Below are 71,447 nucleotides of genomic sequence, written 5' to 3'. Positions count from 1 at the left end.
TATGTGATGAGTAATCCACAATGTGTGTTAAATTTTAAAGAAATAAAATAATGTAGCTATTGACCTATTATGCGGGTAAAAACTCACAAAATAATTTTGTTTAATGGTTTAGTACCCTCATATAGTAGATCCAAGTTTAATTTCTCTCATAATTAAGGGTGTGTTTGGAAAGTAAGAAAATAACTTTTGAAAAAATGAGTCATTTTTCAAAAAATTTTTATAAAGATAGAAATTCAAAATTTCAAAAATTTTGGGTGAGAGATAGAAATCAACACCGTACGTGTTGACAATAATTTTCTTTAGTTTCTTAAAACTGTAATTTTAGTCCCTTAAAAGTTGTAATTTAGCTCTCGCATCATACCCTTAGTTTGCAATCTTAAATGTTAAGGTCTCATAAGAGTAAATAAGAAATTTCACATTGACTTCCAGTAGTTAAATTAAATTACTTCAGGCCTCCTCTTAAAGCTTCTCCACCCGATGAACGTCAACATGACTTATTAGTAAATCACAAATAGTTTAATTGGTTCCTGAAATTATAAATTAGGGATAAGTAAATAGTCACCGTATGAAATAAGTAGGTCACCTCAGTAGTATGGGTGGGGGGCACTAATTGGCATTTGACAACATTGAAGGTTACAAAATCTTGAGCGTGAGGTTTGCATAGATCAGCGCACACATTTATTTTACTCATTAGAACTCATGTTATTTTCGGCAACGAACTAGCTAGGTCACCATCAATACTGTTTCCCATTCATTGCCAGTGCTCTATAAGACTATAACGAAGAAGATGGAGTACAAGTTGAAATTCTTGATTTACCGTTAACAAACCCTTATATTTAATGTTGGTACGTACTAGAGCTATAACACTGAGCAATAAATTTATAATTTTTTAGATAATTTTTTTTTTCAAAAATCATGATAATTATTTTTAACATGTAGGTCAAATAGTCTGCATAAATTAGTATTATTATTTTTTAAAAAAGTTAGCTAACCAATAACCCCCCAATTCATGGATTTAAGTTTCCAATCAAATTTTCAGTGGACCATTTTTTCTTTTTGGCTAAAATTTATGGTCGATCCAAAGTTTTTTGGACACTTGTATATATGTGAATGAAAACACACACACACGTATAGACACAACCTAAAAAATAACTAATTTTTTAATACTTCCCAATATGAGAGATAAAAATTGATTGCGAATTTTTTTTAATATTAATAAATAAATTTGCTCAGTTGAATGGCTCAAATAGTTGTACGATCAACATATAATTTTACTTCCAAATGTAGGGTGGAATTTTGAACTTTAATTATTAATAATGAAGACACGTCTTATGTACAAAAATGTACACATAATGGAACGAGTTCACGGGATACATGTTATATTCAAGAATAATTTGGATGAGACCAGGTACAATGAATAAGAAATTAAGAAGTTAAGAACGTACTACCTAAATTTTCGTGGTATGATGCCATAATGGCATATTGGCATACCACATGCTCACCACCCACCAATAAGCTTCTTTTTTTTTAGAAAATCATAACAAAAAAATGTACAAAATGATTTATCATAATTCTAAAATATTAATGTTAATCTATTATTTTAATTTTAAAAATAGTATCATTTTATAATAATAAATAAATTATTTATTTATTTTACTTTTGATAATACAAAATTTTATAATATATATGATGTTGTATAAATTTATTCCTTGGTGTCACAAAAAAACATAAAGTGACGAGTTAATTTTATAAGTTGGAAGTTGTAATTAAATAAGCAAAATCATGAAATTAAATACCAAGTATTAATTTTGTGTAGCCTCGAATGAGTGGGTGAGCAGGTGGAACATGATTCTTGTATTAGGAGGTTACGAGTTCAATTCTTGCCAAAACTCTCCCGATCGAGCCAGTCGTATACAAAAACGATGCTTATCTAATTCAATTCACACCCTCGTAAAGTAATTGTATGTTTTTTTCATCATCTACAAAATAGTATTATTTTTTTCTGAATGACATTACAACACTTGTCATAAAACTGTGTATCTAACAAAAATGGAAGCCATTTATTACATAAAGAAATTTGTATTCCCTTGATGATTGGGAAGAGGAGTGACGAAAGCATCACCACCCATTTGCATCATCACAACATCATTCTTGCATTCATCAAATCAAAAAGAAAAAATCAAACAAGTCTATATCGTGGATCCATCTGTCTCATAAATACTATTACCAAAAGCTTTGAAAAAAGTGGACCACCTAATTAATCACGCAATCATTGTAATTGCACTCCCTAATTTTAATACACTGTTTTTTTTAGTCAACTCCCATCCATTTTCTCAGATTATGATGATGATTTACTATTTTTTCGATCATCTCTCAACACATAATATAATTAATAATTTTTTTAAGATTTACATTCGAAAAGGTTTATGTATAAAAGTAATTATAGAATAAGATGACATTATAACATAGAAAAAAAAGAATATAGTCTTGATATGCATTAATGTCAACCATCTTAGATATAATCAAATATATCATTTTTAGTGCATTAGATATTGATATATCAGTGTCAATAATACTGGTACAACCAAGTACTCCGTATATCATTTGCGATGGTAATAATTAATATTATTGACGCTAATGCAGTAATGCCAATTGACACATTAGAGAAATTTTATTACGCATAAATTTTATTATTTTGACAAAAAAATTAAAACTATTTAATTACAAATTATATTATGGATAATAAAATTTTAAATATAATTGATTTTATTACGTAATGCTAACGTGTGAGAATCAATGGATTACTACAAACAGAGTTGTGTCCATTTTTGTCATGCTTTTGTTAACGTGACGTCGTTGTATAGAAGATAGATTGATTCGATGAGGTCAGGTCCACCTCAGCTTTACATGGTCCATCCTGTATGGGCCCACCGACCCACAAACAAGGAAACATCCTAATCATCACATCAAACGAAAGCTTTGGTCTCCTGCGTTGATTCTATGGATTGTATTGTATCCTTTAATTTGTTTACAAAATCTGTTAGAATATCCAATACTCCGGTGTTTTAAAGATTTTATTCCACTGTTAAATAAAAACTTCATCACTATTGCAACATGCTTACTCACCTATATTCTTTGACTTTAATTTTTAGTAGTATTTTACTTTTTCAAATGTTTTATTTTATTACATAATATTCAAAATGTTTTCATGTGTAATGCAATGAAAATTTCGTACACCGATTATTTCTTATGTTTAAAATTAGAAATGAAGCATTTTTTTTTTTCAAAATTTAGCACAAAATAACTCTATTTTTTCCTCTACTGTTGACATACATCTTAACCTGTCAATACAATTATTTGTATTTATTGACTAATGTAAATTGGCTGAAGCCACAAAATATTATAAAATGAATTTGTTTATTATTTAAATATAAAAAAAATTAATTAAATATTATTTCATAAATATATGATTAATTCTTTTGGGGTGTAATAATGGGTTTGAGCAAGAGGAGTATTGATGGACCATGATCTACACAATAATTTACCAAGTTTAACAACCCTAAGAAAAGATGTGTTTGATTCACACGGAAATTCCACATTTAAATAATCATTTTTTTTAAAAATTTCATGAAACATATATTTTGATTTTTTTTTTAAAAGTAAGCATAATTACATACTACACGCTTTCCCGATTAGGAAGTTATTGTGGAAGATTCCAAGATGGGACGGCGAAAATGGGAATTAAAACTTAAAAGGGCCATGGAGGGAGTATTTGCGATGATGCATGCATAATATCACTTTTCATTGGAGGGTAAAAGGTCAACAACATCACAGGGGCAATAAGCTAACATCATGGACAAACCCACTACAAACCTTTTCTCCATCAATATAATAATCTTTACAATTATTTTTATTTTTTAAATTTAGACATTTCATCTCCAAGTACAATATTCATTCACAATTATCAAATGACAACTAATTGCCTTGGCCTGCGCATATTAATTTATTATTTTATCTAAATCTTGAGTTCTACGATTCAAATATTATTCAGTTTATTTACATGTACATAATTTATCAAATAAATGTACATAATATGTTAATTATATGTACATAATTTGAATGTAATTTTAGATCAAGATTCATAACATAGTACACGGTTTGCGTTGTTTATTCTATCAATCTATCCCCACGTACTCTTCCCATGGATTTCAAAATTTAATGTCAATCTATTTTATTTTATTTTACATAAACTTTAGTTAGCTGTCATATTAATGTTAATTTAATAATTTTATTTGTAGTCTTCAACGTGCCAAGCACCTTATGCTCAGATGGTATGTAGTGACTCTCGCATATGGAAGGTCATGAGATCAAGCCTCAATGATACGGTATAAAATAAAATCCAAGAGTTATAAAAAGTAATTATTATACGATCATAATTCACATTATAAGGTGACTATTAATATACAAATTCATTTTTAATATATTGAATGTTTATTTTTTTAGATTCATTTTTAGTGTATTGAAGATTCGTTTTTAGGTATACAACCGTTACTAACTAAAAATAAATTTTCAACACATTAAAAATGAAAATTGATTCACATTATTATAATGTGAATCATGGTCCACAATATAATTAGTCTATAAAAAGTGCTACTAAATCTTATTTTAATCTAACAACAACGTTAAATAGTTTTATTTTCATTGTCACCCATCATTTTATATGTTATGTAAATTGACATAAAAGTTTACTTTATCCTTTAAGACATTTTAATTACAAATGCATATTTTTTATTCATATATCATTTACTTTAAATAATATAACAATTTTAAATAATTTTAGTTTCATTGTCACCCTTTATTTTTTATCTATAAATTGACACAAAAGTTTACTTATCCTTACCTAGGATAATGAAAAAATTATATAACCTAATGTGACACTTACAATATGATAATAATTTGTGTCTAGCTAGCAATGATAAGTGCCAATTTGAACTTATTATACTAAATACTAGGCATTATTGTTTGTGTCCTCTGACTTTGGTTAATTTATGGATGACTTTAATTTAATGTTTGCATACCTAAGAAAGGTCCCATTTTGAGAATGCACTATTATATTAGAGATTGAAAGAAACAAAACAGTAATCAATATGCTTAAACACCTCAGACATGCTCATGTCTAAGACCGTTTTAATTTTAACAAGCTTTTCAAGAAAAAAAAATTAAACCAAAAGTCATCAAAACTAAAGCTCGGTACACCTCGTGTTAGGGGTGTGTCACCAAAAACATCACTTTCTAACTGCAGATTTTTACGAATTTCTTCAAGGTGACACAACCTATGTCAAGGGGCATATCACTTGATGACATTCTATATATCTAAGTTGCATTTTTGGGGCTTTTCAATCCTAAGCTTTGATGAGGGCATCCAAAGCAAGTTTGGGGACTTCAATCACATTTTGGAAGACAATTTACATTTTGACAAGATTTAAAATGAGCAAGTTTTCTTAAGTTCTTGATTTACTTTATCGTTTTTATGATTTATAGTACTTGAATTTATGGTGAACCCTATCTAAGATGAGACATTGTTCTTAATTGCTTAAAAATTTCAAATACAATTGTTTAGCATTTGATTCAATTGTGTTGTTTCATTATTCTTGAGTTAATAATTATTGGTTTATTTATTCATGCTTGATGTGTGTATTTGTAATAGAAATATCCTCTTTCACAGTTAGATCACCACACAATTGAAAGAAGTGAAATACAACCCTAAAAATAGGATGTCATCAAGTTCTCTGTGTTTGAGACAAAATGTCTAATAAAACTTACAAATTGTTAATGCAATCCTCAGATGTTTTAATTGAGAAGAGATTCTAATTAATCAACTTAGAAATTATTTGTTAGTACTCTTTAAAAAGATATGCACATATATTAGGAGGTCTCTTAGGCATATTCAATTGTACAATGGCATTTGTATTCACATTATCCCTTCAATTATTTCAAAAGTGACAAATTTGTCTCCTCTATGTTAAATGGGCGTTAGAGTGTTAAAACTAAGAACAAAATATATATTTCATTTATTATTCTTCTCCAACAAATTGTTAATTATATGTGGGAACCAGAATAAATGAGAAAAATAACAAAGATTCATTTGAAAATATTATAATTATAATTTTAAGTTAATTAGCAGCAAAATGGAGGTTTAAACACAAATAATTTATTATTGCTAAATTTTTGTTTAAAAAGTCTAAATTATGTTATTAGCATTAGCTTAAAATCATAATTATAATATTTACAAATAGTGTCTATACAAGTAATAATTTGTTGAAAAAAAAGTAACTTCAAATACCTAATTTACGCTTATTTTAACAATCCAAAAGCTTATTTAACAGAGGGAGGGAGGGAGAGGAATGGCTACTGTAGATACATGAATAATTCAAGACAAAAAAATGTTATAAGCATATGATTCATAATAAAAATCATGATTAAGCTATTAAGCCACAATTCAAAGACAACAAATGTCATTTTCCATTAAATTTTTGTGTCCATTATTTATTATGTTCATGAACTACTTTATATTGTTGTACATATAACAAATTAACAATAACATGGTCAAATCATAGACGTAGAATTTCTCATAATACAAATGTATAAAATGGAGGGGCCAAAATGAAAATTGCCACGTTCCTATTGCTTGTGTACTCATCTCGAAATGGTGGAGTGCTTGACTGTTCAACGGCGAAGCGGGGCATCATCACTGCGTCACGGTGACGTAAGATTATGGCATGGACCTAAAGACAGCACATTTCAAGTCCCTTGATCGCAAGTAAATAATAAACCAAGCCATGTGGGGCCCAGCGACTCCCCCTTCCCCCACTATAAATTCACACACACATTGCTTCATTCTCAAACCCAGATTTTTTTGTTTACATATTCAAATCCCCCAGAAAAAAAGTATCAAACCAGAGAGCAAAAAACCACCGATTTTGATTTAAGGAAAAAATGCCGGTTGTTAAGGAATCACGCCAAGTTGTTCGGAAGTTTCTTGCAAGGCCGCAGCATGAAGGCGTTGGAGCGGTTGTCAGAAGAAGCATTGGAAGGTACTGTTGGGAGTTTGGGTTTGTGTTCTTTCTGTTAAGAATTTTGTTGTTTTTAGAAATGGGGTTTTGTGGTTGTTGACAAAGATTGAATCTTTTCCCAGGTTTGAGTTGAAATACTTCGACCCTTTCCTCGTTTTGGATGAATTCTCAGGTTGGTTGCTTGCTCTGTTCAATGTTTCTCTCTAGTTTTGATCATCACATGCGTACATTAGTTTGTTTTTCTTGATTGTATCAATTGAAGAATGGGTTACATTTCAACGGATAGTTGGACTACACATTTATGTTTATATATTATGTGTTCAATACACAACATGTGGATCATTGTCTTTTTTGATTGAGTGTCACGTAGATTCAAACCCATGATCTCAGTTCCGACACCAAATTGAAAAATATGCTTCATTTTAATTAAAATAAAATGCTAAATTGCTAGTTAAATTAGCACATTTATATTTATATATAATACCTTGAATAATACGGAGTATCAAGGTTGATGTTTCATTAATTTTTTGTTCTTCTGAAATGATACAGTTTCTGCTCCTGCTGGGTTCCCAGATCACCCACACAGAGGTCTGATCATAATCCAACATTAATCTGTAATTTTCTGCATTTCTTTTTTGGGTTCAAATGTCTGATTTTGTGTGTTTTTTCCCCTGTCCCCCATTTTTCCAGGATTTGAAACTGTCACATATATGTTACAGGTAATCAAAAAAGTCTTTATGTAATTTTTGTAGTCTCATTTACACGAGGAAAACTCACACTATCTGTAGATATGTATTGAGTAAACTTACCCTAATCGGCAAATATCTCACAATGAGGTAAATCAGTCTAGGCAACGTATAACTGATTGGCTCAACCTAAAAAAAAGTCAGGGCACTCTCACTCGGAACCAAATTACTAAGTCAACAGAACCTCATTCACATGTTTTTTTGTAGCAGGGTTGTTAATGGCTTGTAGATTAAAACATCATAGGAAATGGGTTTTTGTTTTTATTCCCAAATTTTGAAGGAGTGGTTAAGCAGATGTGATTGTGTAACTACCAAGAAAACAACACAGTATTATGCTAATTTTATTTCTAAATAGGAAAATGAAAAGTGAGATTCCAATGTGGATGCACCACTGCAGGCCTTGTCCTCTACTTGATTAGGTCAGATTATAAATAAATAATAATAATTTAAGTAAATTAATGATGAAGTTGTAGGCCAGTGGGATTGCAGGCTGGAAGTCTGTTTCCCAATCCTTTTAGTATTGTATTAATTAATTTACAACTTTTCTACCAAGAATGTCCCGTCTTATGATCCTATCTTTTGAAGATTACAAAGAGGTAAACTAGCGTAAGTTGTCTATAACTATCAGTTCAAACCAGGAAAATCAAAAGACTGGTTTGGCTGAAAATCGACTTATAACATTGTGATTACCAAGTTAACAGTCCGACTATTCTGTCAGTGCTGGTGCTAATAATTGGTTATATGGGGATTCTATAGAAAAATGCATTAATTTAAAGCAGCAGTGTTACTTTGTATAGTTGAAACTAAGTTGGAAAAGTATGGGCTTGTGATGGCAGGGAGCTGTAACACATGAAGATTTTGAGGGACATAAAGGCACAATAGAAGCAGGTGACCTGCAATGGATGACTGCTGGAAGGGGAATAGTCCATTCAGAAATGCCTGCTGCTCAGGGAACTCAAAAGGGCTTACAATTGTGGATCAACCTCTCCTCCAAACATAAAATGTAAGCAAACCCTTTTCCAAACTCGCGGTTTTAAGATAACAGATCACAAATCCAATCCCTATTCAGTACTATTAGGCGGAGGTCGGTAAAAGGCCGGCCAAGTTTGTCCAGCATTTGGTGGCTAGGAAGTTTGTTGGGCAGAGGCCAATAAAGGGCCAGGTCCAGCACCTGCCTCTCGAAACTGTGGATCAACCTCTTCTCCAAACATAAAATGTAAACAAACCCTTTTTCAAACTTGCAGTTTTAAGATAAGAGATCACAAATCCAACCCCTATTTAGTACTATTGGGCCGAGGCCAGTAAAAGGCCAAGTCCGTTTAGCATTTGGTGGCTAAAAAGTTTGTTGGGCAGAGGCCAATAAAGGGCCAAGTCCAGCACTTGCCTCTTGAAAATATGACAGTATAAGGAAATAAAGTCGCGCTTTTGCTAGGAGTTATAACTTTTGACGTAATAGTAAGCGCTTGATCTAACAAGTGGTATCAGAGCTGTTCAAAAACTATAACTTTTTGCATAGCTGTAAATGCTTGATCCTAACAAGTACCTTTTTTGTTGAGAATTTGACAGGATAGAGCCAAGGTATCAAGAAATCACAAGGGAGGAGATAGCAGAAGGGGAAAGAGATGGGATCAAAGTGAGAGTGATAGCAGGGGAGGCATTGGGAGCAAAGTCCCCAATATACACAAGAACCCCAACAATGTACCTAGACTTCACCCTCAACCCAGGGGCCAATCTGCAGCAGCCAATCCCAAGAACATACAACGCCTTCGTGTACATATTGGAAGGCGAAGGCGTCTTCGCAGAGTCCCCGAGCCCGAGACCGTCTCCCCCGACCTCAGCCCACCATCTCCTCCTACTAGGGGGCTCTGGGGATGGCCTGCTGGCATGCAACAAGTCAGCAAAGCCTCTCAGGTTCATCCTGGTGGGTGGTGAGCCACTGGGGGAGCCTGTGGCTCAGTTAGGGCCATTTGTGATGAACACTCAGGAGGAGATTGATCGGACGGTGGAGGATTATGAGAACTGCACAAATGGATTTGAGAAAGCTAAGCATTGGAGATCTGATGCTGCTGTTGAGTTGGGTTATTAGGGGCTTAGGGCTCTTTGTTCTCCCTTTATTCTTTCATTTTTGGGTTTTTGCTGTTTCTGTTTTCTTAATGTTAGATGAATCTGCCAGGCTCTTTAGATGTATCTGCTTGTAATTTTTAATGGAAGGTTACAGGTTCAGTTTATGAATCTTCATATGTATCCGGAAAAAAATGTTACAGAAATTTGGAGTAGTGTTGTTCTGATAGAAAAAGTTGTATCTTTGACCTTGGATGGCAGCAGAGTAATAAAATAGAGAAATTGGACAATTTTTTTTTTCTTTTGAATATTATCAATTATTTATTTACTCTTCTTTTTACATGAGCATTTATTTAATCGTACAAAGCTCATTATTGCGTTTAAGTTATAATATAAAATGCTTAGGGAAAAAAACATTACATGTCGTTTTTAACAGCAATAGCAAAGACTAAATAAGAGTCATGATGAGAATTTTGCATTATAAGTTAAGATAAAGGTTGACCCTAAATCCCTTTTAATCAAAGACTTGTCAATATTAAGATAAAGATAATAATTATTATTAAGTAGTACTTAATGTGGACGTAACGAATAAAGATACCCACTAAAAGTGACTGCCCTGGCAGAGATCAGATGATGCAAGCTAATTAAGGGATAAATTACACTCCCACATTGCAACTTGTTTTGCCCAATATCCACCAAATCAAGGCTTTTTATGAAATTTTTTAATATGATAAAGATTTTATTGGTAAGATTTATGATTCATATAAAAAGATTTTGATCACATTGAATAATGAATTAGTGGGTTTAGCCAAGTCAAGGTATTAACTACGTGAATATGTTTAGCGTCACGATAAAATAAGAAGAGTAAAATATGCGATTATTTATATCTTCTCGCTTTCTTTTGCTAAAGATCTGATCTGCCTTTGAGTTGACTTGTAAGTATTTATGACCTAAGGTGACCTAAGGATACACTATTCAGTCTCCATCAATGCAATTCTCCTACTAAATCAGTCACTGAGACTCGAACTTACAACCTTCATATGGAAGTGTAATCGGGTACCATTAAACCACCAGGTCTTGACTGTCTTTTTGGATATAATCCCTCTATGGAGTTCAATCACATCTAGTGTTAATCATTTTGGAAGTCTAGTCAAGCCCAATATAATCCACCAACCCATTTAGTTATTTGCATACCAAATCAGGCCTCCAACAGCCAAATCATCAAATTTCCCAACTCCAATCTAACAAGACATTAATACTAAGAAAACACATAATTTTCAAACAAAGAGAAATATTGTTCTTGGTGGTGTACATAATATACATTTGACATTCCATTGTAAAACCCATAAAGATGAAATTTTAATATTGGATAAACTTCATGGCTTCCCCTGGCCTGCACATTGTGATGTTACATCAGAAATAAAGTTGGTCAAGTTAGCCATCACCTTTGAGCTTGCCATTGCACTTGTGATCATATCCTCATTCAACCTTTTCATCCTCTCACTCATATCATCATCCTCCATCACACTCCTCAACCCTTCATGCACATCACTCGGGCCAAGCTCCTCGATCTGAACTCCGACTCTCCATTTCTTCACGATGAAAGCGCAATTCACAAACTGATCCCCTGCAACGGGATAGCAAACAAGCGGCTTCCTGAATTGGATAGCCTCCATCGTCGAGTTCCATCCGCAATGCATCAGGTAACACCCCACGGCGTCGTGTTGCAGCACGTGCGTTTGAGGGGCCCACGCAACGATTCGTCCGTGTTTGGACACTCTCTCTAAGTAGTCCTTTGGGAGCCCATCTCTCCATGAAGCTGCCAACACCCAAATGAATGGTCTTTTGCAAGTTTCTAAAGCCAATGCCAATGCCATCAACTTATCTTTCCCAATCGGGCTCACCCAACTCCCAAACGAAACGTAGACCACAGATCGAGTTGCTTGTTGATTTAACCAGTCTAGGCAGCTCATATCCTCTTCCCAAAAAGTGGGGTTATTCTGGATTCTTGAATGTGCACTCAAGGGCCCCACTGGGAGGATTGTTGGATGATCATTACAACCGTTGGTATTATTATTTGAGGTGATGAGTTCTGCTGGGAAGGTGTTTACAAGGATCCATTCAAGGGTTCTTGACCTATTCATTGTCCTTGTCCAAAATTTGAACCTTGATAACCTTGAACTTGAGTTTCCAATTAGCCATGGTAAATCTTTTGTTGTTATGTTAGGTTGACTAGGCAAGGAACATGTGGGTCTTTCAAGCTGCAACGGACAACCTGCTAGCCAAATTGATCATAAGTTAAAATATAATAAACTATATATATTAATATAAAATGTAAAGGAAAGATTATGTTAGAATAGTTAGAATAGTTACTTCGGTAAAAAATGAAAATAAATTTCAATAAACCATTGCAAAAAGCAAACATATGGATATCTAGCTAGGCTTAAAATAAGAGGCGGTACGTGACATTTATAATGAGCATTAAGCATAGACTTGAGCTTAGTAATGATCACTAAAAAAACATGTGCAAATGATCAAATAGGCCATCAAATTTTAGCTGAAAAGTCAATTAACCCCCTAAATTTTTTAAAGGTACAATTACACCATCAATAATTTATTTTGATGCATTGAAATCTAAAAATCAATTAATGACCTACTATCACAAGCCATTATGATTCCGAAAACTTGCCGACGAAATTACAATAAAATTTCAGACAACAAAATGACCAGATACTGACGAACGATCGCCGGTCACTGAACTAAGATCGCCTTCTCTGTAAAGAAGTAGTCACCTTCTGCTAGCCTGGAGAAGGCGACCATCTGGGTATAATTATATACATACACACACCACGTTAAAAAATTATAATTATGGTGTACAACTCAATGATTTTTTTAAAGAAAAAGAAAAAGAAAAAGTGCATCTTTCTGTGTACAAACACACACACACCACCATCATCATGACGAACCAGATTACGTTATCACTTATAATTTTATTATATTGTGTTGACTTCAACCATTTAGAATTTTTGACATAAATTTTACATATTTTTTTCTGGCGTAATATGCTCCTTAGACATGTTTGATCCTTAAAAAAATCTTGTACTCCGTATTTATTTTAGGGCTCAGTATCGGTCGGTCAACATTTACTTACAATCTCACCGAAATCGACTTTTTTCTTAAATATATTAAGCAAACCTTAATCAATTGATGTAATATTATTCTAAAAAACTGTATAAATATTTTTTGAAAATTAGACTTAAAAGTGTTTATTTGTCAACATTTTGTTATAAATTAAAAAAAAAATTAATTCCAATTTTAATCCATCATCTACTAAAAAAAATGTGTCATCCACTATAAATTGACTAGCTTTGGCATTTGAGTTTTGAAAATTGTCACTTTTATCCTTCTAAAGAGATAGTTTTGTACTATATTTCGTAATTGGCTAGAAAATTAATTTTGAGAGTATAGAATATTATTCAATAGAGAATGAAAAATGTAAGGAATAGAACAAGAATTGTGTATTCTATTATTTCGTTCGCTGATGGATTAAATTTTATGAATTGTATTCCAGTATGTGATTGGTTAAAGAAATAGAAATGAAATGGGTTTTTAAAAGACACAAATACCTTATACAAAATATAATAATAATAATAATAATAATAATAATAATAATAATAATAATGATTTTGATATTATTATTAATGAATTTATATAATGTTTCTTTATTATATTAATAATAATAATAATAATAATAATAATAATAGGGTGTGTTTGGTTCGCACATGGGAATCGGAATTGGTATGGGTATCAAATACTTGATAAGGATAATGAGTTTTGGTGAAAGTATTTTGCATGTTTGGTAGAAGGGTGGAATGAGAATGATTATTAATAGTTGGGGAAGAAATGAGGAATGGAAATGAAACCCTTATTTAATAAGGGTATGGATTTTTCATTTAATGGGTATTCCATACCTATAATAGTATTCTAAAAATCTGTCAACCAAACAATAACAATCACTTTGATATCATACTTTATATCAAAAGCTGTCAACCAAACACACCCCTAGTTAATTAATGATGTTTCTTACTTTAACGAAACATAACAATTCACCATTGAAAAGATATTTCAACTCATCACAAAAGATTGCAACTCACCATTAAAAAAATGTGTATGTCATTTTATTTAGCCAAATTTTCTTTTATACGTAATTTTTTGCCGAAAATATTCTACTAGTTATAATATGCATATATAGTATATATTTTATATTCTATAATCTATATACATATTGCACAAAAGAACATGTTTTTTTAAGAGTTTAATTGTTTGTTTCATCATATCATTTTGACTTAATGATTTAAGTTAGTATTTTATATTTTCATTAAGAAAATCTTAATGAATCAAATATCTAAAATAACTTCTATGGTAACAACAAGCATGTTATTTTAAACTTTCTAACAAATATATTTAATTTCCTGCAATTATTTACCCAGGAAAAATAACAAACAACCTCTAAATCAAGTACTATATCTAATAAATTTTTGGTCATATATAAATTAAAGTGAAAAATAAAAAATAAACAAGTTTATATATTAAAAGTGTAATTAACCCCTAAATAAAATTTTAGAAATAATATTTTATGGGAAGTTGGTGTAAATTAATATATATAATTTAAAGATCGAAATGTTCAAAGTTAATTTTAAAATAATTAAAAAATAAATGGTGTAAAAAATTACTTGTTTTATGGATCACATGTAGAAGGGAGATTTAATTTGTTAAACTTTACGACTAATATATGCTTATATACCATTAACTTTATGTTCACACCACACACATAAGCGAGATGTAAAAATTTTTTAGATTTACAAATTAAACTAATTAAGCTAACACTTAAACTAATTCAAAACTTTTGTCATTGGCCGGTATTTAAAAACTTGACTTATATAGCGGACCTCAGTAAATAAAAATAAAAATAAAAATTCCAAGATATTAAATTAAAGAAGGGCACAAGTTATTTATAAACAAAAGAAGGAGAATGAAGGACCTGAAAGGGAAATTGAAAGTAGGCAGAATATGATTATATTAGTAGATTATGAGTTCAATTATTATCAACTCTTTCTCAGTTAAGGTTGATCATGGTAAGAAACAACATATAGAGGGTGTTTAGTAAATAGTTGTTAGTTGATTGAGTTAGTGAATTTCATTAGTTGATAACATTAACTGATTGTAAAAAAATATTTGGTAAATGAACCATTAGCTGGTAGTTGATTATATGCAAAATGACTTTCTCAAAAATTTATTGAAAAAGCTATTTTGAGCAGCTTTTTGAATTTTAACATTTTGGAGCAAAAGCTGTTACAAAAAGCTAATTAATCAGATTGAATGTTTAACCAATTTAAACAGTTAATGGTGGTCAAATAAGTCAAAAATAACTGATAAGCTAACTATGTTACCAAACAAGACATTTATTTCTACACCCTCGATCAGAAGGCAAAGTCCCTTATTCTCAAGCCCCCAACACCCTAGCTTTGACTGGACAAGTGGGAAGACTCGTGTTTGTTATCAACAAAGAACCGCCACATTCGATGCAACTTTCAAATTGCGGTTGTTAGGGTCTTTATCCTCAATCTACCACTTGAGCTGTTTGTGGGATTGTATATTTTTATTCTTATTTAGTTGCATGAAGTACTAATTAATGAGACAGCCATTTGAAGGTGTATGCACATGCACATAAATAACGATTAATTAACGAACCTGTTTGCGAGATGATTCCGGCAACGATCATATCGGGAATAGAATCAATCAATTTGTAAGTAGTTAACATCGCCGGCCAAAATCCCGCAACTTTCAATCCCAAATCCCTAGCCACGTCAATCGCCCACGAAGCAAGCAAATCGACGATCACGCACGCCGTTTCGTCAATCAGCTTTTCACGGCGGAGCAGCCGCTTGAATCCGGTCGGCATCTTCTCCTCCATGGCCGTTTCAACGGCGAAGAAATCGTGAGTGGCCTTTCCGGCGTCTAAGCCGTCGTTGGGGATGGCCATGCACAGAGTCCCGTCCTTATTAGCGTCAATTTTCTTAGAGATTTTGGCGTGGATGAACTCCGGCGTGGCTATCACCGGCCGGAAACCATGCGATAACAACGCCGAACCTAATTTCAGCATCGGAGTGACGTGGCCCTGGGCAGGGTAGGGAACCAAAATTACCTTATTACCCTTACTAATTCTATACTTCATGATGCTCAGTGTTGCATGTCAATTGAAGTGCAACAGTGAGTGCAGGTGTATATATATAGGTGAGAGATCGGAGCTGGTTTTTTTTTTTTTTTTTTTTTTTTTTTTTTTTTTTTTTTAAATAATAAAAATAAAAATAAATTTACGTCAAAGGCCTTGTGGTTGTGCGGTATGACTGTGACTCTCTTAAATGTAGCTGAAGACCTCACAAGGTCCGTAAGAATGGATCAAGTACATTTTGTACGTAGTACATGATGGATGCGATCATATCGACACTGATGCACTGGATCTCATCAGAACTTCGAAATTAAACGTGCTTGGACGAGAGTAAGAAGTCCTCGTATTGCATCCCCAATCCTGTTTTTAAAATTTTCTTTTAACTAGTCCGACGCGGGAGAATAGAGAGAATTTGCACAGTGAGAAAGGATCAAGTACATACATTTTGCGCACAATATATGACGGATACGGTCATACCAAACACTAATACACCGGATCCCATCAGAATTCCGAAGTTAAGCGTGCTTGGGCGAGAGTAGTACTTGAGTGTTGACTCTTTGTACTTTAATAGGTTAAAGTATGTATCAACCGATACTATATTGTAACAGAGTTCGTAGCACTAAAAAATAAATTTATAAAATTAAATTATTTATTTATTTAATGGTTTAAGAGTCAACTAAGCACGTGGGATAATGTAATGAGGTGATTACATTACATGAAAGAGTGTGTATTGGGTGAGTGGTTTTGGCTGAAATCCACAGTTCGCATGTTCTTTTTCCGACATAAAATAATTCTTTTTTAATGTACGAAAAGCTGCGGTATATAAAAGCTATATCAATTATTGTTTGGTAGGCCATATTTGGTTTTTTTTTTTTTTCCTATTTTCTTTTTTAATCAAACAAAAGAGGATAAAAAAGCCTCGTAAATCTAACAAAATATACTACGGAGTAATTATTATTAATAATTAAAGGCGTCATAAATATCTCAATGAACTTTATATGGGCGTTTCAATTGAGAGGCAAGAACTGTCGTTCAATTCTTTGGATAAGCCCCAAGAGGATAGAAATGGAAAATATTTAATAATCAATAAAGTTGGAAGTATGGTTCACCGTGATTTAATTTTTATTTTTGAAGACCACCGTGATTTAATTTGCATTTAATAAAAAGTAAATAAGATGTAAATTAATTTAGATAAAATTCGTTACAAACAAATTGAATGTGAAATTAACTTTTTAGAATCTGCTACATTAGATATGCTACTAAACCAAAGTAGTATACATATGGGGTGTTTGAACAGTTATTTTTATATGTTAGATTTTTTTTTTTGAGAAATAATATGTTAGAATTGTTGAATTAGTATTTGTATTTTTTTTTTCAAATTAGATAATTTGATAATCGGATTTTTTTTAATGAAATGATTGAAAAGTCATTGTTATTTTGATTTTTAAATGCTTGAATTATTATTACTATTTTTTAAAAATATAGGATCCAAATTCAATCTATCAAATCTTTCATTGGCAGATCATATCAAATTAGATTGATTGGATCCACATCCCTAATAGATGCAAATACAAATGAAATTTTTTAAAAATTTACTTTTAATAAATTGAATGCAAATTCACTCCAAATTCATCTTTATCAATTCACGATCACCTCTAGTTGAAAGTGGAGGGTGAAATAAAAGTTAAAAGTTGAGATGTCTCTTTCAACCTCCACTCTACTTGGTTGATATTCTTAGCTAGAAATGCACTGAGTATAAATAATTATGTAATTATGATTTTTTTAAAAAAACAAAACACTATCATATTCTATTGTATGTACACAGATTTGTTGTATTTCAAAAATAGAAAAAAATGCATATTTAACCACTTATATAACTTTATGAAAAATTATAAATATACATTCATTATATTTCCTTTTAAGTAATTTAGAATTTTTCTTTATAATCTTGTCACCTTACACATAAAGAAGAGTAACACACACACACTTAATAAATCTATTTTTATTTATAGAATAATATTTTTTAAAACATAATGTTTTTTTTAGTACTACTTTCTCAACCTACTGAAGCACAAAGAGTCAACATTGCCTCCACTGAAGCTCGAACCCACTCCCATCATCCATGTGGGAGTGTAAAACATAATGTTTAAACAGCCTCTAATTGTTTTGTGTGTGTGTGTGTATATATATATATTTATTTATTTATATATTGTTATCAAGTTTTAAACAATGTTGCTTATTTGGTCTCTAATTATCTTATCCATGTCGAAATACTAGTTAATTAGGTCTCAAGCTAACAACTATCAAAGAAAAGTGAGGTCGAATAACACTAAATAAAAGTGCATGTGATACTCGCAATCATTATTGCATGGACCATGGTCCACACAGCTGTGTAGACCAAAAATAAAAAGTACATTATTTTTGTACTGAAGGTACATTATTTTTGTACTGTAGGTACATTATTTTAGGGTACATTATTTTTGTACTGAAGGTACATTATTTGATATATACTATCAAATAATGTATCTACAGTACAAAAATAATGTACCTTCAGTACAAAAATAATGTACTTTTTATGTTTGGTCCACACATCTACGTGGACCATGGTCAATGCAATAATTTGTTGGTCCTTCTGCCTAACAAAAGTGAACCCACAAAAAAAGGGTAATATGAACATCAATTTCTTTTAATTGTGGACTCAATTTAGTCTTGTTTAGATGAACAAAGGAAACCAGTAATCATTACTTGAGACTTGAGATTAGGCACCGAACAAATTTCATACTTATAAATATATCCGTAAACAATTTACATTAAAGTTATAAATCCTAAGCCATCACCTTCAATCTATCTCTGAGTACGTGTCCTCTATATATATATATATATATATATATATATATATATATATATTATTTAGTTACATGGAGTATTAATAAGACAACGACCATTTGAAAATGATTTATAGGTGTAAGCAAACCTTTGTTTACTAGCGAATGTGTATGCATGCACATGCACATAAATAATGATTAACTAGAGAGTATTATATTATAGGATTAACGAAAGTCTTTACGAGATGATTCCGACAACCACCATATCAGGAATGTAGTCGATTAATTTGTTTAGCATGCCCAACCAAAATATTGCAACTTTCCATCCAAAATCCCTACCGACATCAATCGTCCACCAATCAAGCAAATCGTGAGTGACCTTCCGGTATCTACGTTGTTAGAATTTAAATTGCATTGTTTGGTAGACATGAATATAACAAAGAACTGTTTATTGACTTTTTGAGTTTGAGACAATCAATTATGGTATGGACAACTTATGTTATTTTACCTTATGATCGTTTATCACTAAGATCACAAGACGTATTTCATAAATCAAAGATCGCTATTTTTTTTAAAATTAATTTATTTATTGGTTTAGAGAGTCAACTAAGCACGTTGGGTAATATAATGAGGTGATTATATTACATGAAAGAGTGTGATGGGTGAGTGGTTTTGGCTGAATTTTCGTTCCACAGTTCGTATAAAGAGTTAACATGTTCAGCGACATTGTTGAATCTTTCATTTATATATTTGGAGTACTTCCAATAGATGTATGAACACAAATATTTTAATAATAATAATAATAAAAAAGAGTATGTGGCATGCATCATTATCTTAAAATCAAAAGCAGGACGCATGAACATGCATAAAATTTAAAATTTTGGATATAACGGTTACAAGTGTGAGAGTTTTTTCTTTTTTTAATTACCTATAAGCCAAAAAAAAAAAATCATCGAGAAAAGAAGTATTAGGTAGAAGAACACTAAATAAAAGTGTCTACGTGATACTCGTTTGTACAGTGAATAAATAATAGCAGAGCATTGGGCCTTCTGCGGCTCCTGCCTAACAAAAGTGAACCCAAAAAGAGAGACAGATGATATGGACAGCAGTTTCATTTTTATTTTTTTTAACTCCCTAGTTTATCTTGATAGTAAAAAGTGAAAAAGAAATATTGAAAAAAATATTTATGGGTGATAAGAGAAATTCGGAGCAAGTAAATATACATTGAATAAATTTTATTTATGTGTAATGTCATTTTCTATTACTAAATATGTTCATTATTAGCTTACATTAAAGTTATAAGCACTTTTAAAGAGTTAATTCCACCATAGGTCCATTGTCTTTAGTGACAATTTTAAATTTAGTATCAGACTATCGTTTTTGTCATTTAACATCTCAGACTATTATTTTTTGGACAGTTCCAGACTGAACCGAACCGTTTCAAATCGAACCGAACTCTAATTTAAACCGAATGGTTTAATTTTTTTAAAACCGAAAAACTGAAACCGAAAAAAAAAATTAAAAATAAACAAACAGAAGACCGCAACCGAGTTTGTCAGATTGTTGACTTAATAATACTAGATTTCAAGTTCGACTTCTTGTGGCAGCAACCTATTGGCTTTCCTTGTTTCATAAATATCCATATGACCCTATAAGATATAAAATTTATAGTGTGATGCACAATCTTAGAAACATATATAAAATATAGTATTACATTCACACTTTATGTATAAGATAAGAATTGACAGTATAAATAATAATTGAAACAACATATTTTCGAAATAAAAATAATTAAAGAACTAAAAAAAATGCGATTTTTGTGAATAATATATTTAAAAAATCTATAATTTTATTGCTCACGTCGGTCGAAGAAATACTTATTAAGTGCATAATAATTACATAAATAATCCAGTGGGTAGTTCAAGTGACAAGTGAGCTCTCTTTGTGGAGAGGAATTTCGGGAGAATCCGGGTTCAATTCCACAAGTGACGATTTCCCCTGGGTTAACTCTCGTGCCTCCCGGAGCGAACGTGAGTAGACCCCGAACCGTTAAACGGACGGAGAGAAAGACCCTGTAAATTTATCAAAAAAAAATAATAATTACGTAAACATAAATAAGTGGGCGGTGCAGCATCCATGTGTTCGACTATCAATCAGTGGATCGGATGAAATGTCGGCTCCGTCCTATATATAAATATATAATATATTATATTTCTCAATGCAGTACTGAACTGAATATAAAACACTACAAATTACTCATTAATTTAGGACTTTTATAAAGTTGTAAATCTTTTATAAACGGTACGTTTTGAAGGTATTTGGTATAAATTTTAGGAATTATATATATATATATATATATAAGGGTATTCAATTAAAGCTTTAAAAGAATTTGTAAAAGCCTATTAACATTTCAAAAGTCATAAACTTTTATAAAACATTTTATAACTCTTTCATATTATAATTTTTATATTTTTTTAAAATAAATAAATAAATAATTGAAGTCTATTGAAATTCGTTTCTCAAAACTCAGACTTCTAAAACTTTCTCCTTGCCTGTTCTCTATGTACTGATGGTTTTGTGATCATGGAATGAACACAAATTAGGTGAAAGACATGCTATAAGAAAAATATATAAATGAATAACTCAAGATTTGTATGTGAAAGTCAAGAGCCTTTTATGATTGGGACAAACTAACTAACTAACTATATATATCCATTTCTAGTGGACAAATGGATAGCGGAGGAGGAAGTTGTGTGAGAAATTAGACTCAAACTAACTAACTAACTATATATATTCATTTCTAGTGGACAAATTACTAACTATATATATCCATTTCTAGTGGACAAATGGATAGCGGAGGAGGAAGTTGTGTGAGAAATTAGACTCGATAGTTATAATACGGGAGACTGTATGGGAGGGAGGGAGAAAAGACCAAAAGACCACTATGTTAGGATGTAGTATATGTTCATAGCTACTTTCTCAACCAAAAGAGCCAATATTGACTCCATTGAGACTTGAACCCACTCCCTTTCATGTAGGGGTGCAATCGGTTGCCAATAGACCACAAGGTCTTTCTTTTAACCAACTTGGCTAGAGTTGCCCCCATATGAGTTGAAAAACCTTGTGACTCTAGCCGACAAAAGACCACAATGAGATAAACCAGTTTAGGTTTCTCATAATTGACCGATTCAAACCAAGAAGGCAACCCGACCAACTCGGTTAGAGTTGCCCAATTAAAAATCAAGATTAAATAAACAATTTTATTTATTGTGAGTTAATAGGTGGTCAAAATAATAAAATGCTTCGTAATAACTAGATACACACTATATATATTGAAATCAAAATCCCATCATATTACATTCCAAATGCAGTAATGCAGTGGTTATAGAACACTATGAACACTCACCTTCTCCCTGTCTAACTCTCCAAACACAATATGGTAGCAACCCAGCAAGGAAGTTATTAGTTATTACAACAGACAAACCTTGAGGATTGAATGTTCATTGCACGATTCAGAGTTCTCCATTTATCTCTTCTCTAAGCTCATTTGAATTGGTAGAGGAAGATTCTTTTGCTGGTGCAAGCTTCCTGTAAAGGCCGTCAAAGATAAAAGCAAATGCCCCAGATGTGAGGCAGCTTTGAACTAGAGCCTGAGGTGTACCTGACAGAGAAACATAAAAAACCTCTACCTTAATTCTTTCACTTATTCACTTGCTATTCTAGGAACAGACCAACCTTCTAGTATCAGATAGTCACATTGGGGGTTTCTACCTAACCCCGAGTTGAAACCCTGTCCAATGTATTCTCTCGTCACTCGTTATTGTTGAGCATATAATATATAAACATATGTTGGGTGGAGGCTAGTAAAAAGTTAAATTCAACAATTAGTGGTTAAGGGCCAAGTCCAACAACAGGTGGACAGGGGGCTTGTTCGGTGAAGGCTGGTGAAAGGTCAAGTCTAGCGCCCTGCCTCTCTAAAATGTGACGGCATATAAGAAAATAAAATTGTGCATATGGTATGACTTTTTAACTTTTGGCTTAGGGGTAAGCACTCATCTAACAAGTAGTATCGAGTTTACTCATAGAAAATGGTGAAAGTACCTGGAAAACTAAGAGCAAGACCAGTGCAACACCCTGCAACTCCAGCATTAATAACTGTAAAAGCAAAAGAAAAATTAAATGAAAATGCAAAAGAAATGCAGTGTCTTCTTCTTGAAATTGATAGAACATAACATACCATCATCTTTTCCTCTCAGCATATTCAGTTGGTAAAGAACCAAATTATCAACTCCAGATGACACTGCAAATCTCTAATAAGCAGATCAAACCAAATTAATTGATCTAAACACAGCACAGAAACACCAACAAATTTGAAATAAACTAGAAATTCAAATACCTTTGCAGAAGATCTTGCCTCCACAAAAGATCCTTTAAATCCCTTCTTCTTTATCAGTCCATTACCTGGTACACCGTACACATATGTACAAAGTTCAACACACAAGTACATAGTGAAATTAAATGCCACAAGAAACTGTTGAGATATGAGAGCAAAGTGAAAAGGAAAGATTGTGAACAATTACTGATGAATTCTACTAACAGATGCATAAATTTAGCCCACATGGACAGTTCAACTAGTCAGAAATGTGAAATTTGTCACAAAAAAACCAAAGATCAAATCTCACCCGCGACAATGTGAGAGCAACCTCTCAAATGAGGAGGATTTACCCTTCCTCAATCCTATTGAACCAGGGTGTGGTGGAGTGGGCGATTACACCTTTTTGTGGATGCATAAATTTATAAAGGGAAAACTATCAAATAAACTTAATATTAAGAAAACTTCAGTTTCTATTTATAAATGAGTAATGCACATAAGTGGATACTAGTTACAGAACTAATAATGTGCTTATAGAAACAACATAAAAAAGAAGAATGATTGAATGAAGTGACGGAGTGTAGCATCGCGAATGATTTCAGCAAATGCCGGATCAAACTCAAAACTTGATTTCATCGTTGCCAGAAAACAATTAAACGGAAGAGGCAGTGAAAGGGGGAATTGAAGGGGACGGGTAGGGTAAACGATGATTACCGTATCCGAAGATGGAACCTACGAGAGCGCCAAAGGCTGAATTTCCGGCGAAGCAGAGGAGGGGAAAGGCCGCTGAACGGGAAGGAGCTGCGATGTTCAATGTTTCCGCCGTCTGGTTGGGATCCGAATGCGAAATTCTCTCCATTTTCGGGAGTCGGAGTCTGGATATGCCGGCGTCGCCATCTCACTGGAGCCAAAGCTCAAAACTCCTAAACTTCGGACAATCCAAAGCCTTTAAAAAAAATTGAATTTTCAAATTGGGTACCTCGGATATACCGCGCCGTTTGGCTTTATCTCAGTGATTACTCTCGCTTTGCCATTTCTTTGGGAAAAACAATGTAGAAACTAGCTGTAATTTGAGGTTGATTTCATATTATGACAAAAGGCGGAATGGCCACCCACCTCAGGTTCTTCACACCACAATTTGACAGTTTGTGATGATTTCATAGTACTTGCTTCTAGGATCGAATTGTGTACTGTAAAAATTGAACCGGACTCGAAACTGTACTGACAATTTCGGTTCCAATTATGGAAAATTTGAAATTGAAATTGTCGATTCTAGTTTCAGATAGGGGTGTAAACGAGCCGAGCCGAGTTCGAGCATAGGGTGGCTCGAGCTCGAGCTCGTTAAGGAAGGCTCGGCTCGAGCTCGATTAAGCTCAAGAATTGATGCTCGAGCTCGAGCTCGCCAATTTTCGAGCTGCTCGAGTTCGGCTCGAGTAGCTCAATTGTTCGAGTTCGAGCTCAAGATCAGGGTTAAACTCGAGTTCGAGTTTGATTTTGAGTTCAAATTTTACCTGTTTGATTTTAAATTCATGTTTCAATTAAAAATAAACTATAATTTTATATGTATATATTATATTATATAAATATATATATATATATATATATATATATATATATATATATATATATATATATTTATTTATTTATTTATATGGCTCGCGAGCGGCTCAACGAGCCACGAGCCTAAGACATTAGAGCTCGAGCTCGGCTCGATTACTAAACGAGCCGCTCGAGCTCGAATTTGACCGAGCTCGAGCCGAGCTTTGACCGAGCGGCTCGTGAGCAGATCGTGAACCGCTCGGCTCATTTACACCCCTCGTTTCAGAACCGTTACAATATAAATAAAATAAATAAATAAAGGCACCATTGTGCCAAATTGCCATTCTGCCAAAGCCTTTTAAGAGTATTTTTTAGTAGTTAGGGTTTTTTTATGATTTTTGATGGATTTTTGTAAGTCTGATTAAGAAAGAGAAAACGGGAAGCGATTAACAAATAAAACAAAAAAAAAAAACAAAAAAATCTGACATTTCAAACCAAAATAAATAAATAAACAAATAAAGTTAAATGTTGGCGGCTACTCTGACTCACCCTCTCACGCGCCCGATGGGGTGGCAGTGCACGCCAACGCTCATTGCTTCTTTGCTTATTAATTTTTTTCTTTTTTATTTCTGACGAGGTATTGTGTTTTGCAGGAGGAAGAAATGAAGAAAAAACTATCACCCACATCAGCTTTAAAATTATGAATCGTTTTTGGACTGACAAAAACCCCATAATATTTATTATTGTAGATGCTCTAAGGCCTTTCTCAATAATGAGGGTTTTGGTGTGGTTTTTGAGGAGTTTTTATAAGTGTGATTAGAAAAGAGAAAACGAGAGGGAAGAGAAAAAAAAATAAAAAAATAAAACAAATGCTGATTTAAAAAAAAAAAACAAAAAAACAAAACAAAACAAAACTAGTCTATTAACGCGCCCAACAGTGCTGGGCGCCATTTTTGGCTTCAACGTGAGACTATGCGGCTGTTCTTCCAAAGCAGTGGGACCCATATTTTCTGAAAAAACCCTTGAATTTACAGGAGGTATCAAACACATTTTTCTATCCTACTTCCTTCCTCCACCTCATCAAAGTCTTCTTAAAAATTTGAACCAAATGTCATTAATGGGGAAGGCCTAAGAGCATTCACATCAATTCAAGACTTTTTTGTGGTTTTTTATGTACTACTAGGAGAGAAAACAATAGAACAAAAAAGGAGAAAAATTAAAAGGAAAAAAAAATAAAAAATAAAATTATGACAAAGTAAAAAAAAAAAAGCACAATTAAAAGACTTTTTTTCTTCAGAGTGGCTGCTAGCTAAGGCGGCAGTGGTGCACGCCAAGTGTGCTACTGTTTGCTGCTTTTTTTTTGTTCCTGACAAAATCTTGTGTTTTGCATGAAGAAAAATCAGCCAAAAAACTATCTTCCACATCAATTTAAAAAAAAAAACAAAAAAAACAAAAAAAAACAAAACATCTCACTTTTTTTGACTAACAAAAATAAAAAAAAAAAAATGCATTGCTATGGATGCTCGAAAAGACTTAGACAGAATGTAGTTGGCATTTGCCTGCCACCACCCTCGCCTGTAGAGCCATAGGCGAGTGGCCTACTAGCCACATGACCAATTGTTATATAGATTCAAAAATTGTGTTATACTATTGAATATAGAGTTATGAAATTGTTAACATAAAATTTTGTAATTGTGAATATAGAGTTCAAAAATTCTTATGGATTCAACTTATAAGTTGGACTCGGATCCGTAATATAACTATTGATTTTAAAGTTTGCGGATTGATATTTAGCATTGGGCTAACCATAGTTGCGCCAACTAGAATGCCTGTTTATTCTAATTGATAGGAAGGCTAATGAAGCCCAACTTCCTAATTTAATTGCTATTATAAATGGCTTAAAAAAACGTGTATTCTTTAAAAGCAATTAGCCCATAATCCATATCAAGTTTTTTGGGTGTACATAGGTGTTCACCAGTAAACTGTAGGTACTTTTTGGATGAAACAGTTGACTTGAAAATTTAAGACTGATACATACCCAATGCCAAGAATCGAACCCTTAACATTTGGTTAAGGATGATAAACCATATCAAGTTGAATAATAGTGTATTTGGTAACCCGTAAAATGACTTCCGGAAAATGTTTTCCGAATTTTCTGTGTTTGGCAACGTCCGGAAAATGTTTTCCGTTGACTAAGGAAAATCAGTTCATTTTTCTGGAAAATGACTTACGAAATTGTTTTCCGTAAGTCATTTTACGGAATCGCCAGAATAGCTGTTTCGCATGTTTTCGACCAAAACCAAGCTATATCACCCATGACCATGGACCAAGAAGGTGGAAAAATCGCCGAAAACCTTTGCTACAAATTTTTTTTTAATTTTTTTAATTTTTTTTTATAAATTCTATTTTTTATTAAATACCATTATTTTAATAACTATTATAATTTTTTATATTTTAAATAAAACAATTACAATGTTTATTTATACAATTCTATCCATTTTCCAGAAAATGAACCAAACACACAAAGACAGTTTTCCATAATACATCCAAACACTGGAAATGAAACTGTTTTCGAAAAATGACTCATTTTCCATAAAACATTTTCCAGAAATCATTTTCCTGCTTTCCAAACGGACCCTAATATTACTTGTATTTATTACTACAATTAGCATTAATGACTCTACAAATGATAGACTGTACTCTCAATTTAAATTTGTAAAACTTTTTGCTAGTTTGTATAGGAGTAGCTAACAAACATACGTTAAATTTGACATAGAAATTAAGTTATGGAATTTCTAGTATGGAAAAATAGCAACATTTTTTTAAAAGAAGCGAGTTTTTGTATTTAACATCTTAGAGCGATTACAAGTAGTATGTAGGGATAGGCCACTAAAATTGCACATGCACTCATTAACACGAGTGTCTACACTTACATAGTCTATTTACAATGGACATGAGAGACCGTCAAGTGAATAAACTGATTTTAACTTTATATTCATTATTCTACAATCATCCATAACAACTGATTCTTAATTTCTATCCTGAATATGTTGACTAAACTAATTAAATTTGAGGCCCTATGATCTAGACACGTTAGGTCCAACTATTAATTGTAAAGCACCTATTTTAAATCTTAGGTCTTGACTTGTCTTTCTAATAGAGGGGCCTCTTTCCAAATTACTAGCTCCATCAAACTTTATATGCATTAAATGTTTTGGTAATCAACATTAATGGTATTGTGACTGAATAACATGAATGTTTGACTTTAAGACATGAGATCTCTAATTTGAATGCTTGATCTCTCACCTTTGATTCAATCTAGAGTGGTATAATCATAATTACACGTCATAATTCTACAAGAAAACAAATAAAAAATGTATAACAATTTCCAATGTAAACTTTTATTTTCTAAGAATTCCAAACATAAATACCCTTTTCAAAGATTATTACAATAAAAAATCATATAAAAGGATAGTAATTTTTTTTTTGAGCATTATAAAAGGATAGTAATAAGTAATAATATGTTAGTATAAGAATGTTGGTTGGGGTAAGTAGATGATAAAGACAAGAAGAGGGGATTACAAAGTCAAATCCATCATTTAATACATACCTAACACTTGGGTAAAAAAGAAAATACAAAAAAAAAAAAAAAAAAAAAAGTGGATTATTAAGTCATCCATGAGAGCACACCCCAAGCTTCATATCATGCTTCAACATTAATTTCATGATCCTATGTCCTAGCTAGGTAGGATAAAAGTGTTTTTTTTGGGGGGTGGGGGAAGGATAAAAGTGTTTTTGGATTACTAATAAACATTAATTAATTAATTAATTAAAGACTTACCAATTAAATTATTTTCTTTTTGTCAAATACCTTGTGGTCTACTGTCACCGATTTACACTCCCACATGGATGGGAGTGGATAGTACTAAAAAAGAAATTATGCGTAATAGTTGACGGGCTCTACCAAGAGGTGTTGGTAAAAATCGAATTCATGATCTTCAAGTCAGTACAAGAATAGTGCACGCGTATTCAAAAAATGCCACTACTCTTTTTGTTTATAAAATTAGGCTCGATACATTTTTTTATATTGTAAAATTTTTCGTGTAATTTTATATTCCAACCTTTCCTTTGTCTTTAAGATTTGCACCCTTAAAAGATTAAAGAATTACATATTGAATCGTATTGTAAATGATATTTGGATTACAAATTACAGATTTATTAATTTGGGGGTGAGCTAGGTAGCCCCCACCATGTTTACCTTTATGGATTTTGGATTGAAAATAGGATCTATTGTTTGATATTATGCAGCAAATATCTTTGAAAGATGAAGACTTTATTTTGTCTATTATAGCCTTATTGGGCATAATATGATGTCCTTTTATATACCTAAAAATAAATAAATGCTCACAAATACACTATTATTATTATTATTATTATTATTATTATTATTATTATTATTATTTCTCCACAATGAATATTTACTTGCTACTCAGTTGAAATATGAAGTTGATGAGTAACTTTACACTTTAACTGTCAAAAGTTAATTAAAAGATCTTATTTCATGAATTTCATCGTTGAAAAGAGAGATCAAAATCACCGTGTCATAAAAAAAAAATTAAATAGTTAATTATTTCTACGTTAACAATTAAAAGAATAAATTATCATTTTATATAGGGAAAATTGTACTTTTCGTCGCTAAATGTTGATCATGTTCAATTTTCCTCTCTAAGTTATCATTAACGTTGTACTTTTCATGACTAAAAGTGCAACGTCAATGATAAATTAGGTATGAAAAGTGAGTATGACCAATAATTAGGGGCGAATTCTACAATTATAATATAACTTAGGAACAAAAAGTGTAATTTTTCCTTTTATATAAATGCAATGACCAAAAAAGAGATTTTTCTTTGCTAAAAAAATAAAGCTAATAAAAGCTTATATACTTTTTAATTTGTTGGTATGACTCAAAGAGATAAGTTAGAATAATGTACGCATTTAAAAAAATGGTAAATAGAGTGAGTGTGTATAAATATGAATTTGGAGTCCCCACCATGTACACCTTTCAGGATTTTGGATGGAGAATAAGATGTATAATTTGAAAAAATGCACCAACTATTTTCAAAAGATGCGGACTTTGTTACGAGGAATACTATTATGCTCTCTTGTAATTCTACAATTAAATAAATACTCAAAAGCATACTAATTTGACTTATCATTTAACTTTATATATATATATATATATATATATATATATATATATATATATATATATATTATACATACTTTCACTTTTTATTCAATTTTTTACATCATAATATATTTTAATGATATCGTTAATATCCTACACCGCATGAATAAGATTAGCTTCACTAACAGAACGTTTAGTTTTGCGGAATTACAATACTATTCCTACTTAATTCCAAAATAATTTCGAATGCAGCTAAATTCCGTCTTTTGGTTGGAGGGAATTGCAATTCCCTCATTTTCATGGAATTAGAACCCCATTGCCCCCCATGAGATTTTAATACCATGGATTTTAGGAAGAAAAAAAGGCAATGATGAGACAAAATTACCCATCACTTTTTAACCTAAAAATTGATGTTTGACCTTCCCTTATAAATTATAGTGTGTATTATTCTTTGAATTCTCTTTGTATATATTCATTTAAATCTTTATATGCAACAAATATTCAAAATTTACATTCTTTATATGCATTGTTTAATTATATACAACAACTTGCATGTATGTTCTTTGAATTCTTTATATGCAGAACTCTTCAAAATTTGCATTCTTTATATGCAACAACTCTAACAATTTGTGATTTAATTTGTCAATTATAAAACAACAACAATAACAATGGCATTTTGGACTTTATACTACTTATTCTCTCTCAATTCCCATGTATACCAAACATTATAATTGAAATTTTTAGTAATTTTATTCCTGCAAACCAAACACTGGAATTTAAACTCTCACTTTATTCTCGCATTATTCTTTTCCCATGGAATTGCAATTCTTTTCCCACCTAATTCCTTCCCTCCAACCAAATGCCCGGCAATAGTATTGTGAACTTTGATGGTGTAAATTGTTATCTTAAAAAAATATAGATATTCTTAATTTGTAAATGTAATACTCCTTCCATCAAATTTTATGTGTCTAGTTCAATATCATACTTGATTGAACTCATTTTTAATCCAATTTTTTCATAATATTAAGTTTAATATTAGTATACAAAAGTTATATATTTAGAAATTGTACAATACTATTAAACACAAAAAATAAATTTAAAAATAAACAAAAAATATTTTTAAAAAATTATTTTTTAAAGATTTTGTTTGACCCGATAAAATAAGATAATGAGATATTAGAGAAAAAGAAAAAAGGAAAAAAAAAGTCCAATAAATAAAGGTCAGAGTCATCATTGACCCGCTGACGTATAAAAGCGCTTGTAGGGCCCACTTTGATTGAAAATTTGGACATTCCGCAATTTGCACACCGCACTGGTCGGTGTACGTACAAACCTTCCTCGTATATGATAACACCAAATATATACTTCCTATTCCTTTTTATATTTTAGTTTTCTTTTTCTTTGAAAGGGTTATAATTTTTGGCAAAAACTTGTGTGAGACCGTCTCACCATGAGACGGGTCGGGTCAAAATGTAAATGCGATATTTATATACACAAATGTCATACTTATATGCTCAAATGCAATACTAATCAGGAATAAAATTTTTGTTACTCATAGGGTAAATGTAATACTTTTAAGGGAAAATACAATACTTTTACATTTCGATTTAAAAGTATTATATTTTTCCTCAAAAGTATTATATTTGCCCTTATAAGTAAGGGACACTTGTCAACATTACTTATTATGAAAAATGTATTACTTTTTCTCTTATAAGTAACAACAATTGTATTCTTGATTAGTGTTATATTTGAGCATATAAGTATGACATTTGCATGGTGCTTTGACCCGACCCGACTCCTCTCACGAATAAGGATCCGTGAGACGGTCTCACACAAGTGTGTCCCATAATTTTTTAGGAAATAATTTTTTGAAAATGATTAATATTTTAGGAAATAATTTAATTTTCTAATGATTGGCGGAATGTCATAAATTTTTTTTTTCTGAAAGTTAATAAATTGTATTTTTCTTTTTGATTCGTTTATCTAAAAATAAACATATTATTTGTTACGGAGTATAAAATAAGAAGGAGTTGTGATGGGTGTGGTGTTGGTAATGTTGTGTTGGTGGTGGTAGTGATGATGATAGTAATAATAATAATAACATGGAAACTATAACAAAGGTGAAAGAGAATTAACATGAAAAAAATAAAGATTTCAAAAAATGTCTTCTGACTACAAATTTAAGAAAATATTTTTCATCAAATTAGACATTTTTTCGTTGATCATAATAAATATTTTTCTTTGACTTTGTTTTCCTTGAACACCGAGACACAAAAAAATCAGGATAATAACTCTCGATTTTCAAACTGACCATAAATTAAATTGAGTTATCAAACTTTATCGTACTATAAATATAATAGATTTATTACTTATCATTATCATAATAAAAAATTAATTTTAATATAATTAATTTCAAATATTTCATATCATTATGTTGTGATTTAATATAAGTATAATTTTTTATTTTTCAATATATATATATATATATATATATATATATATGTATGTATGTATATATGTATGTATGTATGTATGTATGTATAATGAGTTTTTTGATAATTATTTTTTATTTAAGTTAACACTTTTGAACTTGAGCCTATACTTATTAAAATATTACGTAAGATGTCATTCCTTTTTATTTTTAAATTAAAAATATCAAAGAATTAAAATAATGGATGCAACTTTATAATATTATGGTATAATCGGTTTGATCTAATTATGATGATTTTTTGGGATAATTTTAAAATATTTAATATAAAATTTGTAAACTTGAAGAGATCATATTTTGGTGAAATAATGATTATTCCAAATAAAATATAAGATTTATTATAATGATGATATATCATATTTTAAGGCATATATTCATAAAACCACAAATTATGAAATAAAATATTGAATGAGAGAATGATTAGCTCAAAAAAAAAAAAAAAAAAACAAGATTATGAGAATGATGGTAAGATTTTTATGACATATGTCCATAAACTGTAATAATTAAATATTTATTTTAAAAATAAAAAACAATGTGGATCAATGAAAGCTTAACACATAGACTTAAAAACTATAGTTCTCACTATATTAGGCAATTCATGAATTAATAGCCTATTTTTTTGATACACCATTTGCTCATCTTAACCATTTTACAATCTAACTGAAAAAGAGTTCAGAAAAATCCCTTGTTATTAACTCATGATAAAGCCTCTCTGCAAGCTATTGCTTCCGCGGTGTGTGCATTATTTACTCCCAAAGGTGCTTAAATTTTAGTTATGGGCAAGCATCGAACAAACAGGTATAGGCCCATGATTCCTCCTCCGAAGCGACAGACAGTGGAGCAGTCTGTGAATAAGAAGCGTCATTTAAAACTTACTTCTAGTGATATGATGAGAGTTTGATTCCTACCATGATAATACAGAGTTTAGATTTGGGTTGAATTCTTTGTAGATAGAAATGTACAATTTGATGTTAAATATTGAAAATTAAATTAACTCAATTCAGAAACTTATAAGTCAGGAATAAGATTTAGACCAACAAAGTGAGAAAACTTTAGTTATATAAAAAAAAATTTTAAAAAAATACAAACTTCCCAACAAAAACAAACAAAAAAACAAAAGGGGTACAAATACGTAGGTTTTTCTGACAACCTGCAATCCCACTACCATTCTCTATTCATCTGCAAATACTTTTACATTCTTCCCAGCTCCAATCCCCACTCACACACTTCCTTTCCACTAACTCTTTAAAATAACTTCTGCTTTAATTCTTAAGCGTGTGTTTGTCGGATATTCCACCGGAGCTAAACCTTCAACGGAAATCATCTATTGGACCTCTGCTCTGCTCTAGGCAAGAAACTTAAACTCACCCCATTTCAATTTCATTCCATTACTTCTTCTTTTTTTTTTTTAATGCTTTCTGGTTTGATTATCTGTCCGATCTTGAGTTGGGTTTTTGAGCTTTCCTTGCATAAAGGTCATTGAAGTGTTTAGTTGCTGATTTGCTTTGGGTTTTGTTGGTGAAAGAAGAAAAAGGTGGAATCTTTTTTGATTCATTGCTGCTTCCTGGCTTCACTTTCAAACTTGTTTGGTTTTATTTACTCCCAACATTCTGGCCTTTGTTAGTATATTCTTTAATTCTGTTTTGTGAGTTTGGGATCTCAACTGTACTTTGGGGTAGGGCAGTTTCCATTTCTGGGTTTTACCATTTCCTTTTTCCACTTCTTTTGCTTTGCTATTTTCTCTTCCTTGTGTTAGGTACAGCTCTGGTGGTGTTTACTTTACTTTTCAAGGCTTTTAGATAAAAGCTTCAACAGATTTCTTGATTTTGAGAATTGATTCTGGAGCTGTGCCAATCAATGTGCTTGTTTTCTAAATCATAAATGATTTCTTTTTCTTTTGAGTTTGGCATACACAGGAAGCTTATAAAGATTCAGTGATTGATATGGGAATGGAACAGATTTTTTTTTTTAGTATATGACTTTCCTTAAAGTTCATCATAGACTTTTAAGATTTCTGATCCTTGTATTTGGGGCCTTAATTTTTGCTGGAGAATTGGACAAAAAGATGTTGTTTGTTGCTCTGGGTATGATATTGTGTGTGTGAACTTTGAGGGTTGTTTGGGTTTGGTCTAGTTTTGAGTGTTGATATATGCAGGACATTCTTTTTCGGGTGACGAGAAAAACTAGCAATCATTATCCGAGGGTTTGCACCGGATAAACCTTGCCTTGTTATCCTAGCCGGCTTTCAGTGCTGGGATTTTGAACATGTTCTTGTGTTTTCACAGGTCCAGTTACTATTGTCATCATGGATTCTCCTCAGTCTGTCATGTCACCCTTCAAGACTTCTGCCATTTTCACAGAACCTGAGAAGCAGAACACTGAACTCTTATTGAAGAACTCGGGCAGTTTGTCTGCAAGAAGAGAGGACTTCATTGGCCTAATAGATGTGTATATACACCAGGCTAGGGACATCCACAACATCTGTATATACCAGAAGCAGGATGTTTATGCTAAGCTTTGCCTAACGAGTGATCCCGACAATGCTCTCTCCACCAAAATCATCAATGGGGGTGGGAAAAACCCGGTTTTTAATGAGAATCTGAGGCTGAATGTTCGAACCATCGAGTGTTCTGTGAAATGCGAGATATGGATGATGAGCAGGGTGAGGAATTACATGGAGGATCAACTGCTTGGCTTTGCTTTAGTCCCTCTTTCTGAAGTCCTCCTGGGAAATGGGAAGCTGGAGAAGGAGTTTTCTTTGTCATCCACTGATCTCTTCCACTCCCCAGCAGGGTTTGTTCAGCTCTCCCTCTCTTACAATGGAACTTTACCTGAACTCATCTCGATTTCTGCAGAAAAAACCGTGCAAAATGCAGAGGTGCTCGAGTCCCTAGCCAGCGAATTCGAGAAAATCGAGTTCCCAGACCCTAAAATAATGAACGAAAACGATGTGATGGTGTCTGAGTATTTTGGGATCCAAGGCTCCACCTTGGAATCCCAGAGTTCAGACAGCTTAGTGTCGTCTTCTGACAACGAAAATCAGCCTAGCCCCGAGGTAGATGTTCATGTCGGGGAGAGTTTTCCATATCCAAAGCGGGATTCCCCTCCCAGCAGTGTATCAACGAACGAACATCCTGCAAGCTCCCAGTCTTCTGAGGCGCCCGGGGCTTCAAAGACAGCACCCGAGGAGTACATTTCCCCTTCGAAAGAATGCAGCAAGGAGAAGAGCTTATTAGACGAGAGAGATGCAGAGAGTGCATTTCCAAAGGCTGTGATGGCGGTGAGCATTGAGGCCGAGCAGAAAGTGGTGCAGCAGGATATAATCGACATGTACATGAAGAGCATGCAGCAGTTCACCGAGTCGTTGGCGAAGATGAAGCTCCCGTTGGAGCTCGAGAGCACCACGACGACAACCAGCTCGGGGAATTCTAGCTCGGATCAGAAATTGCAGACCCCCAAGAGCGCGGGCTCTCGGGTGTTCTATGGGAGCAGAGCTTTCTTCTGATTTTCTGAGTGAGTTCTAATGGTTAGGGTGAGAGTGATGGTGTTGTGTAACATGGAAGAACTTCAATTCTATCTCTTGTGGTGTTATATATTATTGTATGTTGATTTAATCCATCAAAACTATGTGACATGTATGTTTACAGCCTTTGTTATATTGCAAACCCTTATGTTCCTTTCTTTTTATTCTCAAGATACTCACTAGTCATCATTGTCAACTCCTATATCAATAGTTATACATCCAAGGTGGACCGACACAATTACGTTCTGAATATTCACAATTGTGAACATTCAATATGTAAATTATGTATTTTGGACTCGGATCCACCTTGCAAGGTGGAGTCATTTTCATAGAATAATTTGCCCTCCTATAATCTATATAGCCCAGGCCACCATTCATGTAATGTGAGCTAGTTGTCCCGGCCTAGGCCTACATTACTTTTATCCTTTTACGGAGTATTTTTTATTTAAGGTTGTGGCTTAAGAATGTAACGGTTATTGAAGAGTTACATACTTATATGGTAAGAAATGTAATGATTTATGTATTAGTTTAAATTTATTTCTTATAACTTTTTGTTACTTTTAAGTTTGTAACTAGTATTAATTATAAGTTTCTAGTGAATAAAATTTTAAATTTTTATCTTTGTAAGTATACAAATAATATACAATTTAACAATTATACAAATATTTAATAAAATTAAAAATTTTAAAATTATAACATATAATTTATTGAGTTAAATAATTTTTAAAAATCATTAATTAAATATTTTAATAGATTAAAGTGAGTCATGCTGACTTAACATTTTAAAAATGTGAGACTAACACAACTTGTGTTTTTTTTTTTTTTTTTTTCAAAAAAAAAAAAAAACACGACTCACATTCTAATGTTAAATTGTATATTATTTATATTAGTTTATAAGTAAAAGAAGAAATGACATTTTCAAAAACTGATTAATGTAGGAACGTGTGAGCTTAGGCCGGGTCGGCATGCACGACTCGTTAATACATCATTATAGAGTTAATACCCAATATAGTCCTCGACTATAGTGGTTTTACTCAATTTAGTCCTAAGTGACTTTTTGTGCTTAATTTAGTCCTTGACTTTGATGGTTTTACACAATTTAGTCCTTTGTTAGTAATTCTGTCAATGGACTGTTAAAAAAAGGGTTAACATGGTAATTTTCACTTTTTTCTTTTTTTTTTAATGGCCAGATTGCCTTCTTCTCCCCATTATTAACCTTGTTACCCAGGTACTGGAAGACGTCAAAAACTAAACAATAAACATGAAAAGCATTTGTATGTCAAAATGTAGTATTGGTAGCATCGGAAACTGAACAATAAACATGAAAATCAATTATTGTATATCAAAATGCAGTATTGGTAGTGGTGAATAGAAAATGGAGTAAACAAAAAACAAAAAAAATGCATATTTCTTTCCAGAAAGATTAAGGAGTCGTCAGCCTTGAGCTTCCAAATCATTGCCCTTGTTTGGGTCCGTATCCACCCCGTCGGCGTCCATACCCTGCATTTTCACATACGCATCAACGGATTCGAACAACTCCAAATCAAAACCCTCCGGAAGCCCCAATTACTTCCTTCTATCTTCACCAAACGACACTGTCTAGTACTTGAATAACAAGGTTAACAATGGGGAGAAGATGGCAATGTGGCCATTATAAAAAAAAAAAGAAAAAAAGAAGAGAAATTACCATGTTAACCCTTCTTCTAACAGCCCATTGACGGAATTACTAACAAAGGACTAAATTGTGTAAAATCATCAAAGTCGAGGACTAAATTAAGCATAAAAAGTCACTTAGGACTAAATCGAGTAAAACCATTATAGTCGAGGACTATATTTGGTATTAACTCCATCATTATACTAAACCCATCTTTATACTTGCTCTAGAAAATGGAGGTTTTCAAAATCCACCCATACCTCAATCTATGGTCTATGTTGTAAGTTCGATCACTGGCATATAAATTCATTTTTAATATATTGAAAATTCTTTTTTAATATACTAAATGTTTATTTTCTGAAAATTCATTTTTAATGTACTACATATTTATTTTTAGTATATATAATATCTTAAAATTAATTTATAGTATATAGAAATGAACATTTATGAGTAGCTAACATTATAGTTTGCCACTTCACTAGGTACTCACCTTTTTATTAAATATTCTTTTTAAAAAAAAGTAATAATATTAAAATTATTTATACATAGTAATATTCACTATGTATATTAAACATAAAATAATAAAAACTTTCAAATAAAGTAAATAAATTATTCAATTTCTTTAAAACAAATTTATTAATTTATAAGGAAAAGAAGAAATGACATTTTCAGTCCCTAAGTTACACATGCAGTATAAAATCAGTTTCTAAATTTTTCGAAATGTAAAATTAGTTATCTAGTTTTTCCCCAATGTTGTTTTTAATCCCGCTCGACAGAAATTGTTAAATGATTAACAAAACTGCGTAAACCATAATATGTCAGTTTTTTTGGTAGAAGTTATTTAAGAAAATTTAAAAATAATTTATTAATAACAAAAATAACCAATTTTATTGATCAAAGGGAAGAAAATTACCTTACTTGTCCTACAATTTTGGGCTAATTTTTTATTTACAGGAAAATTTACCATCGTTATCCGAAGGTGTACTCAGAGTGAAGCCCGCCTTGTGATATTAGTTAACAAAAGATTACAAGAAGGTAAACCGATCTAGATTGTCCATTGTTGATCGCCTCAAACCAAGAAGGTTAATAGATAACTTATGCAAAAAATTGAATTTGGAACATTGCGATTACCAAGCCAACTGTTCGACTAACTTGGTTGTGCTTGTCTTTCATGGACTATTTCTTTCACTTTTAAAATGAAATGAAACGGGTGAACCTATGTGGGATATTCACGGATAGAAACAATTTGCACTTTGCTTTAAGAATGTATCTACTTCTATTTTTTTTAATCCACCTTTTGCTAGTATAAGTATTACATTTCATCTTAACTCGACCTATCTCACAGACAAGAATCCGTGAAACAATTTCATACAAGGTTTTGTCTTTGTTTTGAGTTGTAATTCTCATAATACTATATATCAACAACATAATGAATAAGATCGTGTTCTAGATTGATTTTGTATATAAAACTCACCTTATTCATAAAAAGGTTGGTGATAACTCACCAACTCATTACCCACTATCACCCAAAAAATCTAACCTAGCAAGATGAAGTTTGAGTGAATAAGTGAATACTTGTGGGTGGGTCATATTAAAATTCATATCTCTGCTGCAATGAAAGTATCATTAAGACAGGGCAGGTCTGCATGTTCTGAGATCCAACATGGGGCCATGCCACTACTTCATACCATACCATATGATTGAAGCACAAACCCATATTGATTTGCCATTACTTTTATCATAATATAATAAATAAACTCAACTGCAAGCCCACATTGTTTTACCATTATACATATATATGAACTACCAACTTATACAGGTATATAGGGGAGTTTTGAGGTAAAAATTGAGCATTCCATTTAGGTTGATAAGCATTTGAGAGTTGTTAAAAATAGAGTGAAAAAAAGAGGCAATGCTAGTTTTTATAAATATTACAAACTTAAAAATTTGTAATAATTATAAAATTGATCCCGTATTTTTTTTTTAATAAAAAGTCTCTTGGGACAAAAAGTGGAATGGTCCACCCTAGGCACCAACACACCTCAACTCAATAGTTTGTGAAGAGATAGATCGTGGTAACTCAACTGACCAACAGAGCTAGATTTTTGCTCACTATGCACACACAAGGTGCTCCCCTCATTTTAAGAAGTTGTTCCTGCCTCAATCTTTGGTCTCTTGTGACAAATTTCACCTTTGCGACCAGTTAAGCTGCCCATGCAAGCAAAATTCTCAATTGTTGGGGCAGCTGTGATTAGTGTTATTTTTTCCAAGAGGACCCTATTCTAAAAAAATTCATAATCAATTTTTTAAATATTAAAATTTTTAATATTTATAAAAGTAACACCACATTTTGTCCTTTATATTTCAGCAACCCAACAATTGATCTACTCAAATGAATAGACCATATTACTCTTCATTTTTTACCGAGCATGTTCTCTCTTGAACCCTCCACTATATATAGAGAGAGTTTTAACAGCATATGATATTTAAACAAAAACCACAAACTCACACCACTTTACCAACACTGATTCCCATGGAGACACTATTTCTCATAGGACAACTAAGATATGAAGATGTGACAAAGAACTACTTATGACAATCTGTTTATGTTTTTGTTTGTTTTCCCCTGCAAAATTTATTGAAAGTGACAACCACATAGGCAGAGTCACAACTCACAAGACAAGGAGAAATACAAAAGAGTGCAAGTTAGGTATGCAACTATAACACAGTCAAAAAGGGGAAACAAAGAAAGCAGACAGAAAGCTTCTCTCTTCATTTCATACCCAAAAAAAATAAATTAAAAGCTTATACTGTTTACACAATCTATAATATGAATAGAAATATTGAGTACTTTATTGATGGGGGGATCCTATGTGGTATCCCTCTATTGTTCCACACCATTATCAAGCAGCAACATCTCACAAACAATCTGAGAGCGACACATAATCTCAGAGAAAAAAAATAAAAAGGGGAAACTTTAAAGGCGAAACACCGGCATACTTTGCCAGTCGGTCACTACAGCGCACAAGAAACTAAAAAAAAAAAAAAAAAAACGAAAAGAAGAAAAGAATGTATCGATCAAAATATGCTCTACCTCTCTTGGTCGTACCAGCGGGTGGTACTTGGTTTTGTGGCGGATATAAGAACAAGCATATTGTGAGTGTATCTCCTGCAATCTGATTTACATCTCGATCAAATGCTGAGAATGGAGCCTAAATCACTTATAAATAGCAATCAAAAAAAAAAAAAAACGAAAAGAAGAAAAGAATGTATCGATCAAAATATGCTCTGCCTCTCTTGGTCGTACCAGCGGGGGGTACTTGGTTTTGTGGCGGATATAAGAACAAGCATATTGTGAGTGTATCTCCTGCAATCTGATTTACATCTCGATCAAATGCTGAGAATGGAGCCTAAATCACTTATAAATAGCAATCAAAAAAAAAAAAAAACGAAAAGAAGAAAAGAATGTATCGATCAAAATATGCTCTGCCTCTCTTGGTCGTACCAGCGGGGGGTACTTGGTTTTGTGGCGGATATAAGAACAAGCATATTGTGAGTGTATCTCCTGCAATCTGATTTACATCTCGATCAAATGCTGAGAATGGAGCCTAAATCACTTATAAATAGCAACCAAAAAAAAAAAAAAACAAAAAAAAAAAAAAACAAAAAAAAAAAAAAAAAAAGAAAACCCGAAACCTTAAGCCTTGACAAAATCCCTTAAAAACTGCTCTCTTTTGGAACACCTATACTCGCGCCCTTTCAGACAAGACCCACGACGTTAGCTCTATATCATCAGTTTTCCTTATTATCTGAAATATGTATTATGAGGGATACGATAAAACTTTCAAGGTCCACTTCACTGACGTCTCTTCTCCTAATATTATCTTCCATATATCCAAATAATGAGAACTCCTATGCTGCAATTCCTGCACACAGATCGTGAACACAAGAAATCAGTATATAATTTATTTTTCTTGATAAGTAAAATTTAGATTGAATTCAAACAAATCTATAGGACTAGAATAAGAAGAAATAAAAAGTAGGGGTAAAGGAGAGGGCACTATCATTAACGTGGCAGGATGCTCGAGGACTTTATAAATGTTTGAATGGGAAAAAAAAATAAAATCTGAAGTGACTAATAAAGAAGAGAGTCGCATTCAGTAATAGAAGCCCCAAGTAGATTTATACTTTAATAATATCTTATTCCATCTACAACAATATTTGAAATTGATTCGTCTTCAACTATCTTTTGTTTTTCAACAACTTTTGATACAATTTCTCATCCAAAAAGTCTGAAAGATGCATGCTTTGTCATTTTCTATCTGCTTTTTAAGGGAAAGTAAATTACTAAAGATCTCATTGCTTTTTCACGAGACAACGTAGTAAAGAATCATTTACACAGGTTGGGAAAAGCAGAGGTAGGGTAACAAATAGTCATCGTTTCAACATTCTTCCATCTATGCCTAGGAATTCTCACAACAAATGGAGTCAAGCATATGGCCTAATGATGGAAAAAGCCTTTGAACACAGCATTAAATGTAGCCACGGGTCACAAAGAAAGTACATGATAAATAACGCACTCTTCATCGAACATCAAAATCTGAGTTTCATAGTTTAGAATTTTCTTTAGGATTATCAATTTTCCCTTAGCGTCTAAAACTTTTATTTGATACTCAACAATCAACATGATGCTCATTATCAGAATATTTTAACCCTTCCAATGTTTTTCAATCGTGTAAATACTGCTGAACCGTAAGGAGAAAGGAGTAATAACTAAATAAATAACCACACTTGAATGATAAGATTATTCAATAGGAAGAACAATGTTACCTCTATTTGATTGTCTATTTGCAATATTATAACCTCCAATATAACCTTCAGAATCTTTGGCAGTAGCAGCTCCCGGATTTCCAAGTCCATATCCGAAAGAACCAGAACCATCGGGATCAGAAGAAGCAGCTTGCCAAGTTGGATCTCCATACATAGAAGCGCTGCGATATAAATCCCCATAAGACCCCTCGTATGCACCAATAGGTGTAGTAAATGAAGATGTTGTAGCTATAGCTGCTGCATTATTTCTTCCAATCCCTCCAGATCCCAGCCCGTAACTGTTATCCCCACTCCTGAATCCGAAATTCCCGCCAGCATAGCCAGATGAATTCCCGCCAACTTGAGCGGGAACAGAAGACCCCCAATTTGCCCCATTGTTTCCAAACACTCCGAAACCACCAGAAGCCAAGAATGAACCGGAGCCACCAAGAGTCATTGAAGTGTTAAGGCCTCCGTTTCCCCTTAGGTTCCTTGTTGGAGAGCTTAAAAAGGAATCACCACGGTTACTGCTTGGGCTATACCCAATGGGAGTATTGTATCTGCTTGAATTGCTACTCAAATATGGGCTCAGAACCCGCCCATAACCGACATTACTACTAAAGTTGGAACCCACTGCAAAGCTCGGATTCAATGCCGGGTCCAAATTCATACTCATTCCATAAGCAGGATTAGCAAATTGAGAGAACCCCGTACGACCACTGGCAACAGGGCTAAACCTATTGTCCATCCTGACCCCATAGCCTCCAACGGAACCCAGATTATATCCCTGCGCATAGTTGTTGAGAAAGTTGTTGGGTCTACTGAGACCATAGTTGTATCCAATCAGAGGGCTACGGCTAGGGCCGGGAGAAAGCTCTTTCGGAACTGCACGCTTCACCTCAACCATTTTACCATTGAGTTCATGGAAGGTTTTATACAATGCCCTATCCACTGCATCCTCCGAATCATAAGTTATGAACCCGAATCCTCTTGGCCGTTGAGTGTTGTGGTCATACATCACAACCACATCCGTGATTGTGCCAAACTGATCAAAGTACTTCTTAAAGTCACTTTCAGTAACTGTGGATGCTAACCCTCCTACAAAAATCTTTTTTGTGCGTCCAGGACCCGGAGATCCTTGAATGCTGCTATTGCTTCTATTTATTATGTTTTGGTCATCCCTAGGTACAGCCTTCTTTGCCTCAACCTGAGAATTCAAAATCAATCAAATAAAGAATCATACAAAAATAAAGATTACCCATTTCAACAGCACGAAACCTAAAATCTTCAAGACACATAAATATATTGTGATAAAAAAAGGTCCCTTTATACTAAACAAGCCAAACCAGTATCTTTCACATTACTATCTAAGTAGTAAGGCTTTCAAAGAAACAAGTGAGATCAAGTGCACCGGATATAGGTATGGAATTCAATGCTATCTCTAATTTCAAAGAGGTTTTTCGAGCTCATGACCTACTATACCAAATACTAATCCAGGCAAAATTGGACTCATTAAACTAGCTAAATTCCATTCCAATCTCATCACATATCGAGGGTATTAGCATCATAAACTACTTACAGTTCTTCCATCTATCATATGCTTCTCCTTCACCACTCGTTCAGCAACTGCAGGATCAGCAAAGACCACAAAACCGAAACCTCGGGCACGACCAGTGTTGCGATCTCTCATGATCACAGCCTCCACCACTTCTCCATACGATCTAAAATACTCTTTAAGACGATCCTCATCTGTGTCCCAAGATATTCCACCAATGAATAGCTTACCGAGATCCGATTCCATCATTTCTACACACACAGATTCATCCACACATCAGTCATTCTCACCCAGAAAAGGGAAAACACTAATTCGCAACACAAAACCAAAGCAGTTAGGATTAAGTAGTCGAATAATGCTTGAACACACTAAAATCTTGAGACAAACTCGAAAAATCGTGCGCATCTGAATCAAATTTAGTTGCACACAACATCGACAACTGGGAAAGATAAAAACCCAGCATTTGCAAGAGACCCATCACGAGAAACGAATATATTTTTAGATCCAATGTGGATAAGAAAACCAGTGACGAAGCAAATTCGCACCTTATCCAGAAAATCAGGCAGACCTCAGTTGCAGATAGTGATCAGAAACCAACTAACAAACGTCGGATTCAATCGAGGAACATCTCATCCTTGTTTGCATCAATCAAGACCTCAATCCAGTGACTATGAAATGCATAATTCACATAGATCAGGGCCCAAAAACAGAAACTGAGGGAGAAAATCAAAAATAAAGAAACAAAGATCAAAAGGAAGCTTATGTATCAAGCAAAGAGCAGCAAAAAGATTCAATCTTTTCTGAAATTCTCACCATTTTGAAGAAAACCCAGACGGTGAATTGGATGAAACGGAGATCTAAACAGAAGGCATATGCAGATACATGTTAAATATAAAAATATATGTATACTATTCTTTTATTTTTTATATGTACAAGACAAAAACAGAGGATGTGTTCGTCCTTTCTCTTCCCAAAGGTTCCTCTCTTCTCTTCATTGTCTTGGCTATTCGGCTCCTTTTTAAATAAATTGATTTTTTTTGTTAAATACTCCGTAGAATTCTTAGCAGAGATCAGAGATGCGGAAAATAAAATAAATACACTAAAAAAAAAAAAAAGTATTTGTAATTTGTAAGAGAAGATAGAGAGAGAATAGGAAGGGTAGGAGCAACGTGCGTGCAGTGTAATGTTTTTCTTAGATTAGGATGTCAACATTTTTTTTTGGTTGGAATAATTACTATTTGCTAGTATTATTATTAACTAAAAAGTTAAAATGACAATTAAAATGGGATTAATACTTAAAAAATATTTATTACTAATTATATAAATGTAAATTGGCAATGAATATTGTGATGAATGTAAGAGGAAATTATTTGATAGGGGATATTCTCTAAGTATAATTCTCTTTACTAGCGTACACCTGCTCCATATCCGGTTAGGTCACCAAGAGGAATCATTCTCAACCTTGCCCGATCACAATCTCGACCTTCTCAATCTAATGCAATAACCAAACTAACTAGAGACTGCAGTAGCACTTTGCTGCTTAGGGACTAATCCCAACCAGTTTAGGTCGGGACGATCATTCCGAGTAAGGTTATTTGAGAATTTAGACCTAGATTTTGAGCCTTAATCCACCCACATCTTAGTAGGCGATTAGGAATCTGGGCACACGTGATTATCGAGGCGTTGTTCCCGAGCTTGCCAACTGCATGTGCGACACGGCGACACGTGTCGGTCATGCCGATAGTCCAGCATGCAATGTGTCCCATTTTCCTTCTCTATAAATACCGCATTTATGGTTAAGGGGAGACTTTTGACATTTTCACCTACCACTTATCAGCTCGGGACTCTTTGACCTCACGTCGATTACCGATCTCGATACTTAGACTAACAAGCATATTATACTAAGAGCCGAATATGATCCGACTTGTATTTCGAGTAAAAGCGTATTTACACTATCAAATCCTAATACAAATGTGTAATAAATTCTACTTCAATAGTCTCACACTCTCATTTTATGTATTTAGTTCAGTTAACGAGTTTTTCGTAACATTTAGTTCAATATCAGTGCATGAAATTTATATATTTAAAAACAACATTAAAAGTATTATTAAACACACAAATTACAAACTACTAAAAAATATTAAAGAAAATAAGTGAAAAATAAGAATCGATTTGAATAAAACAATTAACAAGGTAAAATGAGATAAAAGAGTATATTTCAGTCATATTTGTCAGAGTTTAACTAAGACTCTTAGTTGAGTTTGAAATGATGCGCAACATCTTATCTACACTCTATAGGTAAATCAACTTAGTTTAAGCTCTAATAAACTTGGCTACGGCTGTCCAATAGATAAAATATTTTTAAAAAAAATCCTCTAATCGAATTTTTGTTATATTTATTTATTTACTTCTAGAATTGTAAAACTAAAAAGATAATTGCTAATGTTGTACCACGCAGGTGGTGCATTTGGATTTGCGGTGTGTCAACTTGTGACAATAAATTAAAATAACAAATAATATTTATAAATAATAAATAAAATGTAAATGAAACTGCTACTTCTGGGTATGATACGAAACTATCCACCTGCTGGTTACCCTACCGGTGATTGGCGACAGAAACTATTGACTACGACGCCATCGACAATAGCAAACGACAAACATCCAGCAACGTACCAAACAAATTTCAATTCTTATTACGATAACGTAGACAATCAATTTAACCACCATTTATATATTTAAATTAAACTATGCAGATGATGAATTAGCGTATTAGTTGTGGTGACAGTAACAGCGAGATCAAACGCTTATCAGTACGTCAATTGGTCACATAGGTGAAATTTAGAAAAAACAGAGATTGAATCTAATCATCAGTAGTATAGGCAAAGCCTAGCATTTGTGTGTTCAGCTGAATTATTCTCCCAGATATTCTATCGGGTCAAGAACGTGAGGGCCCTTACCACTTGGGGTTGGGGATACGAGTCATACAACCTTTTGAAGAAAAAGTTATAAATAGTAATGAAAACGTAATTCCATAAATGCAATTTCTATAAAGAAATTAGTAAACAATCTAATACTTATCTATGCATATTTGAAGAAAAATATTTACAAGTTCACACTTTAAGTTTTTTTTTTTTTTTTAAATATTTATATGTTTTCTTCAAGTTTAATATATTGTATTTCCTTATGTTTCATTTCATGTCACTAGAACATATTCTCACAGTAAAAATTGAGAACTGATATGATTAACCTATTGGAAGAAATCAACGATTAAGAATTGCTAAAAAAAATGATCAAAATCAATTTTACAAATATTACAAATTTAAAATTTTGTAATAATTATAAAATTCACTCAAAAGTTTTAACAAACCCTACGACTGTTGAGATCATATAGGTTTGATCGAAAATTACATAAATGCTACGGAGCATTAATTATGCAACTTTTAAAATATATATAAAAACAATAAAAAGAAGAAGAAGAAGCAACAATGACTTTTATTCTGTGCGTATATATACATATATTTTTAAATTTGTATTCGAATCAATATATATAGGTTCAAATTCATCGATATTATTAATGTCATTTAGATGTCTTGACATATTTTAAATAGATATTGAAAATATCAAAACATATTTAATTTTATAATAAATAAATAAAATAAGAAATTTTTTTTATTGGGTGAAAAAATAGTTATTAGTAAATAGTGATTTTAGTTTCTGACTAGTATAATCTAGCTAATACATTTATAATTAATGTATTATGAATCGATAAATTTATTATGAATAATATATTATGACTAAATAAATAATATTTCAATATTCTCAACCATTTCAAATGTTTTATTATCTTATTGTTAAATTAATTAAAATTAAATATATCTCCAATTAAAATTTTAATTAGTTTAGATTTTGTTGAAAGTTTTTAAAAATTACATTTCAAACTATTATTGATGATGATATGAAACTTAATGTTATATTATCTATACTAATATGCCGAAGTATTTTATGATATAATATATATAGATGTCCAATTTAATTTTAAATAAAATGTCAAATTGTAGATTCGTTAATATAAACAAATCTAGTGACATATAAATAATGCCTTTTTATTCAAAATTAGGTGTTAAATAAATAATAATAATTATTTTTTTTATCTAATTTCAAATATAATCAAATGATCAATAATTGACAAATACTAAAATTTAATAAATAGCAATTTTGATAATGAGAAAGGATAAAATATTATTTGTATTATTAATAAATAAAATGATTGTTTACTACATTTAAAATTTTGAATTAATATTAATATCAATGTTAAATATTTCAATAAAACAAAGTGAGACATAAGCTTTACTATTAATCAATAAAATGGATTTTTTAATTATCGCATCCACTAATACTCAAACCCACAACCTCTCATATAAGGAAGCAAATTTGTGTTACTAAAGCACAAGGTCCTTAGCGAATAAAAAGGTAATTTAAAAACTCTATTATTGCAATAAAAAGCACCCAACCAAGAAAAGCATTATAATAATGAAACTATCATTGCAATATTATAAATTGCGACTATTAAATTCAACAAACAAAGTAACGACAATTTATGATTTGAATCCAATGCCTTGATTACCCACTATTAATAAGAGCTTCTCATGTTTGATAAATGGAGGATTCGTTAATTTTTATTACATTTATCTGATTTTAACAATTTGAATTGGTTAAATCATTAAAATTAGTTATTTGTAATTAATAGTCAATTTATACTATAAGTACTGTGCGATATACCCAATGCAACTGAAAAACTTTTTTGATATACTCAATGTAAATAAGCACAATGTGGATTGACACTTTATATCCTTCTTATATTTATGTAGTAATTAAAATTTTAAAATCTAAACATTAATATTTGAGCTCAAATATTTACGAGTAATCTATTCTACCTTGAAAAATCGACGCTTTAATGCTCCTAGCACCTTCAGAAGAAAGTAAATTGATTTTTTAAAAAAGTGTGATCATACGTATTTTTTTCTTTTTTTTTAATTAATTATTCGGATTAGATTTTTGAGGAATTTTATTTTGAATTTTAAAAAATTCCCTACTATTTCCAACACAATTATAGTAATAGTGTTGTCATTGATTACTTTGACTGTAGTTGAAACTTGAAAAGTCCATAATCATATTTGTTTAAATAGTTATTAGTTAAATTAATTGTAGTTGAATAATATTTTAATCATTTTCGAAAAAAACCATAAATATTAGGTTTTATATATTTGTTTGTTTATCTATATATAGCTAAAACTTTGTTGTAATGAATGAATGAGAATGGTTGAAACCATGAAATGAAAAGGACTGGAAAAATTCCAATTCTGAGTAAAGTAAATTAAAGTCATTCGACAGAGACACCTCATCAGCTCATCAATGTGATTGTAGAAAATACAGCAATAAATTATTGACTAGAAATTAAAGAAATAATTATAATTACATAAGAGTTGTGCTTGAATAAACTACACACACCACAATTTCTAACATCTGGAAGGCGAGGTTATTTTACTTTTACCCATTCAAAAAGGTGATTAGGTGACTGGTCTCAATTAGATAACATGATAAGAAAATAGACAAGACAGTTTATAAATTAATTTTTTTTAAATCTTTTTATTTTAAATTTAAATTGTATAAATCTACCATGGCTCAAAATTCAAATAAATAAATATTATGGTCTAATGACACATAAGTATTTTCATAGGAATCAGTATTACCTCCACTGAGGCTCAAACCCACCACCTCCCGTATAAAAAAAAGGGTTTGATGCCACTGAACCACAAGGTCCTTGGCTTACCTTAATGAGTTATGCCTTGAGTTCTAGATTCAAATTATCATATCATATAATATAAGTAATTGTAGAGGCAATTGTGTTACCGACAACTAATATATTTTTATCATACATTTCTCGTTATTTATATACTTCATGACAATTTCTAAACAAATCAAATTCTTGGAATTTTCCAAAGATGTTCATGTTTGATTGCTCCACATGTAACTTTTGAAATTTAGAAGGCATTTGGTACTTTTCCTTCAATTAAATTTCCGAAAAATATTTTTAATGAATGTATTTCCTGTGAATAACTTTGCATGAAAATTAATTAACATCTTTGATGTTTTTCAAAAAACATATGAATTAAATTACCTAGAAAATTAATATTACTTGAAGAATAAAAGATACAATCATAATATATAAAAGTTCTCTAGTAATTTTCACATTTAATTTTTTTACACAACAATTTAGAAGTAATATAAAAATCTTATATATTTAAAATCTACATTAAAAGTACTATTAGATACAAAAAAAAAAGTTAAAAAAAAAATAGCAAAAAGAAAAAATTTTATCTGATCAATGAATAGTAAAGTAAATGAAATAAATGAGCAACATTTAAAGATATAGTGATATACTTTAAATAAACTAGTTGAGTTGGAGCTTCAGCAACAAATCCAATTTGATTTTGTTCACATTCTGTACCATATCATATTCTTCATTTTAAAAACAATCCAAGTTGGCTAAACAAAAGCCAAGTGAGTGTTGGAAAATTTAGCATGAAAAAGGCATATGTGCGATCATATATTTTGCTACATTATTTTAAGAATTGGAGTGACGTTTATTATTGATTTAGGTTGGGTTAAGGTGAATTAAGATTCTCTTAAGTGAAAAGATTAATTTTTGTATATTTATACATTTAAAATAGATAATGAGTAAATGTGAAATTCATTAGCAAAATATACTCATAAAGTTGGAAAAGTGATGAAGTCGATCTTTATCCACATTAAAAAAAGTATGTGAGTTTGAAGTTTGAACTAGTGTAGATATATTTAAAAAAATAATCGATGTGTAGAATCCCTACATCTAATTTGACAGGATTATAGATAGATAAATCGCGATAACTTAATGATGTATTAGAGCAAGGCCATCAGTGAATATTTTGAAGTTATTGTCAGATTTAATGCCAACATGGAGGAGAGAGAGAGAGAGAGAGAGGGGATAGAGAAGGTTGGGAAGCTTCTGTAAAATTGGGGTTCATGCTGACAGGTGGAGTTGGGCATTAATGGGGGATGAATGGATGCTGTGCGCGTATCAGCGCCCATGTGGGCGTGTCACGCGCGCCGGACTGTTTAGTTTTTATTTTATTTTATTTTTAAATCATATTTATTTTATTTTTTTTTTCGCTCCTCTCATTTTCTCTTTCCTAATCAGACTTATAAAAACCCCTCAAAGACTAGGAAATATCCCCAGCTAGTAAGATTTCTCTTCCTTGCATAAGATATGATGCTTCACCTATTTAATTAGGTTGCCATGTAACCCCATCATTACTCTTTGAACTTCTAATCTCCTGAACCTATACACTATAATGTTTATTGGCAGCTTGCCTTAAACTTTTGGTCTTGTCATTAGATTAGGGGTTACCCTATAGGATGGACCAATAAGAATCAACATTAATAACAAAGACATTAATTTTACAATTTTTTTTTTTTTGAAAACAACTTTTTTTTTTGAATTACAACTTTTATTTTTCAAGAATACATTAATTTTTTGAATTACTCAAATAGTTTATTCCATAATCATGAGATTTTAAGTTCTACTTAGTTGGCTACGATTACAATTCAAACCTTATAAATTAAGGTATGTAAGCTTTTCATAAATAAAAAAATATATTAATTTTTTTTTCTCACAAGAGGACATTCTTATACATTGATAAGAAGTAGAAAAGTTTGTGAAAAGTGAGACAATATTTTCATGATAGAGACAGCAAATTGGCTTTTTCTAAACAATGAAAATGTCAAGAGGGTTCATTCAACCTTCCACTACTATAATGAAGTAGCAGTTTTGCAAAATCAATTTCTATCTACAAATTACTTCCCCTACTTAATACCTTCTTCACTTTGCACCAAACCAAAAACAGAACAAAGAAAACAAAACAAACAAGAAACCTAACAGAAGAAAGAACAAGCCAACAAGCCCAAACTGCAAAAAAAAAAAAGTCAGCAGCAAGAGCAACACGCAAAGGAAACAGCAATGTCTGACCTAGCCAAGTTGTCCTCAAAGAACATGCAATCAATAGTCAGCTTGGCTTGTTCGAATTCTTGTCTGCATTATCGCCATCATCATTGTCACCGATCCCATTGAAGAACGGGTCCTGGAGAAGATCAGCAGCCGAAGGTCTTGACCTGGGCTGTCCGAGACACCTCTCAATGAAAGCCTTAACCTCGGGGTCTTTAATCTTTTCCATGGCCTGAGGTCTCACTCCGGAAGTAACCTTCTTATATATCTTAACCACATTCTCACACTCGCTATAGGGTAGTTCCTTGGTCACCATTTCAAGCACGCACATTCCAAACGAATAGATATCAACCAGTTCATTATAGTCCTCATCATATAGCTCTGGTGCCATGAACTCTGGAGTACCAAGCACAGAATGTGCATTCCGACTCTTCCCAACAATAGTTGCAAAACCCAAATCACCAATTTTTACCTATTTTGGCCAAAGCAAAGAGATGAAAAGTGAAAACCATCATTTAAGAATTCAAAGTTTACAGAGTACTCATCCCAAAAATAGGAAAGAGACCTTGTGGTCAAATCATTTACAGCCCATACACTTTTGTTCTTATTCCAAATCTACTATAATTTATACCTATGGGGTACCATTGAATCAAAAAATTTACTGCCATAAGAATTATACTTGTCATTCCAAGCAATGACAGAACAACTATTTTCTGTAAAAGGGATGATCAACCAACCAACCTTTTCCTAATAAGATATGATATTTACCAATCCTAGTTCAAAGAAAAGATATTTACCATTACCAAGATATTTCATGTTCAGACTCATCCCTCATTTCCAGAATGCAGAAATAGGCAAATATGAAAAGCCATTTAATGCAGATAGTCAGATACTTCTCAATAATTTCATTAGAAACCATTTACTAAATACCTTTACATAGAAACACAAAATCCAATCAGTACACATCAAAACTTAGTAATGCTGCTTGGTTTGCAACACTTTTCCTAAAAGACAAAAGGTGCAGTTAAAGATTTCTTAATCATTAATCATGAGTAATCCAGTTTGCTAAGAGGTCAATTCATTCTAAGTTCTATTGGAAGTTCAACTCTTTCTCCACATGCAGAACGCGTGGAGTGATGACAACATACATCTAACCTTACGGGGAAGTTTTAGTCCATTATCAATATCTGTCTTGCTCCATTTCTGTAATTTTCCTCACCAACCAAGACGATAATGAAGTGTGGCAATGAAAGAGCAGAGGGAGAATATGTATAGTACCTCACCGATGTTGCCATTAATGAATATGTTGCTGCAATTGAGATCTCGATGAATAACACATGGTTCATGAGTATGCAAATAGTCCAACCCTCTCAGGATTTGCTTGGACCATTTCTTGAGCGCCTTAATGGAGACCTGCTTGTGCTTTTTTCTGTAGTCGCGCAAGTTCCCAGAAGTGCACACTTCTGTGATGAAATTCAGCATGGCACGCTGCTCGTCTGTCCACACCGAATACAATGCAATTATGTTCTTGTTCTTCAGCGCCTTCAGAAGGCGAACCTCAGAAAACAACCGGTCAAGCGCTGGCTCATTATCAATGAAGTTGCACAGCTTCACCTGGTTCCATGCCACTTCAATCCCCTCTTCTTGATCAAACGCTCTGTACACTTTTTTCACAGCTCCACACCCTAGAAGCTCATTGTATCGCCCGAATCTGCCCGACAGATCAACCTCCACAAATGCCTCCATTTCCCCCTCCACAGGAACTGCAGTTATGCTTGGCACCTTCAATCACAATTCAATCTTTCTCTCATACACAAATTACATTGAAAAATCCAATTTTTATCGTTGGAAACGCCATAGATAACACTAGCATTCTAATTTCTATACTAGACTCTGATTACATGGTTGGGTTTTTCTTAAACTTGACAAAGAACATATGGGGTTTACAAATTCCAAGAATGAACAAAAACCCAAACAGATGGAAGGCATAAAAAGGTGCCATCACAATGCAATAATTAAGACTGTATAATCAATAGTAACTCGATCAAGATGAATAGTACATGAAAGAGATAACATTGTCCTTTACAGATCTCCGGAATTCAAGAAGAAACATAGTTGAATTTTGTTGATATTATACAGAATAAAGCAGAAATGCATGCAAATTAAAGCAGAGAGAGATGATTATTGATTACCATGTGGGTGGAAGGCATATATAGAAGCTCTGGTACGCTGTGGAAGTGTTGTAGGTTAGCAGAGAATGAAAGATGGCGAGGTTTAGGAGATGATGAGCGAGGAGGGTATTTGTAATTTGCATGATTGCATCATCATAGGATTCTTCGAACTTGGGGGGGTTGACACTTGGAGCGTGGAGGCTCTTCTGACTTTGATTATTCGCCGTTTGCAATTTGAGGGTTGACTTTTGAAGATAACGCCGTCAGTTTCCAATCTATTATGGGCTGGGCCTAATCTAAATAAGATGGCCAACACAAATTGGGCTTTAGAATTTATAGTTACGCAGTTTTTTGTTTTTGTTTTTTTTTTTGAATGCTTGAATGTCTGGGACAAATTTTACGGGTTGTTATGCCGTGGACCCAGGTCCACCTTGCAAGGTGGACCTGGGTCTACATTCACATACATTATATTCTACATTCACATACACTATACTCTACATTCACACTTTGTAAACTCCACATTCACACATTGATTATATGTTTAGTAACTATATTACCACTGTTATGCATTCACACATTCAAAACTCTATATTCACAGGTCCTATACTCCATATTCACAACTTGAGAACTCCACATTCACACATTACAGGGCTACAAGTTGTTAAAACTTCTTAACTCTATTACAGATTCACACATGCATAACTCTACATTCACGATTTCTATACTCCATATTCACAATTTGAAACCTCCACATTCACACATTTCTGGGCAACTCTACATTCACACAATCATATCATAAATCTACATTCACACTTTGAAACCTCTACATTCACACATTTTTGGACAACTTTATATTCAACAATATGTTTACTAATTAAAAAAAAAAAGACAAAAACGATGTAGTTTTGGACCCATGTCCACCTTACAAGGTGGACCTGGGTCCACAACATAATTTGCCAAATTTTACTCTAGATCGTGGTTCACGTAGCATCATAGACAAGTAGCAAAATGACATCATTTTAAGTTTTTTCCATTAACAATGATAGACGACAAATTCTATTATGTTCCAGGTATAACACTCTCTCATTATCCAGTTTCATTTTATATGCAATGTAATTTCATTATAACACCATTAAAGCATCATTACTATTCAACTAAAGTTTCATTTGATAATATACACTCATTATGTGAGACTTGCTATTCAGTTACATTTTATACACCATGTAGTTTCATTACAATACCACTAAATTAAAGTATCATTATTATTCAACTACAATTGTATTTGATAATATACACTCCATATATGAGACTTGCTGTTCATTTTTATTTTATACACATTGTAGTTTCATTACAACATTACCGGATTATCATTCTAATTAAACTACATGTTCATTTAATAATATACATTCAATACGTGAGATTCAACTTATTATTAAGTTTCATTTTATGTACAATGTACTTTCATTACGGCACTACTAAAATATTATTCTTATTCACCTATAGTCTCATTTTATAATTTACACTTAATATGTGAGACATGCTATTTAGTTTCATTTTACAGACACTGTAATTTTATTACAACACCACTAAAGTATAATTCTAATTAAACTACAACTTCATTTGACAATATACACTCAATATGTACAATATGTTACTCCGTATTTAGTTTCATTTTATACGCATTGTAATTTTATTACAGTATCATATCGTTAAAAAAAACTAAGCGCACTACAAAATGTAACGAGCATAATTGCTGCCACTTCTTTTTTTTAAAAGAAGCGAAATCGTTTCAAATTGTATAGTTAGAATGATTTGCAAATCATTAGACTATTGAGATCAGATAGTCTCATTATAAAATGATTGTTGTGCCCCTAGGGTATTGATTTAGTGGATGACAAGTCTCATTTAACACTTAGTTACAACAAAATAATGGGGGTTTGATTCATGTCATAGGTATTGGGGGTTTGGATTTGGTTTGGCCTCCTTGTGCACATGAATGTACAATTTGATGTTGAGTTTCGAATCTAGATTGACACAATATAGTCCGCTGAAGTGAGGAAACTTATGTTATCAAAAAAAAAAAAAAAGAAAGAAGAAGAATGAATGAGGGTTGTTTCTCGATGTTGGTAGCAATGCTCACTAAAGAATAAAAATACCAAAGTAGTGAATTGCGAAATACCAAAAATTTCAATTTACTCTTTCATTATCTTTTTATATTATTTTATTTTATATGTGTACTTTCATATATTGAATATTTGTGCTAAAACTTGTCTATACGGACTTTATACTTCTCTTAAGCACAAAAACCATTAATTTTCAATATCCTAGTTTACTCTTCCCGTCCTCCGCTTTTAAGTTGTTTATTAGTTTTCACAACCTTTTACGGGTAAAGTTGAAAAACATTCTCATGTATTTATGTTTACAAATCACACAAAACACAACTAATGCACTCATTATGAGATCAGGCAAAAAGGAGTCATACTTTTTTGACAAAAATATGAAAATAAAGTTGTGAAATTATCAAATTATATTAGGAGTAAATGACAACCGAAAATAAATTGTAATAAAATATCTAATGTAAAGTTGTTAAGTTAAATAGGATCAAAATAAAAATTATAGATTAAATATATCATTACCAATAATTATATAATGGACCATGGTACATGTGATATCATGAACTAAGTTATCCTTAATTTTTGCAGAATAGAATAGAACAGGTGTAATATAAATTGGATGCATATCTCATGTTTAAACTTTAAAATTTAAAGTTGGTAATTATTCAGCCCACTGATTTGAGATTTGTGTGACTCACAAAATCTACGTTCATTCTTTAAAAAAAAAAAAAAACAAAATCTACGTTCATCACACACAACATCCTGATTCATTACCTTTCCAAATTACAACTCTACCCCCTCTACTCTTCATAATCCCAAATCTACCCCTCCCTCCTCCTTTTGACTGTTTCTGCACTCTGCTACTTCCTTTAACCTCTTTCTTGTCTGAATCCTCAATGGAGGACTCTCACTCACACTCTCTCTACTCTAACTCCCACTCTCAGCAACAACTCGCTGCTCCACGCGCCGACGCCGACGCTCACGCTCCAGACCGCGTCGATGACGGCAGCTCTGATGCCGCCGTCTTCTCCAGGAGCGCCGCCGGACCCAACGGTGGAGCTAAGTACAAGCTCATGTCTCCGGCCAAGCTCCCGATCTCTAGGTCTGCCTGTATTACCATCCCTCCTGGCCTCAGTCCGACGTCGTTTCTCGAATCGCCTGTTCTTCTCTCTAACGTCAAAGTTAGCGTCGTTTCCTCTTCTCTTTTTGTTTATCTTCTAGTGGAAAACAATTTACTTCCTGTTATGCACTGTTGTAGTTTCAGATTCGGCATAGATGCCGTTGTTAGCTGCTATTTTGGGGGCTTAGAAAACTAAAAATGAAAAAAATAAATAAGAAGTAAATGAAATTATGACGTTTTTATGATCTTATCCGTTTTGTTGCTGTTCTTAATAATTTTTGTTTAGAAAGGTGTAAGGTGTGCTGTCTTCAATTGAGTGAATAGTACACTTCATCGTCTTTTTATTTTTTCTTTTTCTTTTCTTTTTTTAAACAATATTGAAGTGAAGAAATGGTGTTATGTTGCATCGTTAGGCTCGTAGTAGAGGATTTCAGGAATTTATTTGATGTGATTGCTGCTTTGTTAAAGAACAATTTGCAAAATATTGATATATATTTGATTCTTTTCATTACATTTCAATTTGTTGGTTCGATTCTTTTCTCCACCTATTGCCCATTTGCCAAATATGTTCTTGTACTCCGTATATGGGGAATTTGTGTCTATATTGAGTTATTTGTAGGGTTATGCGTCTGGTTTTTTTAGACAGATATTCTCTTATTTCTCTATCGGGAAAGGTGCTCTATTGTTGTTTCTTCACATAATGGATCTTCCTTTTTGTAAAGGTCTTTGAGCCTTTCCACTGTGTTGTCCATTGCCTAAAGGATGTTGGTAATGTATATGTGTTTTGATTGGGCAATGGCTTCTTGAGAGGTGCATATTTTGTGCCATTGTGATCTGTAGACATGTTTGGTATGTATTCTATATGAAATTTAGGCCAAGACAATAAAGATAGTGGGTTTACTAGCCATATATCGAGTGGTTACTTTTGAAACCACTGCCGACTTTCCTTAATTTTTGTTAGACAACATCCCCAAAGGGGTTAAAAAAAGGGAAAACATCAAGTCACTGCAATTCAGATTAGGTAATGAAAATCTTTCCTCCACAGAGGGAAGGGGAAGATATTATCTGTTAAGCATTTCATGTTGATTTTTGTGTGCTAGCTGCTTGTGGAAGGGATGAGTATTGAACAACATACTGTATTTTTTAAGTGCCTTTGTAATCTTGCAGGCAGAGCCCTCTCCAACCACAGGATCCTTCTCAAAACTTCAAACAATGCAAGGATTTGGCAGCACTGGTGGATTTTCATTTCCCAGAAGCAACATTTATATTGAAAGTAAATCCAACAACTTTGAGTTTGAATTCCCTGTCGGTTCTTACTCTACATCAGAATCGTCATCAATACGTCCCAAGGTAATGTATCATGACGGTCTTAGAGCATTTCCTATGGGTGTAAGATGAATTTTTAGTATATTTTCTTCCCTTAGAAAATTAAATTGACAAATTTATGTCTATTCACTATAGACAAAACTATGATGCTAAATGGCCAATGAGCCTTGGCTCAAGTGGTTCATACTTCATAGTGAAGCCTCCTAGACATAAGGTCTTTCTGGTTTTTGTTTTTGTTTTGTTTGTTTTGAAATGAAGCTTCATATAAATCTAGATTAATGCTGTTTCATTTAATCAGCGTCTATTTTACTGAATTGAATTTTCTTGTTGATACCTTAATATACACTTCTACATGCTTGAACCAACAGCAAAATGAACCTCTGAAGCAAGCTCAAGATCAATGCCTTCCTCAGTCATTAGCACCATCATCTTTGCTTGAATCTTCAATAATTCCTACATCGAAAGAACTGAGGATATCTGCACCTGTTGCTGTGCATACTTCATCAGTTAGTACTGCTCCAATTGAGTCTGATGAACTAAATCAGAGAGGTCAGTCTAATCCTGGTAATCAAACATTAAATGGTGATCAGCCGGCTGCTGGAGCTGAAAGATCATCAGAAGATGGATATAACTGGCGAAAGTATGGGCAGAAACTTGTTAAAGGAAGTGAATTTCCACGAAGTTATTACAAATGTACATATCCAAACTGTGAAGTGAAAAAGATATTTGAACGCTCTCCTGATGGACAGATAACAGAGATTGTATACAAGGGTTCACATGATCATCCTAAACCCCAACCCAGTCGTAGATTTACACCAGGTTCTCTTACATCAGTTCAAGAAGATAAATTTGAAAAGGAATCATCTTTCAATGTGAAAGAAGGTAAGAGGAATTACTTTTTAAGTAGATTTTTCCCTTTTAGTATATGATATTGTTGCATGGATTCCTTGTCTTGTAATGTCAAAAAGCGTTTAAATATTCTCAGTTAATTTTATCTCTTACCTTGATCATTACTTGAAGACAAGCTCAATTCCAATGATTTCAATGGATATCCCGTCTTATCACCTGGACGAGTAGATGATGATGGCCATGAAGGTGCAGCCTCACAGCTGCTAGTTACTAATGACGACACTGATGATGATGATCCATTTTCCAAAAGAAGGTAAGGCTTGTAATAAGGGTTTAAGTGCGTTAAGTGCCTATTTCCATAGTCGTATCTAATGAATTACCTGAAATCTGAAGCAGGAAGTTAGATGGTTGTGTTGATATTACACCAGTGGTTAAGCCAATCCGTGAACCACGCGTTGTTGTTCAAACTGTGAGTGAGGTTGATATATTGGATGATGGATATCGCTGGCGTAAATATGGGCAAAAAGTTGTCCGGGGGAATCCAAATCCCAGGTAAGACCAGTTATTTCAAGTTTATGGACAATTTATCTCAGTGGTGTAAATATTTCACTGCTGCTTCCTCTGTATTACATCATTGGTTTAAAGAGTGTGTGTATTCAATTAACTAACAGTTGATTAAGATTACAGCTGAGTAGCTAATGTGTGGAATTCTGGATCCTATGCAGTTTTTGTTACTCCCTATTGGGCCTGCAGAATTTATTTTTTATGATTCTCTTCATGCTATGAGTACCTTTATTGCATCATGTGATTTTTTACACGATGCAGGAGCTATTACAAGTGCACAAATGCAGGGTGTTCAGTCAGAAAACACGTTGAAAGGGCCTCTCATGATCCCAAAGCTGTAATAACGACCTATGAGGGAAAACACAATCATGATGTACCAACTGCCAGGACTAGTGCCAATCATGAAACAGGAGCAACACCTTTAGGTGGAGCATCAAGGGTCAGGCCAGAAGAGAATGATGCAATCAGCCTTGATCTAGGCGTCGGAATTGGCTATGGTACTGAGCACAGGCCTAATGGCCAACTTCATTCATTCGCCCCAGAAACCCTCCAAGGTCAGGTTCACATTTCAAATTCTGGTATGATGACAGTTCAACCACCACCAATGGTGTGCTATGGAACTATACATGGCGGTATCAACCGATTCGGATCTACTAGGCAAAATATGGTTCAGGCCCCTGGCTTTGATACTCTGCCTCTACAACCAGCCAACCAATGCCCACAGACCCTTGGCCGAGTACTTTTAGGCCCATAACCATAATTCTTGCTCAAAGCAAGCTAAGCTGAAGGTGCAAAAATTAATACTGCTGCTAATATTAGTTTCAAATTCTTTGTTGATGACTGGCAAAGGGCTGTTCTGTAACCTAGTAGGTATATAAATGCTGCACCGTATGTCCATATTTCATGTGGTCTTGATGCTGTAAAATATCTCACCTGAGTGTTTTTTTCACTTTTCTTTTCCTGTAATTATCTCTACTCTCCTGGATTTTTTTTCTTGTTATGAACAGAATATTCCAAGTGTAACATGATATGATACAGGAGCAATAGTGAAAATCATCATCATCTTGTCTACATGACATGGCAATTTTCCTCCTTCCTTATAGGCTGATAGGCAGAAGGTGCCTGTAATTTCAATGTGATTGGAAAATGATACAAGATATTTACTTACATTCATATTATTATTTAACTCGTGGATAATTATTCAATTAATTAATTATTTATTCTTACTACTATAATTATTAGCCTTTATTTGGTGGGAAGGACATCTTAGCAATCATAACTATTGGGCTTCATTTGGGAAGGATTGCCAATGGAGAGGGGATATGGGTTAGAGTAATCCATTGAGTGACGGGGATATAGGTAGGGTGATCCATTGAGTGCGGGTAAAATTGTCATTCATATTGTGGGTTCATTAAATTGAAACAAAGTCTATCACATTTCTCTCTCATTTACATGGTATATTTTCCTAAATTTTGTATCTTTTATTCACACAATAACACTATTTTCAACCAACACACCATTACAATAAATTGGAGACCACTTTGGCACAAATCCTCCTCCTTCAGAGAAGACACCAAGTTTGACACTAATTTGGTGTATGTGCTAGGCGCGCTACACTATTCACATGCAACATTTTGGTCTGTGTACTCTATTTTTTTTTTTTACATCCATTTTTTAAAACATAAATTTACATAATTTGTTAAAAATTAAACTTAAAATTTGTATTATTAGAAACAAATTCTAACATTTCAGAGATCTCATTAAAATATTTAATACAAGACTAATGTTAAATATAATTTAATTAAAATTAAAATACTTAAAACATAACTTCAACAAAGTAGTACTCTGTATTATTTAGTCAGCGTGAGTCAACTCGCAAAACATGTGAACCGCGCCTAAATTGACCCTGTAAGACATTTTTTTTCACATATAAAAATTTTTAACCGTAAGTTGACACAAAAATTTCAACCCGCTTTAATACCTTAATATTTCGTTATTCGTATCATTAATTCGACATTCATATACATATACATTATACACGCACATAAAACTCAGATTTTGGTTTTCAATTGTGACATGGTATAGGAATATCTGATTTGGAATTGGAAGGAAATATAGAAGAAAAGAATTGAGGGGCAAAAGCGTAACTCCGCGGCGTTGACGCCAGAAGACTCGAAGCCAGGTAGGCGCCGCGTCGTACAGTATCTAGCGAAGTAAGGAGACAAGAATGGCGCCACTATATATATCTATAAAGCCCCCCAAATCAGACTATTTATATATGGTTACAAGAAACCCCAATCGCCAATAACCCATCCTTTCTCTTCCCTTGCTTCTTCTCCCACCGCCTCCGCTCCCATACCACCAATCTTTCTGCAAAAATTACGACTTTTTGATTCCAACACACTGCGTTTCACTGTAAGTATCGCTCTTTCAATTCTAGCCTTTATTTTCTTTCAAATTCAATCACAGCAAAAATACCCTTTTTCAATTTTTTCTTTTGATATATTTAATTTTATAAATCAATGGGCTAACCGCAAACCAAACAAAATCTTTTCTTTTTTCGGTTCTAATAATTCTACACTCTTCATTCTGCGCACGCTTTCTGTTTAATTCTTACAATTCTGATTGTAATTTGTATTGGTGTGGTTTGTTCAATGTTGCTGTTGGCATGTGATTCTGAGCTCTCAATTCTCTCTCTTTTTGGGACCAATTTCATCTTCTTTAATTATTTTGACTTGAAAAATAGATAGGCCTAACCTAAAAATTGATATTCAGCTTTTGTCTTGAAGGTAGAGAACTTTAACCTGCTAGAGATGAGGTTGCAGTTTTGCAGAGTTAACTAGACACCTAGTTGTAGAAATAAATGTTAAGATTGAGTTTTGGTGACAAAGGCTATGGAGTTGAAATGAATGCTGGGGTGGAAATGTGGGGATGTTATGTTAGTGATTAGTATTTTTGAGAACTCCAGAGTTATAATAGTTGAACATGGTGGAAAGAAGGATGCGATAGCAAGTTGAATGTTTAAATGTTGGCCTTTTTTGCTTTTGTGGATATCCTAATCCTAATTATTCTCTCCCATAGAAACAATTGTAGTTGATGGTTACAAAAAGGGGGAAAATCCTGATAGGCTTATATGGTTACTTTAAAATATGCTTTTTATTGTTTCCGTTTAGATTTGATGCCACTATTAGAGTTTAGTTGATCATTTTATCACGTGATATTTGGTTTCCCCTTTTATATGCTGTCTTTTCATGTTTTGAACCTTCATGAGATCTTTTGGAGTTTACTGAAATGATTAAAGATTTCTTTATTGTTTATTTTTTGGGTTTTAAGGAGCAGGGTTCAGGTATCAAGCATATATTAGGCTTATGGACTCTCTAATTGATCAATCTGGGAGAAGAGAAAAATTAAACTTAAACTGGGAGGATGCCTTTCGTTTGTATGAGCATTCAATTGCATGTGAGAATGAGGTTTTACGGGTTCAAGCCACAATTAAGCTTGCTCGGATGTCCAAACATGCACCTGAGACTATATTGGAGCGCTCAGTCCCTATCCTTGTACAGTTGCTTACAAGCCCGATCTCTGATCTAAATCCTTCAATTCATGAAGCCTCTGCATACTGCCTAAAATGTATTGCTTGTGAATATCAAGGTAGATTGGCCCTACTTATTGGTGAATCTGGGGCCGTTCCTTCTATATTAAGATTACTATTGCATTCTGAAGGGAGTTTGCAGAGAACTTTATTAAAATGCCTCAGGAATCTTGTTACATTTGCTGAGCGTAACCGCATAATTGTATTTAGAAGTGGCGGGCTGGAAATTGTTGTCAGTATGTTGAATGCCTGTCCTGATGGTCTCGAATCTTACTTGTTGGAAATATTGAGTGCGTTGGCTCTTTCAAGAGAGGTAAGGAGACGGGCTATTTTCACTTCAGGTGGTGTGCGGTTTCTGATTGAATCTGCCAGGAGAGGCAGAATGCTATCTAGGCGCCGGGCAGCTCAGGCAATTGGGTTACTCGGATTAGTAAAGAGCGCAAGGCCTACACTCGTAGCCTCGGGTGCCATACAAGCGCTTTTGGAATTACTTCAGGTAGGAGACGCCTCGACAAAATTGGTAGCTGGTAATGCACTCGGTGTCATATCATCCCATGTTGATTATATTAGGCCTGTAGCTCAAGCTGGGGCGATTCCTTTGTATGTCGAGCTTCTTCAAGGACCCGAACCCATGGGGAAGGAGATAGCGGAGGACGTGTTTTGCATCTTAGCAATTGTTGAAGAAAACGCCGTTATAATTGCCGAACACTTGGTTAGAATCCTACAAGGAGATAACGCTGGAGCTAAAGCAGCTGCTGCTGACGTGTTGTGGGATCTCTCCGGTTACAAACATTTACAACATATTCTCCGTAACTCAAATGCAATTCCCATTCTCGTGGAGCTTTTGCAAGATCAAAACGTTAATGTAAGGGAAAAGGTCTCTGGGGCCATCGCCCAGTTGAGTTATAACGAAGCGGATAGAGTTGCTCTCGCTGATTCGGGAGCAATTCCGGTTCTAATTAATATGCTGCAAGATGAACTGGAGGATTTGAGAGATAATGCTGCAGAAACTCTCGTTAACTTCTCGGAGGATCCTTTACTGCGCGATAGAATATCAAGCGTCGTGGATAGTCCTGCATTCCACAGTATGCAGATCCGATTGATGCAAATTCGCGCCTCTGATGTACATGTGGCTTCGTCTTTAAGGAATATTAGTATCGAGCACCTGACTGGTGACCCTTCTCTTAACTGAACTTTGTTTACAGATTAGTATATACATATTCCCTCAGCATTATTCCTGTAACTCTGTAAGTGACATTCTCAACACCGAGAGAGTGAAATAAATACAAACGCCATTTTGTCTCTAACGCAAAGGACTCTGGATTGTGATTACATTTTGCCAGGGCTGTATCTATATCCTACAATTCTACAAATAACCATTACAGATGACTTTGGAGGATTGCAACGTGGTACAATTAATGACAAGAGCGTGTAGACGGAATACAACAATCAAGGTAATTCCTATATTGGTCTTTTTTTTTAGGGTTTTCACCGAGCTTTCATTCTATGAATTGTGATACTATTCTGCACTTTCCACTGCATGAACAAGCTCCAAACTCGCATTTCCAACTTTCTTTCTTATTAAGCTCGTCAGTCCAGCTGCATCAACCGCCTCTCCTATCACCACTATTTGATTACACTTCTCCTCTCCCTGTAGTGCCACCGAGGTAACACCTATATTTGAAACAAAACAAAGAATTCAACATTTTATAGCATGATATCATTACTGCACACACATATGTACCAGATGACTTGGCAGCGATCATCATAGCCTTGGATCGGCATTTCTGACATTTTAACTGAACTCTAATGACAATCCTTTGCTGCATTAAGAAAACGAAATATCATTAGTTTGCATAGATTGCTTGTCGTTTATCTTTAGCTGGGAAACGAACTGACCTTCATGTTTTTTGGGTGTGTAGAACGAAAGGAATATAGCAGATGAGGAGGAGAAGGTGGGTGTATATATAGCAATGCCCCCAACATCTTGGCTCAAGAATCTGCCATGTTCCTCTTACACCGGTTTGAATCAAGCTTAGACAAAAAAAAAATTAGAATAAAACCAAAAAGAAAGGGGGAAAAGTAGAAGAAAGGAAACTTGAGATGAAGCCTGCATGTGAAGAGTTGAAGGCCATGAGATATGAGCTTGCTTCTTCAGCGATGATGATGATGTTTAGACTTTTGTGTTCATTTTTTTTTTAATTTTTTTTTTTTACATATTATAATTGGCTATGTGCCTTTTGCTTCTAATGCCGTTTACTTAATTTTGTGAAGAACAGCCTGGATTTAGTATTGTAATTAATGCGTAAATTCCCTTCTTTTCCAATCAAGAACAGCCCAAGAAGAGTTGGAATTGTTTGTCTTTTTTCTTTTTCAAGCCACGAGGTGTCTTGAGCGTATTCTAACTGCAAGAGGCACCAAATCCGTAACCTATTGAAGCACAAAGAGTCAATATTACTTTCATTGAAACTAGGCAAGCGTATTCTAACTGCAGGAGGCACCAAGTCCGTAACCTATTGAAGCACAAAGAGTCAATATTGCTTTCATTGAAACTAGGCCACAAGGTTTTAGCAAGAGTTGGAATTGTTATTAATGCATAAAATCCCTTTTTCATTCCATGTGATTTCTTCTTATTATAATTTTGGAAAGAAGAATATAACGAATATATATATATATATATATATATATATATATATATATATATATATATATTACTGATTTGTTTAAAATTAAAGGGAAAATGACACTTTTTAGTTTTTAACCATTCAATTGTGGTCTCAGATCCTTCATATCATTTAAATGTGTATGCGCGTGCATGTAAATTATACTTATTATTTATCTAATAATCCTTTAATCTAGCATATAAATATCTCATAAATATTTTTCAAAAAGCAATTTCTAAACATCAACTCAATTTCAGAAAATATTTGGATTTTTTGGTGTTTGAGTGAAAGTTAAAATTTTTTTTTAATGATGGTTTTAATGGACCGGCCTATCATAAAAGTGTAAAATTGAGTTGATATTGGTAATGAGTAGGAAAAGTGCATTGGATTAATCGGGCACATGGCCCTTGAAATAATAAAAATGGGCTGCAAATGTATTAAATAAACAAATGGAATGAATTTGGCCAAAGGGACCAAACTACCAAGCCCAACTATAAGGGGTGGACTAACCCTGCTAACTAGCAGATCACATGAGACAACTGATGATATGTCATTAAATAGCCTTATATTTATGCTCATTTATGCTTCTTTTGGGCTCACATGTTAGGTAAAGGAAGGTGAAACAATGCGTAGTTTGACTTATTTGGATTAAAGGAAGAAATGACCGAGTAATGAGCAAACAAGCATGAAAAGATGCTAATCTTGGGAGAAAACGAGGTTTTAAAGCACAAGGAAATATCCGAAGGCACACTGGGGAGCGAAGGAGCAAAATGATAGCGTGAGTCCACAATAGAGTTTCTGATAAGGGGACTCACACTGAGACTCGCGGTATGAGTCTCAATGTGAGTATGCTGATCAAAAACTGATCATTGAATTCACGGTGACACTCACACCGTGAGTGCCAGCGTGAGTCTCAATGATCAGTTTATGATGAGACTCACAGTGGGACTCACACCGTGACTCTTTAATTTGTCCTGAAGGTTGTGTGAATGCGCAAATTTCAGACTATAAATACCTTTAGGTGGTTATTTTGTATTCACTTTTGAACTTCTGAACTCTCCATATAGATTTTCTCTTTAGGACCTTCAAAAAAATTTTTCCACACTTGTAATCTACCATCTATTAGAAGATTTAGAGGAAGACTTCCATTGTAATTACAACATTCAACTTCAATTTCCAGATTATTTCTTGCAATTAAATCATCAAGTTAAATTCTCTATTTCATAATTTTGCATTTACATTTCTTAAAGTTTTGAATTCTATTTTTAATACTTCAATTGCTTTAGTTTTATATTTCAAGTATGAGTAGTTAAACATATTTAGGATTTAAATTGAACTTTCTTGAGTATGACTCCCAATATGAATTGAGTTGCATAAATTAAGTTTTGTATTGTCTTCATGTTGAACTTGATTTTGAATTGGGTGCATTTGAATTGACTCTTCATAGTTATGGCCAAATTATGCAAGAGATACTTGAAATTAGTGTTCCACCTATGAGAATAGGGCTACACCGTAGCCATATCTCTCATATTTCTTACTCACCTTCAAGAAAATGAAGTTTGAAAGAAATAGGCACACAAAATGTTTGTTGAATTGCCTCATCTAGTCAATTAAGTTGCCATAAGAATGAGACTTAGGATTAGTTGATAGTCCAATTGATCACAAGAGTGACATTGACACTTAAACCATTTTCGCAAGTTCATCATCTAGGTTGAACATGCACTACTCAAATATCTTTAGGTTAGCTTTCAAACACTATAAGAACCTATACTTAACCCCCCGTTACTTAAATTTCAATTAAGTCATTCCTTGAGGACGATACTCTTATTTTTCATCACCACTAAAATCAATTTTCAATTGACATACTGCGCCATCGATTGAGAGAGAAGTAAATAGAGAGGGAGAGATGATGATGATATCGGAAAGGAGACCCCTCCCCCCTTTTATACTGTTCCCAAGACCGCAGGTCACGGACAGGTGAGCGAACCACAACTCTCTTCCCTCCTCTATTGTACGCGTGTCCAACTAGGTGTTGCACTCTCTAGCCAAATATCTCTCCACGTGCCACGTCGCAAACCACGTTCTAGTCATCGCCAATCGCATTGCTAATTGCCTGAATAATCCGTTCGTTTGAGCAATCCGCCTGAGCGGTCCGCCTTTCCGCTGAATGGCCCACCGCTCCCCTGGGTGATTTGTCGTACTTGGTTGAACTAAGCTGAGGCCCTTTGATTGCCGACAGATGGCCAATGCGCTGCAACAAAGGGGCCAAAAGGTGCCAAGGTTACAGACCCAAAAGTGGTCTACCGGCTACCCTCCGACGGTTTACTTGATCCCTACGGGGTTTGGTACTCGCTGGTGGACCAAGATCCATCATAACTACTCTTCCCCGCCGCTTGTTTTCTTGAATTGTGCTTCATACTTCACTACCAAACACACCTTTATTTAGCTCTCTTTCCAAAAAAAAAAAAAAGATGAGGCCACCTCCACTTTTCTAATTGGATTCCTCTTAGTGAAGCTCACCTCTCACTTTAATTATTCTTTGAGCCATACCCTTGGGGCCCATCAATATATATGAAGTTTAACTAGGCTAGTTCGATCTAGATCAAATAGTATCTAAGTAGATAATGGACTCAATCACCCGCTCATTTAACAATCATTGAGATAAAAAGAAAAATTCAAAGAATATATTTCGAAAAAAAATTTTGAAAAATATTTTCTGTAAATCATACACTAAAATCTTAACCAAATAAGGCCATCTAATCTAATTAGTTTAGAATGAAGTTTACTTCCAAAATGAAGTGAATCAGTGATGTTGCTCTTTGCTCCAGTATTTCACTTTTTATTTATATGTGATAACAATTAAGAGGTTAACAACCTCAGAACATGTTGCTAGACGTGGAATAATAAGAAATTTCGAGGTAATTTAATTTGCTAAACTTTAATTTCAGGAAAAAAAAATACTAATTAAATATCTTTGATTTAGACGGCCGACAATTAAATCTAGTTTGATTTTTCGTTCAAACAGTTGACAGCAGGTTTGGTGTGACAGTCCTCAATTTCAATAGTTATTGCTTGGACTGATATTGTGTGGACCACAATTCACAATTCGAAAATAATGTCATTTTACTCAATTTTTTTACGTCACCAATTGCAATATATATTTTTATTATTCATAATGTACATTATTCTAACTTATAAAGTACACTAGAAGTTTCATTATTCTAACATGTACATTATTTTAAAACATAAAGTATATTATTCTAACACATAAAATAACTAATATACATTATTTTAACTCATAAAATTCAACGACGTCGTTTTGAACTGTAGTCCACATAACTGTGTAGACCACAGTCCACACCATAATTTGCCCCTCAATTTTGTGTCCGAAAAATTCTATAATTTTGGTTGAAAAGTTTTCCAAGTGAAAAATACTAGGAAGAAGCTAAGCAATATATAAAGATTTCTTCTTTAATTTCCAACTTTCTTTCTCAATAATTTGACTATGCTTAATTTGCTTCTAAATTCCGTTGATTGTCAGCCAATGATGGCTCAGGCACTTGGGGGACAACTTAACCAAAAGTCAAGAGATTTTTTGTACTTTTAAATTGCCTAGTCATTATTTTTTGTCATTTATCATTTTTAGTTAACATTGTCATATACTCATATCATTATGTTACATCAATCGATCGACCATATCACTAGATCATACAAATATCACAATACATTAGTTTAACTTTAAAATATTACTCTTTATGTCTCATTTTTCATTTGTCATATTTACTATTTATCAGTCAAACCGACTCTTTCTTGTTTGTTTATTTTCTTTAGGTCATGTTTGGTAACATAGTTAGCTTATCGGCAAATTTTAGTTTATTTGACCACTATTAGTTGTTTAATTTGATTAAATATTTAATATAAGTATTTGATTAATTAACTTTTTGTAACAACTTATTGCTCTGAAATGCTAAAATTTAAAAAGATGCTCAATTTAAAGTGAGACGTGAGCTTGACCAAGAGGAATCCAATTAGAAGCAAACATTCTGATTACGAAAGAAGAAAACATTTAAACAAGAACTCTTTTGCCTTCATACTTGGTGTATTTTGCATTGACTTTAAGCTTGACAATTTTTTAAAAGAGAAAATTACAATTTAATTGGAGATTCTAATTTCTTAATACATTTAATTTAGGCATATATTTGGAATGCCTAACTAAAAAGTTAGTAGCTTGAAAATGAAAGTTGTTAAACTAGTTGATTGAAGTAAAAATATTTGATAAAATTAGTCATTAAGAAAGTTGATAAATGTTAAATGACAAAAAAAAAAAGAAAAGAAGAAGATATATTTAATTATTTATATATATTCTATGATATTTTGAAAAAAAAAATATTTCTTGAAAATATTTTTAAAATAAATATTGTATTTTATTAAATTATTTTGTACATTTATTTTGTAATTAATTGGAGAATAATAGTATAATTGTGGTAATATATTTGTGTAGTTTACTTAATAAAGTAGTACTTGTAAGAGAATTTAGAATGTTAATTTAAGAAAAGAAAATGGAAAAATAAAAACAAGGAAGAAAAACATGCAAAAATAAGAAGAGAAATTGACGGATGATTTTTTAATTAAATAATGATATTATGTGTTTAAAAAAAAAAACAATTATAGGGATACAAATTGGAGAAATAATGGGCTTATTACTCAAACACTATGTTTTATAGTATATGAAATAAGCTCAAATAATAGTTTATTTTAAACTTATAACTTTTCACCAAATAAATTATAAGCTCTGCAAAATATAATCTTAGCACCATCAAAATCTATTAATCACACTTATTCCTAGAGCTTAATTATTATGTATAACATTTTATATTTCTTCGTTGACTGAAACATGGCTAGATTTAGAATACATACATACACACATTGGCGCAGGACAGAATAC

At 32.9% G+C, this 71,447-nt stretch overlaps 8 protein-coding genes across 16 annotated transcripts; 4 read left to right on the top strand and 4 right to left on the bottom strand.

Annotated features, from left to right (window-relative positions):
* The first annotated feature begins 6,921 nt into the window (after positions 1-6,921).
* LOC116021852 (pirin-like protein) lies at positions 6,922-10,182 on the top strand. Its single transcript, XM_031262346.1, has 6 exons — positions 6,922-7,094; positions 7,196-7,245; positions 7,623-7,661; positions 7,764-7,792; positions 8,656-8,822; positions 9,386-10,182. The coding sequence occupies exons 1-6, from the start codon at positions 6,997-6,999 to the stop codon at positions 9,903-9,905; spliced, it is 903 nt and encodes a 300-aa protein (XP_031118206.1). The 5' UTR covers positions 6,922-6,996; the 3' UTR covers positions 9,906-10,182.
* Positions 10,183-11,132: 950 nt separating this feature from the next.
* On the bottom strand, positions 11,133-16,119 carry LOC116022942 (UDP-glycosyltransferase 82A1). Of its 2 annotated transcripts, none has more exons than XM_031263858.1 (2): positions 15,632-16,119; positions 11,133-12,158 (listed from the first exon to the last, which is right to left on the bottom strand). In XM_031263858.1, the coding sequence occupies exons 1-2, from the start codon at positions 16,113-16,115 to the stop codon at positions 11,257-11,259; spliced, it is 1,386 nt and encodes a 461-aa protein (XP_031119718.1). In that variant the 5' UTR covers positions 16,116-16,119; the 3' UTR covers positions 11,133-11,256. The 2 variants fall into 2 exon arrangements, with proteins under 2 accessions (XP_031119718.1, XP_031119719.1); XM_031263859.1 differs by having other exon boundaries at positions 11,133-12,155.
* Positions 16,120-22,236: 6,117 nt separating this feature from the next.
* LOC116023244 (mitochondrial import inner membrane translocase subunit TIM22-3-like) lies at positions 22,237-24,416 on the bottom strand. 2 transcript variants are annotated; one of them, XM_031264233.1, is made up of 6 exons: positions 24,286-24,416; positions 24,021-24,207; positions 23,331-23,395; positions 23,172-23,244; positions 23,036-23,089; positions 22,237-22,595 (listed from the first exon to the last, which is right to left on the bottom strand). In XM_031264233.1, the coding sequence occupies exons 2-6, from the start codon at positions 24,163-24,165 to the stop codon at positions 22,447-22,449; spliced, it is 486 nt and encodes a 161-aa protein (XP_031120093.1). In that variant the 5' UTR covers positions 24,166-24,207; positions 24,286-24,416; the 3' UTR covers positions 22,237-22,446. The 2 variants fall into 2 exon arrangements, with proteins under 2 accessions (XP_031120093.1, XP_031120091.1); XM_031264231.1 differs by having other exon boundaries at positions 24,021-24,393.
* A 9,273-nt stretch (positions 24,417-33,689) lies between these two features.
* On the top strand, positions 33,690-36,208 carry LOC116021794. The gene is made up of 2 exons (XM_031262272.1): positions 33,690-33,870; positions 34,807-36,208. The coding sequence occupies exon 2, from the start codon at positions 34,827-34,829 to the stop codon at positions 36,024-36,026; it is 1,200 nt and encodes a 399-aa protein (XP_031118132.1). The 5' UTR covers positions 33,690-33,870; positions 34,807-34,826; the 3' UTR covers positions 36,027-36,208.
* Positions 36,209-40,452: 4,244 nt separating this feature from the next.
* On the bottom strand, positions 40,453-45,090 carry LOC116023291 (heterogeneous nuclear ribonucleoprotein 1-like). 2 transcript variants are annotated; one of them, XR_004099402.1, is made up of 6 exons: positions 44,876-45,090; positions 44,608-44,775; positions 44,087-44,313; positions 42,529-43,714; positions 41,395-41,624; positions 40,453-41,270 (listed from the first exon to the last, which is right to left on the bottom strand). XR_004099402.1 is itself a non-coding variant. In XM_031264285.1 (5 exons), the coding sequence occupies exons 3-5, from the start codon at positions 44,309-44,311 to the stop codon at positions 41,611-41,613; spliced, it is 1,425 nt and encodes a 474-aa protein (XP_031120145.1). In that variant the 5' UTR covers positions 44,312-44,313; positions 44,608-44,730; positions 44,876-45,090; the 3' UTR covers positions 41,431-41,610. The 2 variants fall into 2 exon arrangements, 1 of the variants encoding a protein (XP_031120145.1); XM_031264285.1 differs by lacking the exon at positions 40,453-41,270 and having other exon boundaries at positions 41,431-41,624; positions 44,608-44,730.
* Positions 45,091-51,896: 6,806 nt separating this feature from the next.
* Positions 51,897-54,474, bottom strand: LOC116023175 (probable serine/threonine-protein kinase WNK11). The gene is made up of 3 exons (XM_031264154.1): positions 54,296-54,474; positions 53,382-53,885; positions 51,897-52,575 (listed from the first exon to the last, which is right to left on the bottom strand). Exons 1-3 carry the CDS (start codon positions 54,311-54,313, stop codon positions 52,165-52,167), a joined length of 933 nt encoding a protein of 310 aa, XP_031120014.1. The 5' UTR covers positions 54,314-54,474; the 3' UTR covers positions 51,897-52,164.
* Positions 54,475-57,256: 2,782 nt separating this feature from the next.
* LOC116022761 (probable WRKY transcription factor 20) lies at positions 57,257-61,320 on the top strand. Its single transcript, XM_031263622.1, has 6 exons — positions 57,257-57,569; positions 58,676-58,858; positions 59,203-59,716; positions 59,855-59,996; positions 60,080-60,235; positions 60,509-61,320. Exons 1-6 carry the CDS (start codon positions 57,285-57,287, stop codon positions 60,999-61,001), a joined length of 1,773 nt encoding a protein of 590 aa, XP_031119482.1. The 5' UTR covers positions 57,257-57,284; the 3' UTR covers positions 61,002-61,320.
* Positions 61,321-62,537: 1,217 nt separating this feature from the next.
* Positions 62,538-66,199, top strand: LOC116022658 (vacuolar protein 8). Of its 6 annotated transcripts, XM_031263450.1 has the most exons (5): positions 62,538-62,662; positions 63,581-65,086; positions 65,183-65,293; positions 65,389-65,506; positions 65,762-66,192. In XM_031263450.1, the coding sequence occupies exon 2, from the start codon at positions 63,616-63,618 to the stop codon at positions 65,029-65,031; it is 1,416 nt and encodes a 471-aa protein (XP_031119310.1). In that variant the 5' UTR covers positions 62,538-62,662; positions 63,581-63,615; the 3' UTR covers positions 65,032-65,086; positions 65,183-65,293; positions 65,389-65,506; positions 65,762-66,192. The 6 variants fall into 6 exon arrangements, with proteins under 6 accessions (XP_031119310.1, XP_031119312.1, XP_031119311.1 ...); XM_031263452.1 differs by lacking the exon at positions 65,389-65,506 and having other exon boundaries at positions 65,762-66,199; XM_031263451.1 differs by having other exon boundaries at positions 63,587-65,293; positions 65,762-66,189.
* Positions 66,200-71,447: the final 5,248 nt, after the last annotated feature.

This window comes from Ipomoea triloba, chromosome 6 (assembly GCF_003576645.1).
Source record: "Ipomoea triloba cultivar NCNSP0323 chromosome 6, ASM357664v1".
NCBI lineage: Eukaryota > Viridiplantae > Streptophyta > Magnoliopsida > Solanales > Convolvulaceae > Ipomoea > Ipomoea triloba.
This window is presented reverse-complemented; position numbering and strand designations above follow the sequence as displayed.

Excerpts from the sequence above, each read along its gene's own strand:
- LOC116022658 (XM_031263452.1), top strand. The coding sequence starts at position 63,616 with ATGGACTCTCTAATTGATCAATCTGGGAGAAGAGAAAAATTAAACTTA.
- LOC116022942 (XM_031263858.1), bottom strand. The coding sequence starts at position 16,115 with ATGAAGTATAGAATTAGTAAGGGTAATAAGGTAATTTTGGTTCCCTAC. Across the intron at positions 12,159-15,631 it reads CGGAATCATCTCGCAAACAG|CAGGTTGTCCGTTGCAGCTT; the intron begins GTTCGTTAATTA and ends CAATTTGGCTAG.
- LOC116021794 (XM_031262272.1), top strand. The coding sequence starts at position 34,827 with ATGGATTCTCCTCAGTCTGTCATGTCACCCTTCAAGACTTCTGCCATT.
- LOC116022761 (XM_031263622.1), top strand. The coding sequence starts at position 57,285 with ATGGAGGACTCTCACTCACACTCTCTCTACTCTAACTCCCACTCTCAG. Across the intron at positions 59,717-59,854 it reads ATCTTTCAATGTGAAAGAAG|ACAAGCTCAATTCCAATGAT; the intron begins GTAAGAGGAATT and ends CATTACTTGAAG. Across the intron at positions 59,997-60,079 it reads GATCCATTTTCCAAAAGAAG|GAAGTTAGATGGTTGTGTTG; the intron begins GTAAGGCTTGTA and ends AATCTGAAGCAG.
- LOC116023175 (XM_031264154.1), bottom strand. Across the intron at positions 52,576-53,381 it reads TTAATGGCAACATCGGTGAG|GTAAAAATTGGTGATTTGGG; the intron begins GTACTATACATA and ends TGGCCAAAATAG.
- LOC116023291 (XM_031264285.1), bottom strand. The coding sequence starts at position 44,311 with ATGATGGAATCGGATCTCGGTAAGCTATTCATTGGTGGAATATCTTGG. Across the intron at positions 43,715-44,086 it reads ATATGATAGATGGAAGAACT|GTTGAGGCAAAGAAGGCTGT; the intron begins GTAAGTAGTTTA and ends TTGAATTCTCAG.
- LOC116021852 (XM_031262346.1), top strand. The coding sequence starts at position 6,997 with ATGCCGGTTGTTAAGGAATCACGCCAAGTTGTTCGGAAGTTTCTTGCA. Across the intron at positions 7,662-7,763 it reads CCCAGATCACCCACACAGAG|GATTTGAAACTGTCACATAT; the intron begins GTCTGATCATAA and ends CCATTTTTCCAG. Across the intron at positions 7,793-8,655 it reads CTGTCACATATATGTTACAG|GGAGCTGTAACACATGAAGA; the intron begins GTAATCAAAAAA and ends TTGTGATGGCAG.
- LOC116023244 (XM_031264233.1), bottom strand. The coding sequence starts at position 24,165 with ATGGAGAGAATTTCGCATTCGGATCCCAACCAGACGGCGGAAACATTG. Across the intron at positions 23,245-23,330 it reads AGGCAAGATCTTCTGCAAAG|AGATTTGCAGTGTCATCTGG; the intron begins GTATTTGAATTT and ends TCTGCTTATTAG. Across the intron at positions 23,090-23,171 it reads GCTGAGAGGAAAAGATGATG|TTATTAATGCTGGAGTTGCA; the intron begins GTATGTTATGTT and ends TTGCTTTTACAG.